General features: G+C 38.1%; 1 protein-coding gene and 3 long non-coding RNA genes across 8 annotated transcripts; 3 read left to right on the top strand and 1 right to left on the bottom strand.

The window, feature by feature from the left end:
• Positions 1-28216: 28216 nt before the first annotated feature.
• Positions 28217-32116, top strand: LOC149050717 (uncharacterized). The gene is made up of 2 exons (XR_016184377.1): positions 28217-28352; positions 30660-32116. It is a non-coding gene; the product is annotated as an uncharacterized LOC149050717 (long non-coding RNA).
• Positions 32117-33849: 1733 nt separating this feature from the next.
• Positions 33850-38126, bottom strand: LOC149050716 (uncharacterized). 3 transcript variants are annotated; one of them, XM_089198273.1, is made up of 7 exons: positions 37622-38126; positions 37411-37516; positions 37009-37223; positions 36107-36153; positions 35178-35259; positions 34543-34713; positions 33850-34308 (listed from the first exon to the last, which is right to left on the bottom strand). In XM_089198273.1, the coding sequence occupies exons 1-7, from the start codon at positions 38087-38089 to the stop codon at positions 34306-34308; spliced, it is 1092 nt and encodes a 363-aa protein (XP_089054399.1). In that variant the 5' UTR covers positions 38090-38126; the 3' UTR covers positions 33850-34305. The 3 variants fall into 3 exon arrangements, with proteins under 3 accessions (XP_089054399.1, XP_089054396.1, XP_089054397.1); XM_089198270.1 differs by having other exon boundaries at positions 33850-34305; positions 37622-38114; XM_089198271.1 differs by lacking the exon at positions 33850-34308 and having other exon boundaries at positions 34327-34713; positions 37622-38114.
• A 5051-nt stretch (positions 38127-43177) lies between these two features.
• On the top strand, positions 43178-58754 carry LOC149050714 (uncharacterized). 3 transcript variants are annotated; one of them, XR_016184373.1, is made up of 3 exons: positions 54311-54518; positions 54621-54811; positions 56204-58754. It is a non-coding gene; the product is annotated as an uncharacterized LOC149050714 (long non-coding RNA). The 3 variants fall into 3 exon arrangements; XR_016184374.1 differs by lacking the exons at positions 54311-54518; positions 54621-54811 and adding an exon at positions 43178-43201; XR_016184372.1 differs by lacking the exon at positions 54621-54811 and having other exon boundaries at positions 54293-54518.
• Positions 43226-46184, top strand: LOC149050715 (uncharacterized). Its single transcript, XR_016184375.1, has 2 exons — positions 43226-43724; positions 44619-46184. It is a non-coding gene; the product is annotated as an uncharacterized LOC149050715 (long non-coding RNA).
• Positions 58755-72089: the final 13335 nt, after the last annotated feature.

Here is a 72089-nt window from a genome sequence, read left to right as displayed (position 1 = left end):
AGTTAATATCCTTTCAGGTTAAAGTAGATCGTTATAAAAGTGAGCTTCCTGACTTACAGATACCGTATCTTCACCAATGAAGTAAATAAATCACCATTCAACTTCTTAATCTTGTTGGTCCTAAGCCACCTAGAAAATAAATGTTTTTTGAGAAAGTGCTCCATTATTGATTGAATAAATAATCACATCTTAAGCAAAGAATACGTCTACCTTAACCTTATTCCGGCAATTAATTAGCCGCAAGACTGACAACAAGCAGTGTGAGTATAATTTCACTTACATTTAGTAATGTGCAAGTGGTACAAGTAGAGACGAATGCATTCTCCAAGTATCCAACATAAACTTATGCTTTGATTTTTTAAAAATTTTTTTTATTTTTTATAATTCGGGCAACTTAGTATGGAATTCAAACAATTCTTAACACATTTAAAACGTTGATAAAACATCTTTCGGAATTGATCGGTTATCCGTGGAAAGAAGGATGTTGTTAAAAGTGGGAATGAGGAATTGGGAATATGTAGAAAGTCTCTCAACAAAAAGGTGTCTCAACAGAAATAGAAATGAAAACATTCTTTACGCAAAAAACCAGCAACTGTGATTTGACTTTTTTTACAGCTCGGCCAATTCGGTTTTGCTGGTGTAGACACAAGGTGGTATCTCTCGCTTGAGCCGGTTGTCTCAGAAGTCCCATAGAAATAGAATGTCGCATAAATTTATTGACGTTGAGCATTTAAGGCATCAAAATTATACGTTTTTTTTTAGTTTACGAATTAGAGATCGGTCAAGGTTATCCAAACTAGGTACATTTTAAAAAGCTTACCGTTCAGGTTAACGTAAATCAATTTAAACATTTATTTAAGATTAGATGACTTCGCAAAACATGCTAAGAGGAATCCAAAATAGAAGAATTGAATAAAGCTATAATTTAGGCGATCATTCAACTTCTTGTCTGCTGTTTATGCTGTTGTTATGGTTATAGTTTTCTTGTTTTTTTTTTCTATTGGAGAGGCGAAAGGATTCCGTTTTCCTCCTTGTATGGCTGATCTTTTTCTGTCCTGGAAATGTCTGGCATAGTTTTTCTATTGCAAACTTTGAAAAGATATTTAAGCGCTTGGCACAAGTAGCGAATTGTGATCCGGCACACTTAACCTGACATTAAAAATATGTCAAGTAACTGCAAGTGGTGCATACCGAAGAAACGGGAAGCCCTACGACTCACAATATTGTGCGATTGGTTAAATGATTGTGATGGGGAGAGCACTTTACAATTTTGGCTTGCTGTTACTTCGAAAACTCCATTCTATGATCGTTAAATTAAAAAACTTCAAGTGAACTCGGGATAATCGGAAGAAACTGTTTGAAGAAAAGCGGAAGCAGCGCAAGTTAATGTTCTAAGTCTTGTTACTCGCATTTTCCATTAATAAGAAACCTAACAAAGTACAGTTACTGGCTGATGCTCGTCGAAAATCTTACGAATAATTTTGAATCTAATTGTCTTCAGTGAAAACATTTAATGAGTTGTAGTTGACTGATTTCGTGTAATTTATACACATCTCACAATCAGACCTGCAAGTGCGTGTAGGACACGCAGTTTGCGTGTTGCGCGCTTGCACTCTTTCAATTGCATGCATTTGTAACTAAATATTTAGTCATAGAGCTATTAGAACACATTAAACGTGTCAACTTGCGATCGTAATATACTCAATTTTTTATTTTTATTATTTTTTATAAGGATAGAATTATGTTACACTGCAATTCAATGGTTTTTGTACTAAAAACGCACATTACATCGCTATTGACTTAAACAAATGCATAAGTGTGAGAGGCAAGGTAGCATAAGGTGCAAAATTCTTACTCAAGATGGCTACCTCAATCGGCTTTTCATTATTAAACGTTCTAAAGGGTACATAATTGCAGTTGTTATACAATACGTTATAGACATCTCTGATCTTTCACTATTCAGCTTCATCAGTTACCCAAAGTAACCTAGCGACTTTGGCGGGTAAATCAAAACTGAGAACGCTGATCATCGCACTAAGGCAATTTTCTTAACATGGGCTTTTCTTTCCTCAGCGTTTTCACAATGTTCACGCAACGCTGCAATTAATTTTTACAACTTTTGAAATGAAATCTTACTCAAGGTGCTGGCTTACATTTTTCGGTGTATTTTTTTTAAAAATCATCGAAATCTGAATTCTGATCTTTACCCTCGGAAATCATTGGGCCCTGAAAATTTTCAGGGAGTACCTAATACAATTTTTCCAACACTTATTATTAGCGTTGTAAATTTTTTAGGTCTGTCTTTCCCTTTAGCTTACAAATTTACTCCAATACGCGAAACTGACCGGCACTGAAATAAAAAGTTTGTTCAGAAAAAGACAGGCAAAGGCAACCTCGAACGCGCTGGGCTTCTGGGCAGTATGAAATGGTGTCCTTGAGTGATTTAGGGTAGAGACAAACTTGACGCTATCGTGAATTCGATAAACCAAAAAAAAAGTACTGACTCAATGGTTACTTGACTAAACCTCGGCTGCAAGACGGTTAAAAACACTTCACAACCAAACCCTATTTCAACTCAACTCCGTTTTCAAACGCATTTGTACTATGATTTAAAGAAATAATTATAAAAGGGGTTAATTTCTTATCATGAAACATTCAAAGGAGATAAATAACCGAGACAAAGCCAGGAAAAAAAGGGGAGCGATTGCGAGTGGTTAAAAAGACCGATACCTGCAATACGATTTTGGCAAATTTCCCGACTTGAAACAGAATACTAGTGAATGTAGAATGGACGGAACTCTGTGAAATTAACCAAATGAAGAAAATGAACGTTTTCATGTTTTTTTTTTGTTGTTGTTGTTTTTTTTCATGCAGTACCTTCCACTCAGCTGACTCGGAAGAGTAACGCGATGGCAACTTTTCAATTCTCGAACTACTCGACATATCGACTGTCATAAAAATAGAAGGAATGCAGGAAACTGCCGACATACTTTGAGAGAGTGATCTCTTGTGACTGACATTTTGCAATTTTATATTTCTGTTTAGCAGCTTCGTTCACTTCAAAAGGAAATGATAAAGTAGATTTTATTTCTATCGAATTCAGCATCTAACAAACTCGTTTCATGGCCTGGCGAAAAAGGCATATTCTGAGTAACTGCACATGCCAGTGCAAAACGCGGTTTCGCCTAATGGGTCGAAGAGCACGAGATGTTTCACGTGATCCGCCCTTGAAATGAGTCGTTTTGCTTTATGGCTTTAAAAACTAGGTATAATTTACGTGAACTGCATCCAATGTTTCTGCGTTAAGTGCCGTTTTGTCTAAATGGTCGGAAGAACGCAATATAAATCAAGTCATCCGCGCTTGAAATTGACTGTTTTGCTTCAGGGCTTTAAGAAAGAGGCATATTTCCCGTATACTGGACTTCATATTTCTGTGTAAAGCGTATTTTTGTTTTATGGCTTGAAGAACGAGATTTGAAGTCATCCGCGCTTGAAGAACGAGGTATCTTTCAAGTCATTCGCGTTTGTTATGGACTGTTCCGCTCCATGGCTTTAAAATCGATGCATATTTAGCCATATACCACGCTTGCTGCATTTGTCTGCGTAAAGCGCCATAAGTCGCTGTAAGTCGTTCGCGCTTGATTGGAGCTGCTTCGCTTTATGACCTGAAAAACGAGGCATTTCCCATGTTCACTACATTTGACAGTGTTTTAAGTAAACTAGACGCATATTTTCGTTCACCCAGGCTTTCTGTTGGAATTAAACTTTGCTTTATAAGCTTGCATTCATCTAAGTTTTTATGGAAGTATTGGTTTATCCTGTAACTGTTTTTTCTCTTAGTATGTAACCCCTAAAGAATCAGGTGACAATATAACACCAATTTCAGACCAACAGAAAACACAAATAAGAATGGCACTGTCAGATTTAAAACTGATAATGATTGATGAACCATCTATGATATCAAATACTTTGCTACTGCACATCCATCAACAGCTAAAATAAATATTGTCAGCATCAAACGACTGTGCAGGACTTAGCATTATTACATTAGGTGATTTGTATTAACTTCCAACAATTTGAAGAAAATTTGTCTTTGAAGAATATAAAATTAATGTTTATAATTTGTGCCATTTTTGGCTACTTTTCAAGATGATAGAGTCGACTAAAAATGTGAGACAAAAGGATGACCAACCATTCACAGAGTTATTAAATAGATTCAGAACTGCTTCACAAACAGAGGGTGACATTCAATGTAGTCAGTCAAGGCTAGTGCATCATGAAGATACCGATTACCCAGTGTCCATTGTTTTGTATTTTTAGGACAGTTTTTTCTGTATGTCCTGTTTATTTTTCATATCCCTAAATTGTTTTTTCTCCAAAAATATTTTTTCCTCTGATGACTCCATTACTTTATAGTATTGTTCTTTTCCTTTGTTTAATCACCTTTTTTTTTCCTTTCTATCAAACACTTTACATGAACATGTAGCAAACGGAATTCTGCATCGCCCTAAAGTATTATATTTCTCTAGTATTTTTCTAATGGGGGGAAATACAGATATTTTGATCTTTTTGTGGGTTTAAAGATACAACTGATGCAGTACGAAGAAAATTATATCAAAAACCCTGTGCATTCACTATTATGTATTATGTATTATGTATGTTAATATTCCTTCACTCTCAAACAAATTTTCCAAATTTACTTCGGTTTCACAAACATCTACATTTCTTGGAAGATTAACTGGTGATTGCTGGTTGTGTTCTCAACTTGATTTACAACACATCTCTTTGCCTTTATCAACAATGGTGGGTAAGGATGAGTTGTAATTCCAGTAATTACATGATATCATTATAGAATAGCAAAGAGAGTATAGATGCATACTGCTTTTGTTGACGTAAAGCGCTGTTTTGCTTAAATGCTTGATAAACAAGTTGTACTTTCAAGTCATTCGCGCTTAAATGTCTTTTTATTTAATAGTTTTTTAGCGTTAACATAGCAGTATGATGTGGATGACACGGAGATACATAAGAGAATACGCGCATAGACAAATTTTTCTAACCTCTCTGCTCTTGTTCCTTAACCTTTTCAAACTTCGTATTGGTATTCTGGTATTCTGCTTGGTTCACGATCACGTCTACATACACGATAAGATTTGCGTCTATGCTTCTCTCGATTAACATTAGATAGCTCAGTTGATTTAGCATGTTTCTCGATGAAAGGTTCACTCATAAATGTTCGCCCATAAAGAGATATCTCATAAGGTTCACAGACCGACCCGTTCTGCAAACGCACGACATATTTTAGTGTGGTCTACCGTGAACGATGTGAGCATACTTTGTATGCGTTTTGAGCGTCTTATACACAGTGCCTGTGCTGATTTTGCGCCGCGAAAGCTTCTCTTCGTTCTTCGTCCGCTATTACACCATCCTGTGTGCTCACTAGTTAAAACGTCGCACATGCGTCAGACTCAAAAGATTAAGCATGCGTGATGAGGACTTGACTGCGATTTGCGACAGAACGGAAAAAAAAAACCAAGCCGAAATTTCAGCTCGGGCTTTTCCCTTGGAAAGCCCGAATAAAAAGCGGGGTGTATATTTCGTTGTCCGCGCTTGAAATGAGCTGTTTATATTCATGGCCTAAAGAACGGGCCATATTTCATGAATACTGCTTTTGTTGACGTAAAGCGCTGTTTTGCTTAAAGGCTTGATAAACAGGTTGTACTTTCAATTCATTCGCGCTTAAAACGAGCTGTTTCGCTTCATGGCTTTAAGAACGAGGCATATCTGGTTTATACTGCACTCGTCTGAGGTTAGGTTTATCACAAGACCAGTAATTCCGATGGACATGGATGGACTCCACTGGATTCCCATGGACCCCATTGGATTCCATTCAACGAAAGGGTATCGGGGATTACCATCCAAGAACATTTCTGCCCTCTCTGCTTTTTATCTGACTTCCGGTACTCTTTTGCGTCAAGCGTATCTCACTTCCGTTGGAAGGTGTTACGAATAGAATCTTTCCTATTCCATCGAAAAACTACGTTCCCATTGGCGTGTATTGGAAATGTATGGCAAAAAGTCGATACCTACCTTTTTATTTATTTTTTTATTTTTTTGATGTTTAAGTCGAAGAAAAACAGAGAAGATAAGATAAATGTAATGAGAAAAGAACAATCGAGATATGATCTCTGGTGAAGTTCAGAAACGTGATTTAAAGATAATAGATAAATCGTGTACTTCTCGACAATTTTTAAAGTGATGAAGTGATTACTTTGGAGATGCGATTCTTGCTAGTACCCCCGACTGGGTAAAAATATGTTCTGAATAAATTGAATTGAGATCTCCACGGTTTAACTCTTGGTATATTATGGGTGGGATGGAATCAACATTAGCTGCTTTGATTTTTGAGCAAAACACAATTATTAAGTTTGAAATAAAATAGTATCAAATATGAAGCTACAAATGATATTAAGAGAACCTCGCAGCTAAAAACACTACTGAGACGAGTAGCTGAAAATCAGGCCCGTACGGGATTTGAACTCATGACCTCAGCGATACCGGCGTAGCGCTCTACCAACTGAGCTAACTAGACAACTATAAGCTAGTTGTGTGTTTGGTCCAAATAAACCATCCAAGTGATGAATGATGATTTTAGATATATGAAATTCATATATTTCCATGACCTCTGCGATACCGGTGCAGCGCTCTACCAACTGAGCTCACAAGCCAACTGGGAGCTGGTCAATATGTTGGGTCCAAATTTCATTTCTTCACTGCGGTGCAAATATATGAATGGTTTATTACAAACCTGCTCCCAGTTGGCTAGTTAGTTAAGTTGGTAAAGCGCTGCACCGGTATCGAAGAGGTCATGGGTTCAAATCCCGTACGGGCCTGAAATTTTTTACAGCTCCTTTTTCAATTACTCGTTTCAGTAGTGTTCTTAGCTGCGAGGTTCTCTTAATTTCGTTTCTTCACCGCAGTGCAAATATATGAATTTCATATGTGTAAAATCACCATGAAGCTACAAATGCTTTACTCACAGATTAGTCAACTCGATGTTGTTAGTAAAGACTCCAGGTGGTAGCTTTTCTATTTGGTTGCTGGCCAAGCCTCTACAAAGATTAGGCACATAAAAAAAACGTGATTAAATAGTTACAGCAGGTTAAAGAACTGGATAGAATTCAAATCCTAATAAGAAGAGTACAAAGATCGTTTAAATGAGCATTTAATGTTTTTTTGCTGTTTTTTGTCCTTGTTGTCCTTATTGTTGTTGTTTTTCTCTCTACAGAGGCGAGGGGAACATATTTAGATTTTTTCCGTCCATCATTATCCACTTTGGGTTGTTTAGACGTTCTTTAATGCTCTTTTAAATACAAGTGCCTTTATACGCCGATTTCTTGATATTGCTAAGAACACTATGTCTCCAGTTATATTTGTCGTTATGTCGAACTTGAGTTGTTACACGATGTAGCAGTGCGATTGTTTTGTGTGTTACGCCATCTGTTATGCTAGTAGCTTAGAGTTCTAGAGACTGTGTAATATTCATTATTCATGTAGGAACATGTGTTTTAGTAAAATCCTGGAATAGTTAAAGTAAAGCTAATAGGTTACAGGGTTTGCAGGTTGAATAATTCAGCAAATGAACTACTAGATAACTTCTTGATATCGTTTATGCTTAACGATCTGTGGATGTGTATGAAAATTTGGTCCAAGATTAGACAGGATAACATACGTGATCAAATAGTTACAGAAGGCTAGGGTATTTGATGCGACCCAAATCCCAATAAGAAGCAAAAACGATATTTCAGGTGAGCATTTAGCCCGCAACACACACGTAAACAAATTAATTTGGTGCGTTCAGCATTCGAGATTTAGAAAACAAACATCAAGAAAAATTTGATAAAGTGCCTGGCAACGAATTTTTAAAAGCAAAGCAAATTTTTCCTCGAAGGATTAAAAATTGTAAACGGGGAAGCGCTCCACAATTATTTTTTCTTCAAAAACTCCATTCCTAAGTCAGTATATTCAGATTTCAAGTCAACTCATGCATTTGGAAGAAACTGTTTGAAGTCTCGACACTCGCATTTCTAATTCATAAGAATCCTAAAAAAGTGCATATATCAGCTCATGTTCGTCAACAATCTTCAGTTACGAATAATTGTGAATCTAATTGTCTCAGTACACACATTTAATGAGTTGTAGTTGAATGATTTGTGTAATTTACACGCATCTCACACTTACACTTGCAAGCGCGTGTACTCACACGCAGTTTTCGTGTTGCGAGCGTGCAGCCTTTTAACCGGATGCATTTTCAACCATCTTGAGTAAGATGCAAACATCTTACTCAAGATGGCTACACTAATCGGCTTTTCAATATCACATCTTCCTCGAAAAGGAAATAGTAAAACATATTTTACTTCTATCGAATTCAGTATAACCTCGTTTCATGGCCTGGCGAAAAAGGCATATTCCGAGTAACTGCACATGCCAGTGCAAAACGCGGTTTCACTAAATGGGTCGAAGAACACGGTATGTTTCACGTGATTAACCTTTGAAATGAGTCGTTTTTGTTTCATGACTTTAAAAACTAGTCATATTTTACGTAAGCTGCATCCAATTTTTATGCGTTAAGTGCCGTTTTGTCTAAATGGCGGGAAAGAACGCAATATAAACCAAGTCATCCGCGCCTGAAATGGGCTGTTTTGTTTCAGGGCTTTAAAAACGAGGTATATTTCCCGTATACTGTACATTATATTTCTGCTTAAAGCATATTTTGTTATAAGGCTTGAAGAACGAGATTTGAAGTCACCTGCGCTTGGAAAAAAATGTATCTTTCAAGCCATTTGCGTTTCATATGGGCTGTTCCGCTCCATGGCTTTAAAATCGATGCATATTTAGCCATATACCACGCTCGCCGCATATGCCTACGTAAAGCGTCGTAAGTCGGTTTAAGTCATTCGCGATTGATATGAGCTGCTTCGCTTTTTGCCTTACAAAAGGAGGCATTTCCCACGTACACTGCATTTCACTGTGTTTTTAAGTTTTCTACAAATTGATATCGGTGGATACCATCGAAAACATTTCTGCCCTCTATGATTTTCATCTGACTTCCGGTACTCTTTCGCGTTGGACGTATCTTCCTTCTGGTGGAGGGTGTTAAGAATAGAATATTGCCTATTTCATCGAAAACTACGTTTCCCATTGGTGTGTATTGGAAATGTATGGCAAAAAGTCGATATCTACCTTTTCTTTTTTTAACCGCTCAGGTTAAAAAAAAAAAAAAACCGGAAATGTAATTAATTGTGATGAGATAAGGAACAATCGAGATCTTATTTCTGGTGAAGTTTAGAAACGTGATTTGAAGTTAATACATAAATCGTGTACTTCTCGACAATTTTTAAAGTAATGGAGGATTACTTTGTAGATGCCATTCTTGATGTTACTACCCTGGACTGGGTAAATGTATGATCTGAATAAATTGAATTTAGATCTCCACAGTTTAACTCGCAGTTTGATGGAATCGATATTAGCTATTTACAAAATATAACGATAAGTGTTGTGCAAAACACAATTATTAAAGTTTAAGATAAAATAGTGTCGATAGTATCAAATATGAACCTACAAATGTTTTACTTACAGTTCAGTCAACTCGGTGTTGTTAGTGAATACTCCAGGCGGTAGATTTTCTATCTGGTTGTCAGACAAGTAACTACAAAGATTAGGCATATGGAAAAAAAAAACGTAATTAAATAGTTACAGCAGGTTAAAGAACTAGATAGAATGCAAATCCTAATAAGAAGAGTACAAAGAGGTCCTCTCAACTTTCCGACGGAAAAAAGTTTTTTTTTTTTTTTTTTTTTTCCCATGAAAAGGATTTAAGATACATATTTCAAAAATAGTTTAGTTGTTTTGCAATTCTCTTTTTTTGCGTCGCCACAAGCCAAAAATGATTTTTGGCTAGACCAACCGTGCGGACAGCGATCGAAAGTGTAAATTTCACAGATTTTGTCCAGCGCGCAGCGACTGCAATAATATAGCTCACGGAATTCTATTTTGCTACAAGTTACAAGGTACCTTCAATTAGTTCACAGACAAAATATGGAAACTTCAGCTGAAATATTTTTCATACAAGCGTGATCAGAGGAGAGCCTTCTCTTCGATCTTTATTAGCATATCAAAATTCACCTATTTGTACGAAAGAAATCTCAGAATTCAGCCGTTAATCGGGCTAAAAAAGCATATCAGTGTATAGTTTATACACCAATGAGATCACCGATTGCCTTAAACCCGCGGGTATATCTGAAGCTTTCATCCACCAACATCGACATGTAACCCTCGACCCTCGACGCTCGACCAAAAGGCAGACTTTTTAGAGACAACGCAAATCCATGTGTTTGCTCAATTGTGCTCGTGTCGATGATCATTTGCATAATTCTGAAACGTTAAGGGTTTCAGGTTTTCATAACAACTGAATGTGTTTTTGATGCCGAGTTTTCCTTAAACGTTGCGTAAACGTGATCGGTCGTAACGCTTGCTCGCTTGCGTGACTTACAAAGTAAAGAAAGTGATCGGAAGGCGCCTTCTCGATAATTTTCGTTGAAATATCTGGTCATTAACTAAGCGAGAAGATCAAAATTAACGAATAAAGTTTGGTACTCTAGTCATTACAGACATATCGTTTCGCTTAGATTGGCCTGCAAACAAGTTGAAATACGTTACGGTGTTATTTACCCAAACAAGACGCATACACTCTGAAAGAATTCTTGCAGTTTCTCCCGAGATTTTGCTCACGGAACGCGATGAACTATCCCTCCTTTCTACAATTTTTTTCCATCATTAATGGTATTACGGTGTTATGGACCACAACGGTTTTGACCGACAAACTCAACATTTCCCTACGACCATCAAAATCAACTGGACAAACCCAGCATGATGTATTGCGTGACGTAATCGCACAATTTTTCCCTCGTCTATGACCTATTTAGTGAACACAACATACGAATTGCTGGAATAAATTAAAGTAAAATATTTACCACAACCTTTATCGCGGAACCAAAATTTGATGCGAGTTAGAATCGAAAGCTATTAAAATGGAGTGCAGAATTTTACATTTTACTGAGAATCTTATACTTTAAAATGTTTACTTGATTCATGGAAAGCATCGATTGTAGTGGCTGCGGGTATTTCAGCCCTGATTTCTATGAGTGTGGTCCACAACACCGTAAAATCATGAAAATAAATTTGCAGAAGGGGGCTAGTTCATCGCGTTCCGTGTGCAAAATCTCGGGAGAAACTATAAGACTTCTTTCAGAGTGTATGCGTGTTGTTTTGGTGAATAACACCGTAACGTATTTCAACTTGTTTGTTTGTCCTTTCAAGCAACGCGATATGACTGCAATGACTAGAATGCCAAACTTTATTCTTTAATTTTGATCTTCTCCTCACGGTGCATAGTTCGTGACCAGGTATTTCAACGAAAATTATCGAGAAGGCGCCTTCCGATCACTTTTGTTGTCTTTGTAAGTCTTTGTAAGTTACGACCGATCACGTTTACGCAACGTTTTAGGACAACTCAGCATCTATTCTCCATTCAGTTGTTATGAAAACCTGAAATCCTCAACGCAAAGGACAGACAAATGAAGTTTGAACGGTCAAAAGGAGATCTTGGTCGAGTTTCAGAATTATGCAAATGATCATCGACACGAGTACAATTGAGCAAACACGTGGATTTGCGTTGTCTCTAAAAAGTCTGCCTTTTGGTCGAGGGTCGAGGGTCGAGGGTTACATGTCGAGCAGGCGGTGTGCGCACTCCGACTGCGTTGCATTGTGGTAGCTTCATTTTCAATATGGCGGTGAAAGCAGCAGAATTCGGCAGATTCTGACTGAACATTCCGTAAAAGTTAGGCCGTTCTTTTTTCCTTTCACCATAGGTAAATGTAATTTGATTTATTCTGAATGTGTAAAAGTATTTTTTGTTCGTATTTGTAGCGTATTCAATGGTTCTCAAGGACAAACGCGATCACTGTTTTCTTGTATGTAATTTGAGACCGGATTTCAAGAAGGTCAAATTTGATGTATGTCGTAGTTTGGAGCCTTTCAAAGATTTGGATGGCTGCTTTGATCCTTCTTTAACAGCTCTGACTAAACGCTCCCAAACGCCCTCCAACGGTACATGTGTTTCTCGCATTTTAAGTGCGGGTGTTTGAGACCGATTATGGCCGAGAAAAGGCTTATTGTTGCGTTACACAGCGTTACTATTATATACTCAATTATGTTGTAAATCTACTTTCCTAAGTAAAAGGAAATTAACTTATCGCGAATATTGTATGGTAAATCTACTATCTTGATCATTGAATGAAGGACAGTTGAATTTGAGCCATGAACGGAATCACTTGACCAATGAATAACTCTACAATGTGCGGAAAGCAAAAGGTAGTCGATCGTTAATCGGTACGTGTTGATTGCTTGAGCGACTTCTGCCATTCGCTTGCGCTTTTAATCTTCTAACCTGATAGCTTAGCTGTTATTAGGATATTCTTTAATGACTTCCGTTTACGATGTGATATTAAGGGTTAATTTTAAGTTGTCATTTCCCCATCTGTATGTTCTTGAGGTTTGGCAAAGCCGGATGAGATTGTGTTACAAACGGTAATATTTTCATGTGTGCGCGCTATTTATTTATTTATTTTTAAGCATCAGTCTCTCCCGCAGAATATAAGACCAAAGATACGTTTGTCAAAACCTTATCCTAGGTATTCTATATTCTTTAAGCATATTTGAAAATCTCTACGGTTTTTAATAAACGACGTTGAGCGTGACGAATTTGGTGTTAGGAGGTGTAAGGCTTCTCCTTTCGCGAATCCCGTATTCACGGCTTTAAGTGTATGACATGGAAAATAGTTCGTGTATTAGAAGGTCGCTGCCTCTTTGGAATGCGTTTGCATGTCAAGGGACGATTCTCCGTTAAATAACTCGCGGGTTTGATATTATTCACACAGCCATCAGCTGTGTGTGAAACTGCTGCCAAATGAATAGATTCTCGGGCAAGACTGCAGTTTCGATTCTTTCTGAATGTCTTCATTTGCCTCCAAACAACGAATTTGTCACGGAGGAATGACAGGAGTCGCACAGGCCCGCGAACGCTTTTTAACTTTCGAAGGAACTGTTTATTCACGCTATCTTGCTGCTACCAGAGATGTTCACTTCACCATGCACGACAGGATGCAAGTGACTTATTTTTCATTTTACGACCATGATGCAACGCAATCAGAGTGCACACACCGCCTGCATGCCGAGGGTGAGGGTAATATGTGGAGGGTCTAAAAAAATTAAAAATACTAAGTTAATAATTAATAAGAAATATTGAAATAAAAATATTAAAATAGAAAATATAATAAAAATTAAAAAAATATATAAATATAAACAAAAAAAGAAATATAAATAAATATTAAAGTTAATAATGAAGTAGAAATAATAAATTAATAATTAAACAGTAGTTAATAATAACACTGGGAACGCTTCTATTCTACGCCGCATTTTTTTGGGCACGTCTTTGGGGGAGCGTTGCGTGACATCCTAGTTAAATGCGTGATCGAAGGTAAGAACAGATTACTGCACCATTTAGGAGGGCGAAAAACGAAATTATTCTGTAAAATTGAGCAAAACACCCGACTGCTGTAAAATATTGACTGCACAATAATTGCCTTCATTGCCTGGCCTCAAGCGCTAACCGGCGTGCGACCTATTCTGGAATTTGAACCACATACCTACGGACCCCTCTAGATTTGGACCGCGGGTCCAAATCCGTTAGCGGATATGGACCCCCCTCCGCGGATTTGGACCCCCCAACAAAACTGAGTGAAAACATCATCCTTAACGTTGTAGTAGAAACGGATAATACTTTACGTTCCAGTGCATTCTAAAGTATGTTTTTAATTCAAAACATGCGTATCGTTAATGCATACGAACTGGCATCCCGTCGGATGTTTCTTTTGACCAAGGAAAAATGGGCAAGAATTTAGTTTAAAGTCTGAAGAAAGGTCGTTTCTAAACCTTTTCCGCGGTAGCCGAACACCGCTGGATTTAACAAGAGAAAAATTTGTGACACTGATTTATTTGGTTATTGCTCAATGCCCGAGTGTTGGGACGACATGGTACAGTGCGAGGAATGGTTACACATGAGCTGCGAGGGATTTAAGACTGCCCCGGAGGACGAGTGGCTCTGCATTGTCTGCAGATCGCCAGACTCTAGACGTCTTCGTAATTGTTAAGGTGTTATTTCAGATCCCTCAACAGTTAATAATCGTTAAAATTAGAAAATAAGATTGAGTGCGATGTAATAGTCTCCACCTTTGTTAAGACGTAGACATTAATGTTGATTTGCATCTGAAAATAAGCTGAGAGTTCCAATAGTTCAGAATAGAAACATTTTTGCTTATCATAGGCTTTACGAACGACTTGTAGTAGGAGTAGTTTCTTCGTTCTTGTTCAGAAACTGTTTAATGTTTTTTTTTTAGAAAATCAGACTGAGTTATTTTTCTTGACAGAACGCAATAGTCTCCACTATTTTGATGACGTTTCGTGTCAATGTTGATTCGCATCAGAAGAAGCAAAGATTTGGGCATAGTTTGATGCTACTCTGGTTTGCAGATTTAATGAATGTAACTGGTTGCCGTGTGAACTTTAAGCAAAGATTTATTGTAACAATTTCAATAGTTCAAATGCAGTAGTTTGTTCACATCTAATTCTTGCATATACTGTATGACTCGCTATAATGAATGCCGTAGAATTGGAACGAAATGGCTGTATGTTTGTTTGTTTTTTTTTCTTTATTGATGTTGTATTATGATTGCAAAGAACATCGACAAAAGGCTTGCAAATAGAATTAGTTACCAAATATGATACAAATGATACTTAAAAGGAAAGTCTGGTAGGGGGTCCAAATCTGCGAAGGGGGGTCCATATCCGCTGGAGGATTTCGACCGGGGGGGTCCAAGTCCGCTGTGATACCGGCATACAGTTTTCCGGTAAAAGCCATTGTTGTCAGGGTAATTGGGCATACCTGGAAAACCGACCACATTGTGCCTTGACAAGTGTTGATAAATCCCAAACAAATCACCTATTACTGTACCATTTTCGGAGGACGAAAAACGAAATTATTCTGTAAAATTGGGCAAAACACCCGACTGCTGTAAAATATTGACTGCACAATTTAATGGCCTTTATTGCGTGGCCTCAAGCGTTAAAATCAGACGAAAAACACATTTTCTTTCTGGCACCGCATGGCGCACCGCGGTGTCATGGTACTCTTTTCATTCTGTCAATCACACATGGAAAATCATATGAAAGGTTTAGGACTACTTACCTTCATACGGATCCTGTTTTCGAAGTGTCTGCTTCCTGACTTTAGGTTATTTTCGAAACATCTTGGTCGGAAAACTCTCCTGAGCTCGGCACCAGTAGTGGTGCCCTTGCTCTCACGTATTCAGAGGTCGTGCAAGGAATATCTGCGCCTTTGGACAATGACTTTTGGTATGCGGATTGCCATGGAGGCATCGCTTAATGAAGTTCCGCTGGTAAGTAGATTTATGTTCATTGCTGTTCATTACACTCTTTGCTGACGATTAGAGTAAAACCTGGAGACAAAAACTTAGTCGCCCTCATCGATTTTAATTTTAGAGATGTAAGAGTGACTTTGAAGAAAGTCTAGATAAGATAACCCTTGGATTTAACCATGTACGTGGCCGTGGGAAGGTAAGCTAAAACATTCAGTAACCTGTATGTAAGAACTTAGGTTCAGTAAGAACAGAAATATATTTATGTTCGTTACATTACTACCTTCATTAGAGTGAACGAGAAACGGGAAGCAAAGGGAAGTCTATCTCTCTCTGCTTTTGTTTGCTCGCGCGCGATTTTTCAGTTGCGCAGGGCTTTTTTACTATTCCCCACAATCTTAATGTCTGGAACAGGCTAAATTGATAGCGCTTCCGATGATTTTCGTTTGGTTATATGGCAGAAAAATGATGCCCACGTGAAGCAGGAAATCTGGGAAGCCGGTGAACCAGAAGTTCCACGCTTGCCAAGTACATTTTATCACTACCAAGTAAGTGCGGAGAAGTTTATAATTCTTCCAAATAAACTCCCCTTCCTCCCATCTACTGAAAAAGCCGGGCATTTTAACTTTTTTTTTTCTTTTTTTTTTTTCTTTTTTTTCACAACAAACCCTACCACCTCACCTCACCTCATATCCAATGCAATGGAATAACTGTCAAATATCCTAGAGTTTTTTTAACCCTTGATGTCACAAAAACCAATCGATGTAATTGAAATTACTAATTCACCACCAAAAAAGAAAAACAAGAAAGCGAGCAGGTCAGTGTAATCTGTTGCAATCAGTGGGACGGTTGCCAGTCGGAATCGACGGTTTAACCGTTTACGAGATAAAGGGATTTGTACCTGATAAAATTGAATTGCTTCAAGATGGCAGAAAATGGAAGAAAACCTGCCCTACTGTCTGGAGGGGACATGCTCGCACACGATTTGCGGACTGTAAAGGTTCTGTTAAGTACACCAAGGAACACTGTCCATTTAAGATGCAGTTTTGGGTAACCAACACCACTCAGTTCGAAAAAAAAGCGTAACGGGAAACAGGTGTGCAAAGGCTGCGGCAGTGAAGGCGAATCTGTACCTTGCGGTGCACGTAAGACCTAAGTTACGGGAAAAATAAGGTTACCGTCTATCACGTTGGAGAACACACATGGCCTGTTACCTCGATACAGAAAAAGAAAGACATCAAGACTGTCGAGCAACTGGTCAGGGACAACCCAAATATAAAGCCTTCTGAAGTACAGTCTACCTCTGTTCTTTCCGCCTTTCAGCGCGAAATGAACTGGGACGAGGTTGAGAAAGAAGCCGTCGCTAGCATGGACAAAAAATGTATTTCTAATATAAAGCAGAAGGTTAAAAGAGACATTGAGCCGTTTGGCGATAATTTTGGGGCCGTCGTCTCGTTCAAAGAGTATTCTCATAAACGGGATTTGCTATATATTTATAGCCGTGCCTCTTTTGTCTTTAAGCATGAACAAAGACGGCCAGGATTTCATGCAAAACGAATTCTTTTTTTTGACGGAAAGCGAAAACGTTGCAGGGGTTTTATCTTTCTTAGAGGCACGACAAACGTGGGTTCATTTTTCGCGCATTTGCCGTACAGGATGCACCGCAGATGAATCAAGCAGAGGTGATCCACGCTGGTTGGGTGCACAGAGACTGCTCGAATTTATTTTTGCTAGTTGCATGTCAAGCGGACACACGAGATTCTTTGTTGCTTGACGTTGAAGTAAAAATCTACCAGTCCAGTTCTGCATCGGATGGAAGTGGCCCTTCCTTTGCTGATCGGCGGAGGAGGGGACGTTCTAGCCAGATAAATAAAGTCCGATCCATAGGAAAAGAGATGTTTGCAGATGACAATGAAAAAAACGGTTTACTGATTGACCCGCAATCCTCACACCGTTCTAGCGGTAGAAAAAGATCAAAACGGAATCCAAAAAGTATATCGAAAAGAGTGAAACTAACATTACTCCTACACTCCAGCAACCAGATGTTGTGACACCTATGGCACCACAGATGTCCACCACTGCAGATGCCTTCGCAAATGCTGCCACAATATACACTGCTACAAGGATTCCCTCGCATACTGGCTCCCCAGCTATCAGCGCATCTGCCTTTTCAGACCCCCTATGGCATACAACAGCTTCAAGTAACACCCTCGCCTCCAATTTCTCATCCTATACCCATGCAGGTGCCCCCACCGGTTCCGCCAATTGGACCAGCATTGCCGCAACAAGCACCATCTCCGTCGTGGAACGGTGGTATGTCATCTAGTGCGTGTGAGGTTGTGGTACCTTGGCACCCGCCAAGGTGCAAAAGTGCTGTGGTTGTGGAAATGACTTTTCTCCAATGTACAAAACTCCACCGACGAATATAGTCATTAAACATGTGGACAGGAGAGTAACAAGGAGAAACGAGCAAACTGGACAGCTAGTGTACAGCAATGATTTCAGCAGTACGTATTATCATTCGATTCCGTCGCACATTTCGAGGAAAAATCCTCTTTTCACGGGACTTGTGTACATTGACAATACCGTCTATGCTTCCATTATTCTTAATTCATTTCAATTTAATATAATTAGGCGTTAATAAGCTGTAGCAAAAATACCCTGGATACGGTTTTGCGAACGGCATTTGGTAGTAATTTCAGCAATAAGTAATAGTAATTGTAATAAGTAATAATAAATAACACTCTGGATACGGCAATCTCTGAAGAAAAAAAGAATGAAATGTTTAAATGTTTTTTTGGGAAATGTAGGGCAGTTACCCTCACCCTCGACATATTACCATAATACATATTAAATTGTGTAGTCAATATTTTACAGCAGTCGGGTGTTTGCCCAATTTTACAGAATAGTTTCATTTTTTCGCCCTCCGAAAATGGTACAGTAATAGGTGCTTTGTTTGAGATTTATCAACACTTGTCAAGGCACAATGTGGTCGGTTTTTACCCTGACAACAAAGGCTTTTAACAGAAAACCGCATGCCGGATCGACACCACAGTTTTCTTTTCCAGAGATGTTTCTCCCGCACGAACATGGTAATCTGCTTACGAAAGTTGTAATGTTTGAAATTATATTCTCAATCTAACAACAATTTTTGGGTGAGGGTACAGTATTCTTGTTTAAAGCATCTGGTTTTTGAATCCGAAACGAGTCGGAAATGTAGGTATGTGGTTCAAATTCCAGAATAGGTAGCACGCCGGTTAGCGCTTGAGGCCTCGCAATAAAGGCAATTATTGTGTAGCCTGCAAAGCAGGAGTAATTCAGGCTAGCGTGTGCTAAGTAACTTCGTAACGAATATTATCTTTGATTTTAATGGCAGCGGAAGGCTGGGGAGAGGACAAATCTATACCAAGGGGGCGGTCGACGGTCAAAAATAAGGAGAGGGGTGGGGGTAGGGGAGTCAATATTTTACAGCAGTCAGTGTTTTGCCCAATTTTACAGAATGATTTCGTTTTTCGCCCTCCGAAATGGTGCAGTAATCTGTTCTTTCTTTCGATCTATCACGCAGTTAACTAGGATGTCATGCAACGCTTCCCCAAAGACATACCCAAAAAATGCTGCGTAGAATAATAGCATTCCCGGTGTTATTATTAACTATTATTCAATTATTAATTTATTATTTCTACTACATTTTTAACTATAATGTTTATTTATATTTCTTATTTTGTTTATATTTATATATTTTTTAAAATTTTATTCTTAGTATATTTTCTATTTTGATATTTTTTATTTTTATATTTCTTATTTAATTATTGATTTATTATTTTTAGCATTCTTGGACCCTCTACATATTACCCTCACCCTCGACATGTAACCCTCTACCCTCGACACTCGACCAAAAGGCAGACTCTTTTTAAGATGTTGGTGGATGAAAGCTACAGATATAACCGTGGGTTTGAGGCAATCGGTGACCTCATTAGTGTATAAACTATACACTGATATGCTTTTTTAGCCCCATTAACGCCTGCATTTTAAGACTTCTTTCGTACAAATACGTGAATTTTGATATGCAAATAAAGGTCGAAGAGACGGCTCTCCTCTGATCACGCTTGTATGAAAAATATTTTAGCTGAAGTTTCCATATTTTGTCTGTTAACTAATTGAAGACATCTTGTAGCTTGTAGCAAGATAGAATTCTGCGAGCTATATTATTACAGTTGCTGCGCGCTGGACAAAATCTGTGAAATTTACACTTTCGATCGCTGTCCACATGGGTGTACTAGCCAAAAATCATTTTTGGCTTGTGGCGACGCGAAAAAAGAGAATTGGAGAACAACTAAACTATTTTTGAAACATGTGTCCTAAACCCTTTTATGGGCAAAAAATAAAAGAAAACTTTTTTTCCGTCGGGAAGACGAGAGGACCGCTTTTAGCGAGAGCGGCACTCAAACGAGCATTTAATGTTTTTTTCGCTTTTGCTTTTTTTTCCTTGTTGTCCTTATTGTTGTTGTTTTTCTCTCTACAGAGGCGAGGGGATCATATTAAGATTTTTCCCGTCCATCATTATCCCCTTTGGGTTGTTTAGACGTTTCTTTAATGCTCTTTTAAATGCAAGTGTCTTTATTTGCCGATTACTTGCTACTGCTGATACACTATGATTCCAATGATATTTGTCTTTATGTTGAACTCGAGTTGTTACATGATGTAGCATTGCGATAGTTTTGTGTATTACGCCGCCTGCTACGCTAATAGCTTGGAATTCTAGAAACTGCATGATATTCATGTAGGAAAGTGTATTTTAGTAATATCCTGGAACAGTTAAAGTAAAGCTAGTAGGTTACAGGGTTTGCAGATTGAATAATTCAGCAAACAAATCATTAGACAACTTCTTGATATTGTTTATGCTTAACGATCTACGGATGTGTATGAAAATTTGGTCCAAGATTAGACAGGATAACATACGTGATCAAATAGTTACAGGAGGCTGAGGTAACTAGTGCGACCCAAATCCCAATAAGAAGAATAAAACGATATTTTAGGTGAGCATTTATCCCGCAGCACACACGCAAACAAATTAATTTTGTGCGTTCTGCATTTGAGATTTAGAAAACAAACATCAAGAAAAATTTGGTAACGTACTAATCAGCGAATTTCTAAAAGCGCATCAAATTTTTCATCGAACCATCGATGATTGTGATCGGAGAAGTGCTCCACAATTTTTTTCTTTCTTCAAAAACTCTATTCCAAAATCAGTATATCCAGATTTCAAGTGAACTCATGCAGTCGGAAGAAACTGTTTGAAGGAAAGCGGAAGCAGTGTAAGTTAATCTTCTTAGTCTCGACAATCGCATCTCTAATTCATAAGAAACCCAACAAAGTGTAGTTACTAGCTCATGCTCGTGAACACTCTTACGAATAATTGTGAATCCAATTGTATCAGTACATACATTTAATGAGTCGTAGAGCTAGTGAAGCACGCTAAACGTGTCAATTTGCGATCGCATTCTGCTCGAAAATGTAATTAAAAGAAAAGTATAAACTACAGTTAGAAGAGGGCACTACTAACTCTGTTTAAACCAAGCTGTTTTTTTTCCAAAGGTTGAAATTATTTTACACCGCAATTGAATGGTTTTTGCGCTAAAAGCTCAAAAATCGGTCTCCCCAGCGAAATCGCACATCACATCACTAACGACTAACCGAATGCATAGGTGTGAAACAAACCAAAAAAGAGACAAATTTAGAGACGAGATAGAATAAGATGCAAAGTTCTCACTCAAGATGGCTACACTAATCGAGTTTTTATTATTAAAAATTCAAAAAGATACGAATAGTTTCCATACAGTACGTTTAAGACATCTCTGATCTCTCACTATTCAGCTTCATTAGTTTCCCAAAATAACCTGGCGACTTTGGCGGGTAAAACGAAAACTAAGAACGTAGATCACAGTTCCATAGGGCAATTTTACCAACATGGGCTTTTCTTTCTTTAGCGTTTTCCCAATGTTCACGTGAAACTGTGGTAAATTTGTACAACTTTTGAAACCAAATCCTACTAAAGGTGTTGGCTTATATTCGCTAGTGTATCGATCGTTTTCAAAATCATCGGCGCGATTTTTTGGGATTTCAGTAGAATGGAGGCAAGTGCGAGTTGGGCACGAGCTTTAAGTCATTCATTTTGCCACTTGCGTGGAAAAATTTAAAGCAAAAGTTAATATCCTTTCAAGTTAAAGTAAATCGTTATAAAAGTGAGCTTCCTGACTTACAGAGACTGTAGCTTCACCAATGGAGTAAATAAATTACTATGCAACTTCTTAATCTTGTTGCTCCAAAGCCCCCTAGAAAATAAGTGTTTTTTTAGAAACTAATGATTTAATAAATAATTATATCTTGAGCAAAAAATACGGCAACCTTGACCTTATTCCGGCAATGAATTAGCCTCAAAACTGACGACAACCGGTGTGAGTATAATTTCACTCACATTCGGTAATTGACAAAATTATGTGCAAGTGTGGTGTTTGAACACAAATAGAGACGAATGCATTCTTCAAGTATCAAAAATGAGCTTATGCTATATATTTTTTTATCATTCGGTCAACTAGGTATTGCTATTGTAGACTCCAGGTGGTCTTAAGAGAGGATGTCAGCATCCATCGGAAAAATTTGAAATACTGTGGCAAGTCGGCCAAAATTCGTTTTCACTACTACTTTCATATTTTGTAGCCTAATATGTTCTGATAATTTTGATGTAGTTTCTTTGTTAAAATATATTTTCGTCTTCGAGAAATGATTTTTTTCGTTCGACCGCTCAAATATGTAGCATCAAAACAAAGACAGTATTAACAATGACCGATGTGACAGAATCTGCTGAGCTTCAAGCTTTTAAAAGACCAAAGGATGGTTATAAAGTTACTGTAAAAATTTTCCTGTGTATTTGTGTTCTATCTTGAGACGAACTCAAAGTCCAGCTAAATTCACTTGATAGCGACTAGTAAATATACATGGTGTGCCTACTTGTCGCCACCGTTGACTAGCATCAATTATTACGATTTGTAAAAAAATCTAACATAATACTCTTACCTTGTTTATTTACGATTTTATTAGCTGTTTCGATTACTGTCTTACGCCTGGGTATTAGTTTTTGACAGGAGCTTAGGTTTTGCGTTGTGTTTTCCCCTCCCCCATTTATATCATAAGCTAGTCACGCAATAATTGATACCGATACAAATGAATATTTACCATGTATAAAGAATTTTGTTTATGTTGAATTGAAAATATTAGAGTTTGGTCACTAATCTTTGTTTCAGCGGCAGCAAAGCAGTTAAAAGCGGGTTGTTGCTTAACGCTATTGAAATTTATAGTATCACAGTATTTCGCGATCGTAACACTCATGCTGTACGACCTTTTGTACCTGTATAATGTAAACGCGGTGAACTCTCATATTTGTATAAATCCTCTTTAGGAACGAGGGAAGCAAAACTTATTTTGGAATAAGATTTGTGAGGGGAGGGGGGACTAGGGCAAATCACTTTTTTTTTTTCCATTGGGGTGCAAATCACATTTTTTGTTTTTAGCAGATGACGGGGCCGGGGAGAGGCGATCGGAAATCGGTGAGGACGCTTGTGTCATACCTTTTAGGACTCAAAATCAGCGACCTGGTACCTTTTAGGATGTCTCAAACTTTAGTGGACTACCAAAGACCTAGCATCTATTTTGGCGGAAATCAAAGAAATATGCCTACGTAAAGCGCCGAAACTTGCTCTAAGTCATTCGCGCTTGATACGAGCTGTTTCGCTTTTTGTCTTAAAAAACGAGGCATTTCCCACCTACTTCATTAAACTGTGTTTTAAGTAAAAAAGCGAGGTTTATTTTTCCGTTATTCCCGCTTGAAATGAACTGTTTTACCTCATGGCTTAAAGAATGGGCCATACTTCATGTTTCGCTTCAAGGCTCTAAGAACGACGCATATTTCGTGTATGCTACACTTGTCTGAGGTAAGGTTTACCACAAGACCAGTAATTCCGATGGACATGGATGGACTCCGTTGGATTCCCATGGATCCCATCGGATTCCATTCGACAAATAGATATTGGTGGATAACATCAGACAACCCTTAACCCTGCCCTCTATGATTTTCATCTGACTTCCGGTACTCTTTCGCGTCAATCTTATCTTACTTCCGCTGGAGGGTGTGAAGAATATAATTTTGCCTATTCCATCGGAAAACTACGTTTCCCATCGGTGTGTATTGAAAATGTACGCAAAAAGTCGATATCTACCTTTTCTTTTTTTAACCGCTTAGGTTAAAGAAAAGCAAAACAGAAAATTAGATGAATGTAATCAGATAAGGAACAATCGAGAAATAATCTCTGGTGAAGTTTAGAATCGTGATTTAAAGATAATAGATAAATCATGTACTCCTCGACAATTTTTAAAGTAATGGCAGCGATAACTTTGGAGACGCGATTCTTGATATTACTAGGGGTAGCGAGGTTTATTTTCCGTTATTCGCGCTTGAAATGAACTGTTTTACTTCATGGCTTAAAGAATGGGCCATACTTCATGTTTCGCTTCAAGGCTCTAAGAACGACGCATATTTCGTGTATGCTGCACTTGTCTGAGGTAAGGTTTACCACAAGACCAGTGATTCCGATGGACATGGATGGACTTTATTGGATTCCCATGGATCCCATCGGATTCCATTCGACAAATAGATATCGGTGGATAACATCAGACAACATTTCTGCCCTCTATGATTTTCATCTGACTTCCGGTACTCTTTCGCGTCAATCTTATCTTACTTCCGTTGGAGGGTGTGAAGAATATAATTTTGCCTATTCCATCGGAAAACTACGTTTCCCATCGGTGTGTATTGAAAACGTACTGCAAAAAGTCGATATCTACCTTTTCTTTATAACCGCTTAGGTTAAAGAAAAGCACAACAGAAAATTAGATGAATGTAATGAGATAAGGAACAATCGAGAAATGATCTCTGATGAAGTTTAGAATCGTGATTTAAAGATAATAGATAAATCATGTACTCCTCGACAATTTTTAAAGTAATGGCAGTGATAACTTTGGAGACGCGATTCTTGATGTTACTACCCTGGACTGGGTAAAAATATGTTCTGAATAAATTGAATTTAGATCTTCACAGTTTAACTCGTGCCCTATTATGAGTGGGATGGAATCAACATTAGCTGCATAAGTGTTTTACAAAACTCAAATTTCAAAGTTTGGAATAAAATAGTATTAATAGTATCAAATATGAACCTACAAATGTTCTACTTACAGGTAAGTCAACTCGGTGTTGTTAGTGAAGACTCCAGGTGGTAGATTTTCTATTTGGTTGCCAGGCAAGTAACTACAAACATAAGGCATATGTAAAAAAAAAAAAACCTGATTAAATAGTTATAGCAGGTTAAAGAATTAATATAATGCAAATCCTAATAAGAAGAATACAAAGATCATTTAAATGAGCATTTAATGTTTTTTTGCTGTTTGTGTCCTTGTTGTCTTTATTGTTGTTGTTTTTCTATTTACGGAGGCGAGGGGATCATATTATGATTTTTTTCCGTCCATCATTATCCAGTTTGGGTTGTTTAGACGTTTCTTTAATGCTCTTTTAAATACAAGTGCCTCTATTTGCCGATTACTTGATATTGTTAAGAACACTATGTTTCCAATGGTATTTGTCTTTATCTCGAACTTGAGTTGTTACATGATGTAACTGCACTGCGATCGTTTTGTGTATTACGCCATCTGCTATGCCAGTAGCTTAAAGTTCTAGAAACTGTGTGACATTCATTACTCATGTAGGAACATGTGTTTTATTAAAATCTTGGAATAGTTAAAGTAAAGCTAATAGGTTACAGGGTTTTCAGGTTGAATAATTCAGCAAATAAATCATTAGACAACTTCTTGATATCGTTTATGCTTAACGATCTGTGGATGTGTATGAAAATTTGGTGAAAGATTAGACAGGATAACATACGTGATCGAATAGTTACAGGAGGCTAAGGTAACTAATGCGACCCAAATCCCAATAAGAAGCAAAAACGATATTTTAGGTGAGCATTTAGCCCGCAGCACACACGCAAACAAATTAATTTTGTGCGTTCTGAATCTGAGATTTAGAGAACAGACATCAAGAAAAATTTGGTAACGCGCCTGGCAACGAATTTTAAAAAGCACATCAAAACTTTTATCGAGGCTTTAATAATTCAATTTAATGTTTCAATTTGCGATCGCATTCTACTCGAATTTGGAATTACAAGAAAATTAGAAACCACAGGTAGAAGAGGGCACTATTAACTCTGTTTAAACCAAGCTGTTTTTTATTTTTTTTTCAAGGGATGAAATTATTTTACACCGCAATTCAACGGATTTTGCGCTAAAAGCTCAAATTGGTCTCCCCAGAGAAGACGCACATCACATCACTGAAGACTAAAACGAATGCATAAGTGTGGTTGTCTCCCAAATCCCATATGATAAAAATATAGCAAAATATTATTGAAGTTGAACGTAATACTTCTTTTAATGTATTCGACGGGCAACTAAAACGCTTTTTGGACTACGAGTTAGAGAAGGTTATAGAAAACTAGGTGAATATTAAAATGCTCACCGTTTAGGCTACCTTAAATCAATTTTGTGGGAAAATTCATTGCCTGACGAAGGAATTCCGCGTTAAATTGCACGCGAAAACCGATATCGCGAAGCGATGAGCGCGATAACGGTTTTCAAGTACAATTTAGTGCCGAATTCGCGAGTCAGGAAATGGATTTTCCTTGAATCGCATAATAGAATAAAAATAAGGAAAAAAAAACATTAATAATATTATTTGTTTTCATCTTGAGCGCGCGTCACAATAAGCCATTTCAAAGTCAACCATCAGAACTGTCATTGCGTCAGCGAATAGGAAGCAAGGTCAGTCGTACACGTTTGAATCTTCGATAACTTAAATAGTTCGGCAGGTCGAATTTAACTCTTTTGCCTGAAGGTTTTAGTCTCTAATACAGAATCTAAAATTGAAATGTTCATTGAACTTCAGCCGAATTGTTGCTGATGAAAATACATAAGTTTTTTCACATGACAAGTAGAAAACGAACCGTTCAAGGCGAGTTTTTTCATTAATGAATGACAGCCGAATTCACCGGAACATGAAGATCGCTCGGGATGACAGCACCGCAAAACTTGGTTGCAGTGACTGATGTGGCCTTCCACTCAACGCATTGGAAAGAATATCAGAGCAAGCTCATATTTTTTCACTGGAAGGGCGGCCCATGTAGTTTCCGAGGCTTGCTTCACTGTGATGACCGGAGATCGCATGATGAGTTAGTCGCGATGGGCTACAGCATGATCGCAGTCGCTCTGACGCTGTCATGACTAGAATGAATTTTAACAGTTAGGCCAGTTTGGTTACTTTTTCATCATTCCTGTTTTGTTCTGTTTTGTTGTTGAACATAAAACTTTAAATACTAACGAGCGTTAGCTGTGTTTGATTTTAATTACCGTACGCAAGCTTGCAATGTAGCTGAGGGTGAAAACCTTTAAAACTCGGACTGTCCAGTTTTTTTTCTCTTTAAGGATTTCCGCCTCTGCTCACATTTTAATAACGTAAATTACGGAAGCAGGTATGTTTACAAACCTTGGTTTGGTTTCGGCCTGTTGCTACTTGCCGACTCGCTCGTTCCGAAATTTCATTTTCAATTATCGAAAAAAGCTAGAGAGAAGTCCCGGAAAAGCTCAGACTTAGTACAATTTGGCAGATGGCGTGACAGCTTTAGCTCAGCTCTATGCTCTATACTCTCATAGAGCACGCTCTTTCAACCAATGACAGCGCGCGTTATATCCAAACTATATTATAAATTTCCCAAAGGCACGCGCCCTACGTCACACGTGTGCACTGTTGAAATATAATGCCCGCATCCTACGTCATCGGTACGAGCGCGCGCAATTCACGATACCTTTTATAAAAGAAATAAAAGAACTTTTTCCTCGAGCATTGTTGAATTATCTAAGCACTTGGGAATTTTTTCAGAACACTCGAGAAGTGCGAGAAGGATTCGCCCTCGGCTCCTGCTTTTCCGCACCTCTCGAGTGTTCTTAAAAATTCCCAAGTGCTTATATAACTCAACAATGCTCGAGGAAAAAGGTTTTTTTATTTCTTTTGTAATAGGCATGAGACATACCTAATTAAATAGCTACAGCAGGCTGAGATTCTGGATGCAATTCAAATCTCAATGAGAAGAATAAAGGTGAGCATTTTAGGCTGCAGAACCGGCGTGATTTTTTTGGGATTTCAGGCGAACGGAAGCAGGCGCGAGTTGGGCGCGAAGTGCGAGTCTGTCGAAGGCCTAAATGTAAAAACTGTTCTAAATGTAATGACATTTGGTCCTAAATGTAATAAAGTCCTAAATGTAATAACATTTAGTCCTAAATGTAATAAGCCTCCATTGCAATCGTTTAACTGCCCTAGTGCATTATTGTTATAGCAGACATCCACATCGAGATGTTACACCCGTTCCTCACGTTGTAACCCAGTAACTACTGGACTTGTAATGACGTTGTAACCAGTTAATTAATGCATTGTAATCGGGATAGACCTATTGACAAATCTAGACCTGGGGGAGGGGTGAATGAGTAGCTAAAATGTCGTGTGTAATCTACGTATCACTGGCGCGCTAATTCGGATCGATCGATTCAGAAGAGATATATTTTTCCTTTATTTGCAAGCTCACACGCTTTATCTGTGCAATTAGCCGACACCTTTCTGGTCGTAAATTTGGTTTATCGATCATTTTCAAGGTGAGTATCACTAATAATAAAAGGTATTCTACTTTGTTTAATGTTCGAGGCACTTGTCTGATGATTTGATGATCGGATATGATCGATAAGTTATAAATATTTCTAAGCCTTTATTTACCTCTCAAAAATTCACGGGTCGATAGGTAAGCAAACCATCACAAATATTTTATAAACCAGTAATCGTGCATCTCATTTAAATTAATGAGAGCCATTTATTTGCGGGCTACAAGTACCAGTATTCACAATAGTGATTCATGCATGTGCGGCTTAACAGTCATCTCGCCATCAGTTACAATGGATATCATGACAGTTATTTTATATTTAAGATTATTGTCATTTCGAGAACTGAAAATAAAAATTCCAATCTACAAATAAAGTCACATTTAGCATGTTTATGTGTATTAATATATAGTCCCACAACGATCCATCGCATTCCAGATAACTGATGAACTGTCTAGTTGTCCTCGTGCACCGGTGCTGTACCGGTGCGTAAAGGAATAACCATTGTATTTTCTTTGTTTAGGAGTCATTGGTTAGCTGTTATGTATTTTTTGGTCTTTGGTATCGGCTCTTGTGTACCGGTACCCGAGGACAAAACCAAAATGTGGATTACATTCATCTCATTACAATCCAACTATTTGTGGATTACAATATTTGCATTACAATCCAATAATTTATGGGTTACAATCATCTCATCACCATCCAATAATTTGTGGATTACAATTATCTAATTTAAATTCAATCATTTGTGAATGCTATTATCTCATAACAATCCAAAAATTTGTGGATTACAATTATTTCCTTACAATGCAATAATTTGTGGGTTACAATCATCTCATTACAATCCATTATTATGTGGCTGCGATAGTACGTGCACTCTGATTGGTTAATTAGGGGTCCAGAATCCCCCGGTAATTGCTTATGGGCATTACAGATTTTTCCCCCCACAAAACCTAGTGAAAGTGACTTTCCCTGAAAGAAACTTCGTTGAAAAAAGACAAAATTGAACATTGAACAAAACATGTATCTCTTCTTTAAATATGAGTTCTGAAGAAGATTTTCTTCATAAGTTTATTACCCTGATGAAATTGTGATGTAAATGATAGGCAATGTAGATGTTCTCTCTATTCCGCTTGCTTTGCCTATGTGAAGGCATATAATAAATAACTTAACAGACTTCGGGCTGAATTTTTGCTTTATGGACCATACCCAGAGGCTCAGTCCATAAAGCAAACATTTCATCCCTCAGTCTGGAATTTTACAGTAAAGCCATTGCGCATGGTGCACATGGTTATTACGTAAATAATTTTTGGATTACAATCATCTCATTACAATTCAATAATTTGTGGATTACAATCATTTTATTACAATCCAATAATTTGTGGATCATCTCAGTACAATTCAATGGTTTGTGGGTTACAGTCATCTCATTGCAATCCAACCATTATATATGCTTCCTTCTATACCTTATGTATTTTAAGGATTTTGCTGGCAATTGAAGTCTTAGTATTTCCTAAAGTTTTTCACTTATTACTTTTCAAACAATAATGATTCCATGGCAAGTACAATAAGATGGAAAGAGTATAGTTATAATATAGCTTTTGGGATGCAAAAGACAAAGTGCTGTTCACTTGGATTCATTGTAGAAAACATTAGCTTTAAGAAACACTTGCCAATACTGATAAGGAATCCAGTCTGAATGCAAGCATCTTATACGTATAAACTGCAGGAATCGCAGTGTGTTAAAAGAAAATCAGGCTCAAAGTAGCCTATCAGGCCAGAGTAGTCCAATGGGATCATGCCCATCAGTGATATGGTCCATGAACCTTCACAGTCCCTGACAAGGTGGTACATGGACTGGGTCCACAACAGTGGACCATGGACCTGGGTTACGATAATTGCAATACAATCTAACTTAATTTTTGTATTACATTATCATCTCAATACAATCCAATAATTTGTGGGTTACAATCACCTCAATACAATCCAATAATTTGTGGGTTACAATCACCTCAATATAATACAACACATTATTATATGGCTGCGATAGTACACGTGCTCTGATTGGTTAATTAGCGGTCCGTAATCCTCCGGTAAACGCCCACGGGCATTACAGATTTTTACAGTGTTCCTGTGTGTTTGTTTTTAATTATATATTTATATTTTTGAACTTGATTTTTCCGGCTTTTAATCTGACTGGACAATCATAGTGACACCAATAGGAAACTGCTGTCTTTTAGTCACTATACTTAGCATTTTATTTGAGCAATTCAGTCAATTCAATTTATACTTCTTTGTCTGGTTTAGGTAATGAAGTTGAGCTGTTTGACAACTCCAACAAACTCGTTTGTCGGGGTGTTGTAACTGCTCAAGCCATGGTACACGGCCGGGCACTGAAAACCGGATGGGCCGCAGCGATGATACAGGATATCTTGTCAAAGGAAAAAGTGGAGCCATGGCAAGAATATCCCACCCATTCTGGGGAAGTAGAAGAAGGGAGTTTTGTCGCCTGGCCGACTGCTTACATCCAACCGCGACGAGAAGCTCTGCAAACTGCCCGGCCGAAACAAAACCTTTCGGAGACGCAGGGTTTAAAGGATGCCCTTCATCCCGACAAGTTTGTCTCTCCCGGGACAATAATGTCCAGGGAGAGACAGCTACGAAGTAGAAAGTGAAAACATTATGATTCCACTATTGCGCCATTTTACCATATTTGGACATGAGAACGCGCAGATCATGAGCCTGTAATGCCCCGGTTTGACTGTTTTAGAACAGAGCAAATACGGACGGAAAGCGTAGAGCAACAAAATGGTTGGACAAAAGGGAGCAAAATTGACTTGTTTACGTCCTTTACGCTTGACTTTTAAGCGACGACCTTTCGACGGGAACGCATTTTTTTAACTCAACAGAAGGAAACTTGCGAGGACATTTAATTCTTTTTGCTTGTGTTGTTTTCGTCATTCGCGCACGCTTCATGAGATCGATAAGATTCTCAGGCGATGGAGGTTGTATTTCAAAAACTAGGTGCCAAAATGCTAGAAAATGGCGCAATAATGAAATAATAAATCCCTTATTGGATGGTTTAACATGTAATACGTCCGGACATTTAGCTCGTTTTGCTACGCAACTCGCAAAATACCCGCGCGTATTATATGTTAAACCATCCAATAAGGTGTATGTAACGGTTCACTGTAAAGTTAAGCAACCACACAGAGGACGACAACGAAAATGCAACGTGGGAGGCTAACCTTTCCTTCTGGAAATTTCATTGAGACTCTTGAAACTATTTACATTCATAGAATGGTGCTGACAAAGACATAAAGCTTTATTTGAGGTTATTCGTGTTGTTTCTTTGTACAGTTTAGCAGATTGCAAAACACATGTGCAGGTCTTTGCCCTGCAGTGTTCTTCCTCCCCTTCTCTTAAGCGATGTTCTCGTTGCCAACGCTGTTGTGGTTGCGTAAATTCCCTATTGTAAAGAAAAAAAGCAGTTTGCATGGAATGAGATAACCAAAGTTGTAATTCATAAGTCTGTTTATCGTTTCCTTTTCTCATGATTCTGTGTTCTCTTAGTCGATACTAATCTGTTACATCTTGCTGACTTATATTCTATTTTAAATACAAAATCATGATTAGGATAGGAACGAAGGATCCTCCACTGTCACTTGCTACTACACACTCTAATAAATCACTGTACATATCAATAAATAGGATAGCCGAGATATATTAAAATGAACTTATTGATGCGTTTTAGCGTATGATGTACATAAGACAATGTATGTTCCAATGCTACGTCTTCAGAAGATACTTAACAGTACGACCAGTGTTTTCGACTCTCCCCTGGATGCTAGTCCATTTCAGGGTCACCCCCTCCCCCTCCCCCTCCCCCAGCAGTTAATACACCGGTTCCCATGTATCATCACCCGACTGAAGAGAGGCATAGTAAAGGTTAAGTGTCTTGCCCAAGAACATAACGCAGTGCCCTTACAAGAGCTATTTTTTGGGCCCAGTGCATGCTAACCCGGCATAAGGTATATTTTTTGGTCCAGCGCATACCGTGACAATTTGTCCACCACGCCCCCATGCGTCTCTATACAATAGTGACAGGGTTCGCACTCACCTTGAAAGTCCTTGAAAATCCTTGAATGTCATAAAAAAAATTCACGACCTTAAAAGTCCTTGAAAATTGCAGACAGTGCTGGAAAGCCCTTGAATTCACTAAATTCACCCCATTTTTCAGTCTGTTTTTGTGTCTACCCCATTTTTCAGCCTCTTTTTGAAATAGAGTAAAATCGGGGCGAAGAGTTGATATGCCGGGTATACGATATAGAGCTTAGTGTGTTAAATTCACAAAATTCACCCCATTTTTTAGTTTCTTTTTGAAATATAGTAAAATCGGGGTGAATAGTTGGTTAGCCAGGTATAGGACATAGCGCTTAGTATGTTAAATTCACAAAATCCACCCCATTTTTTAGTTTCTTTTTGAAATACAGTAAAATCGAGGTGAATAGTTGGTTAGCCAGGTATAGAACATAGCGCTTAGTATGTTAAATTTACAAAATTCACCCCATTTTTTAGTTTCCCTTTGAAATACAGTAAAATCGGGGTGAAGAGTTGGTATGCCGGGTATAGTACATAGCGCTTAGTATGTTAAATTTACAAAATTCACCCCATTTTTTAGTTTCCCTTTGAAATACAGTAAAATCGGGGTGAAGAGCTGATATGCCGGGTATAGGATATAGCGCCTATTATGTTAAATTTACAAAATTCACCCCGTTTTTCAGTTCCTTGAGGAAACTTGGTTTGAGAAATCGAGAAGTTCGAGAAATTGGCCATTTCAAAGACGAGCGGGTACGAACATATTTTTTCTTGGTACCAACCTTCAGTATCGATTTGATTGAAAACGAGGCATGTCATCGGGAAGCCTTCCCGAGACAACTTCTCGCGTGCCGAGTTTAACATAATTGCTAGAATATAGGTTTTCAAGGGCAAATTTATATTGTTAACATAAAATTTAACTCAGCCAAGGTAACAGTAGCGGAGTAAACGAAAGGAACTTAAAGGAAGGAGAAATGAGGATTTGAATATTTAAACGAGCTCTAAGTAATTATGCAAGATCGACTTTGACTCGGTCAGTAAGAACAACTCTTTTCATATAAACGCTCTGTAAAGATGGTTTGGTATGGAGGGTAACCCTCCTACCAGGGACAACTCTCCTTCATATAAACAGGGCCTAACGCTGCTTGCAGTGTCTTATTCACAAATATTAGCAAAAAAATTCTCACTCTTTGACTCGTTATCCGAAAAACGTTGTTAATATTTGTCACACGATTGATTACAGTCATTTTTGCTGCACATTGGACTTCAAAGAACGACATTATATCCCCATACGAGTGCATTGTTAAGCTAAGCAAGCAGGAATTAAGTCAGCTTGGGAACATGATAAAAATGCATGGAGTGTTCCTAAAAATTCCCAAGTACTTATACAACACAACAATACAGGAGGACAAGTTTTTATTTCTTTTATATAATGTTAAAGAAATTGTGCGCGCTACAACTTGTGACCAATCATAGAGTACGCAATTTGTCGATGATTTTACGTTGGTACTAAATTATAGTTGCACTGCGTTGTTAGGTATTACTTTCTCAAGCATCATATTTCCCACGATTTCAAGTCGAATTCTGTAAATGTTATCAGTGAACCAAGACAAAAACAGTACATAGGAACATTTGTTTAATGCTCCAGAAATGAGAATGTTGTCTAGCCTTAGATCATATACAGACTTGTCAAAACTACGGTACTTATTACAAATAGTCAGTAATCCTTGTCCGAATACTTAATATAAATAGTCACACTTCAACATCACTATCATTGTCATCATCTTCATCACTTTCAAACTCTTCGCCTGCATTCCAGAAATCGAGTACATTGACTTCCTGGACATTTTGACAGCTACTATAATTACAGAAAGATGAAAAAAAAAAAACAGTAATGGCAATAACACAATGAAGGTGCTGTAAAAAAAAAATGATCAATTTTTAATGATTAATTTTATTGATCAAATTATTCATCCATTAATAATAAGATCAGTCAATAGCCACAACAAACATTATTTTAGAATGTAATGAATAATTCACAGAAATAAGAAAAAGAAGAGACAATTTAATGCAGAGATTAAAAAAGACACACCTTGTTAGGTTCATTTCTACTTGAAGGATAGGCAGCCATGAAGTTATCCACATTTTCTTGATTGTGAAAAAACATGTTTTCACTGAGTGGGGGTCGATAACTTCCACCAGAAGACTTTTTTCTAGGCAGCCCAAAACAGGCATCCAGAGACAAGAATATTCTACCATTTTCCTGTTGACAATTATTGGACAATAAATTTGTAAAGTATAACATTACATTTTGTAGACAAAAGGATTTAAGGTGTTGTAATTATACAACCTGCATAACAAGGTCATAAATTATCTAAACAGGTCTTTGTTATTTATAAATTGTTATTTGTCCTTTTTTGTGAACACTAATAAAATTGATAGTGGGTAATAATTATATATACATGAAACAAACAGCAACTATATATGTGTGTGGAAGCACTTCACCTAAACATCTGATAATATAGCATATTTGCAAGAGTGTTAGCCTTTAAATTTTGTGCATTTGCAAACTATTGGAATTGTTGGACTGAATATATATTACAAACCAAATGAACAGAGAACTAAAAATGCACCACAACATAACATTTAATCTCTATATTGAAAACTACTTTAATTAATCTGAATTTAGTTCTTTGAAAATGGCAGCAGAGGTTTTCAAAGTTTTACCTTGGGACAAGCAGGACAAACTGGACACCTGAGTGGGCAAACCTCATTTTCAGTAAAACACTGGAGAGCCTTTACATGATACCTGTTGTAAAGAGACATACCTTTAATGTGCACAGTGTTTACACTAATAAGCATTTTAAACTAATAAAAGCATCTATCGAGTTCAAATTACCAAACCATATGGTATTTTTTGAACCAGCATTAATGACAATAGATAATTATTTGTTGCACTATTGTGGCCTAAGAATTAAATCAGATATTTGAGTAATTTCTTCTTTCACTTGTAGTCTTATATTTTCTGGAAAATACTTTTAATTATATGTAAAACTCAATCAAAAGGGATATTGGTTGTTTTTATTCCTTTTCACACAACAAAGTAACAAGAATTATCTCTGTATTAAATAATAATTTTTTAACATAACCACTTAAATAAAAACTCTGCAAATCAGTTTGAGTCTGGAAGTTTAGAACTTGCAGAAGGAATTGGATTCTAAAAAAAAAAATTGAAGAACACCGGGTGTCACCAAATGCACTGAATACAGGAGCTCACCTCTAGAGACTTTGCATGGTTTTACAACCTAAACTGTGTTGATCACAAGGTATTTCTAACTTTTAACTTGACCAAATTTCTATGGTCTTCATTACCATCTACCGAGGTATCAGTTGATGCTTTGTGTCAAATTTATAACACTTCATTCAGTTCTCTTTGTTTTAAACTGGTTATCTGCATATATCACCATAAATTACCATACATAGAAACAAAGGATAATAAAATTTAAACTAAGGATAAAGTTGATCCAAAACATTTAACTACAATCTAAGTTACTCATTAAAACACTTCTAAAGGTCTTATACACATAAAACTGGGATGTTGCAAGATAACTGTTTGCTGGAAGTTCTAAATTCACAAACATTAATTGTTAAGCCACCTGAATTCCTCAAAGCTGTCAATAAATTGGTCATATATCTTCCTTTTCTGCAATTAAAACAATAAATAACAAATATAACAATTTGCTACATCTGTTCTATTGTAAATCTATCACGAATGCTATTCTCTGATTGGCTGCCCTACCCACTATCTATTCTGTGATAGATAGTGAGTAGTAATCAGTTTGAGTCTGGAAGTTTAGAACTTGCAGAAGGAACTGGATTCTATTCTGCAGTATACAGTACTGCACATTCACCATTATCATAACATTGTGTGGTTTGCAATATTTCATTTGGTGGTATTTTTTGTCTTCCAAATATTTGTTAGCTGGGAAAGTTCTCATAAGCGGACATCTAGGCTACACCTCTGGTGGTGGCCGCTTATGAGAACAGTTCTTGTAAGGTGGCCAGCTCCAGTTACAGACACTTTTAACATGTCCCGAGGGTGTACATGTATGAGAGCTTCAACTGTATTTTCATTTGTTTAGTTTCAGTATCTATGAAGGAGATCATGATAAAGTTTTGGCTAGGTCATGAAGATTTATACTAAAGCAATAATATATTATGATCTCATGATTTCTATATTATTTGTGTGATGGTTTATTTGGTTTTGCCCTCAATAATTCAGGGTCGGCCAGCGGGGGACAGTGGTATACCAGTATACCCGAAAAAGATCTGCCAAAATACCCCAAAACACCCAAGATTTCTCCCAATATACCTAAAATTAATCAAAGCGTTATATAGTCTACTATATACCCGAAATTAGTAGTATACCCATCTTTCAGCTGAAATATACCGTATACCCGAATTAAAAAAGCCCCTTAATACCATATACCCAAAAACCCTGGCCGACCCTGATAACTATCACATGATGGAGTCGTTTACAGCTAAACCTATAACGAACCTTTATGAGAGGGTGGGAGTAGAAGTCTAAGGCCTTCACAAGATCAAAAATGGAAACTTGGCATTCCATCGCAAGTGCCAGGGTAAATTCCATCAGACTTGTGGTGAATGCCAAGGTTGGTTCCACTGGCGTAGCAGGCCACAAACCTTGAAACAGAAAACTCTCTGCCACACTAAAACAAGTGCAACAGAGAATCTTCAATAGATGCTGACCACCTTCAGAAAAAAATATTCAACAAGGAAGAACATTGCTGACTTTATACCGATATTTTAATAACCTTAGAATTAAGCTCACCAAAACAATATAAATGTTTACAATATATTAAATAACTGCAAAAAGTGAATACCAGGACTACATTAACATGAACAACAATCATGGTTTGGTCTTTAGGGATAGCTTTACCTCTTTCATCTATAACCGTTATTTCCCTTGTGTAGGAAAATGAGCAAGAATGATAGGGATTACTCAATGTCCTGTCAGGAACAGTGTGCAATTTCCAAACACCGTCCTGAAAAGTTCAGTATAAAAAAAAGACAAGCTTAATAAATTTCTTAAACCCGGGTTACTCTTCTGGGCAAAAAACAAAATTGATAATTATAAAGGTCATGCATACCTGTATTATTTCTGGGTGATGAAAATGATGTTTGGTCTGATGCAGGTGATTACAGCAATCAAGGCAGAAGTATGCCGTAAAGCTACAATCCCTGCATCGACTTTCCACCGTTTTACCACAATTACATTGATGGGGCACGAAACCTTCCATTTCAACAGAGAACTTCAGCAATGTGGATCGCAAGGATTCCCAGTTTTTGTGGAGCCTTTCCTTGCGCATTTTGTAGGAGCTGGTGGAGGAAGTGGGCACCACATCATCGTCGGAATCTGGCGGGTCACCATCACACAAAGCGCACGGATCTTCCTCTTCTTCACCTTGTTCCACATCTTCCACACTACGATGTTGCTCTTTTTCCAGAGGCAGAGTAGAAGGAAGTTGGACGGTGGATTTCCGGGTTTTATTTGATCTGTCTACCACTTTAAAGGAGGAAAATCCTTTCCTCTTACCCGGCCCAAAAAACATTCCCATCGAAATCCAATATGGCGTCTCTTATGGGCAATTTAGTTACTCATTCACCCCTCCCCCAGGTCTAGATTTGTCAATCGGTCTATCCCGATTACAAAGCATTAATTGACTGGTTACAACGTCATTACAAGTCCAGTAGTTACTGGGTTACAACGTGAGGAACGGGTGGACAAGACGCCCTGCTGTTGTCTTTTTATTGCTCGTTGTTTGTTCATGCGGTCGGGTCATGACTGGGATTGCTAAAGTCATCGTGAGTTTTTTTCGAAAAGGTGAAGAAGTCGCCATCGAAGCAGGGTCCCAGTAGACAAAGAAGCTCATAGAGGAGTATCTGAACTAAAAAAACATCTTACGGAGTTTATAGGACTAAAGGAGCAGGCACATCAATATGGAATTGGCGGATTTTCGTTAAAGTTATTTCGCCTGGCGAAATCGCCTGCGGGCAAATGCGAAAATTTTGCGATTGTGACGGATGGGCAATGGCAGCTTGAACTTCCAAATTTAATATCGGATGAAAGTAGCAGTGAGCTCAACGGTAAGTGTGGAACGCGTGCAGCGGAGTTTGATGAATCACTTTAGTTCTGTAGTTAAATATTAAGCTCAAATATTAACGTGGTTAAACTCTGGTTCCACCGTTTTTTGTTTGTTGTTTTGTGGAGCGGAATGTTTTTTTTTTCTTTTTCACCGTCCATTTAAATGCGAAAATTGAGTAGAAAAATCTCTACAAAGAAGTAGCGAGTAAAGCAGTTTATAAGCTTCTTTCTGATTAATTGGTGAATGAACAACAGTGTAGCTTAACATATTAAAGACCCCGTTTATTTATACACACCCTTAAATTTATTCGTTTCTGAAAACCAGACGTTCAAATAATATTCAATTCTCTCCTCGAGGGAAGAACTGGGTAAGTTTCTCAAAAGCCTACTAAAGAGAAAACTTAAAACACACGGTATTTAATATTTTAGTACACATTATCCAAGAGGTCACAAACTGGACCGGAAAGCCACTAGTGTTGCTGAAGGCGCCGGCTACATCTGATAAAAGCAAGCAGAAGTCAATGAACGACACTGAGAAGAAAGGTCACGAGTCAAAAGAGAGAAGGAAACGGAAATCACGAGAAGAAGCAAAAGAAGATGAAAATCTGGCAAAGTGGATCATGACTGAAGGAGGTGACATCGAGAGAAACGAAAGGCAACAAGGAGACCTTCAAAAGTTTCAGGATGGTAGGGCTGAATTAGCACTTGTAGTTCGTTTACCTGATTTTCAAAAGTCATAAATTTCGCTACTTTGGAAATTCTGCGGTATTCCTTGTTTATAAACACTGCCTTGTTTATACAACGAAAAATGCTCACTTGGTGCGTTCGCTATGTAAAGATAGTTTCTTTTAAATTCCGGCTAAAAACTGTATTTTTATCACTTTGATGGGCATGGTGGCGCATTCTGCGTGCTAAAATAAAGAATTTGCCGGGCTAAAATGTATTTTTAAAAATAAACCAAGACAATCAATGTTCGCGCCGTCTTCTTGTAGCGTTGGTAAAAGAAACCGTGGAGCTATTTTTAAAGCCCAAATCATGGCTGAAAACACAGAAAACAACAAAAAATTTGTAAATTCTCAATCTTCTCAGGTAGGGAAGAAGATCTTAAAAAGTTAGATGCTGATTCCATGGCCGATATGCCCAGGATTTTGGAACAATTTGCAAGGAATCTCTGAAGCGCACATCTAGATGGGCAGCAAAGTACTACACGCATGACAAATCCTACTATCCGGTACCTCAATCCGCCATGCCCCTTTCTGCTATAGCTACGATAACACCTTTGCCAAGTGAAGACATAACACCAGGGATGGAAGGACAGATCAAAGAGTGGCTAGAGAGTTACAGACCAGTACGCCAACGGACGGTTAGGAGTGAGACCACAAAAGATAAGGCTGGGGCCTTGCCGCCAGCTGTCTGCGCCGTTCACCACACCGACGAGTCTGAAGAGAGGCTTCGATATCCTGAAGAAAACACTGTATCGTCAGCAAATGTACAACGCGTTGTCAGCATACAATTTGTGGACGAAGGGGATGTTACTGAGGTGTTTGAAGATCACAGAGAAGTACAAATCGATGAGTATGTGACAGATTCGGATGAAGAGGAATCAGATTTTGAACAGAGCGTGTGTTACCCGATCCGGCAGGGCTGTTCGTGCATTTGTGCGTCTCGACATGTAAGAGGTACTAACAGTTAAGAAATCCATTTAACGGTGCAGATTGATACGTATGACAACCAAATTTTTGGCAAAAAAAAAGAGAAAAAAAAGAAACCTCGCAGAAAAGCCACGAGAGCCGTTGAATAATAAGTGTAGTGAGTTTTTGTGGACGTCTCGGAAAAAAGACTTCCGTAGCTTACAAATTAAAATTAGGTATCCCAGGGGCTAGAGTGGGTGTTTCATTCTTTGTAGAATTTACCTCTCTTGATTTACTTCGATGCCCCGTAGTCGACAGGAAACAAATTCACATCTATAATAAAAGCTTTGGTGAATTTTATCGGTATACTAGATTTGCAAACAAAAGTGGGGTAGATGAGCACGTTGCTAAATTAAAAAACAGCGTTAACGAGGTTTAAGTGAAAACAAATAATGAATTATTACAAGTATTATACTTCGTCTAGAGTTTAAAGTCTTAAAACTGGGCAAATTGCATGATAAATGTGAATAATTAACGTGTATTTTTAATTATTAACTGAGATTTAACGACAACCGACAAAGGTCAAAAATCTTAACCGACAACCGACAAAGTAATGAAATTTTAACCGACAACCGACATTTTGACCCCCCCATTCAGACCCTCTAAATAATACATCATGCTATGGACACCTAAACAGGTCATATGTTGTAATCATAAAATTCGGTTCGCGGCAAGCGCTTGAAACAGAGAGATATGAAAGACCTTTAAACCGTTTGACGGTTAATTTTAGGGTTCGTCACACCCATTTAAGAAGCTGGCGCGACTTAACCTTGCCCGACCCCACTCGACGGGAATCTTCGACTCGAGAGCCACGGCAGACAAGCGAACTTGTGAATCCCTTATTGAATCTATGTTCAATCAAAGAAAGTTTGTGGTATTTCGTCGCATTTGCAAACGGGGTCCCTCAGGTTGGAAATTAAAAAATTTGAACATTTTTGGCGAAGACAATTTATAAAGAATAAATCTCCCGTTATCTGCCTACATTTGAAATACGAGGTTTGTTTTTACATAAATTTTCTTATGGAATCAAATATAGCAGTTGTTTGCTCCAATGTCCCCTCATCCCAGAGTTCAGTCCAAATTCTAGAATGTTCTCCTTTGAGGCCAGGATGCCAAACAAAGTCTTGTTGTAAATGTAACAATAAATTAGAGTGAAGTTATCCTAAACTGCAAACTTAGCTGCTGTTTGTATTTTTTCCCTGGGCTCACAATGAGTTGGCCTTGAATGAGGTTGTCTACAAGAAGCTTGACCATTTTGTATCTGGATTCCAAGACATCTGAATTTGAAAAAAAATATTATATTTAAATATAGATATTAATGGCTCAGACCAGGCCTTTAAGATGGCTATAAGGAAAAGGGCATTCATTGGATTCTCAAATTGAGAAATCTCTGTTATATTGAGTGACTTTTATATTGGAGTTAGTACATCTCTCTCATAGATTTTATTAAAAAGGGGCTGAATACATTATTTTGTTTTTATCAAGGAGGGCCTCTTTATGTAACAAGGTTTGTTTAGTAACAGTTCCTATTATGAATCTTGAATGTTCCCAAACGTGACTAAAGGAATTTTGAAACCTTACTGATAGGTTTATTTGATTAAAAAGCATAAGCTTAAGAAACTGCGGCATGCAAGTGACCGATTCGATTCTCAGAATTATTCTAGTTTCAGTTGCGCCGAGCGTTATGTAAGCTTAATTCAACCCGCTACATCTATTCTTTAATAAGATTTTGATCACGTAACGAATATCGCAATTTTTACTCACCACAAACTTTCAAAATCGTAGCTTTACAGATGGCCACTCGACCCTTGTTTGTACCGGTCAATATGTCAACTGTTGTCCCTCCCTTCTTTTAACTCCACGGCACCAACGACGTTCTTTTCTTTTACAACACTCACGCTGTTCTCGTTTTCCCATTAAACCACAATAAAAGCTATCTTTATAGATGTTATATTAAGCAAAACAGTTGAGAAAAGCGATCAACCGATGAAAAGTACATTCAAAGATGAGCGCCAAATGGAGTCTTCTTTGTTTCAGATCACGGGCATGATCACGTGGATCTTTTAGGACTTGTCATTGGCTAGCAAAGTGAATCCGCCGATTGCATTGTTGAGAGAAGCGCACAACTTTAATCTGACTTCGACCGGTTCTCTGCCTCGAGACGATGGATACCTTGGTGATATAAATAATGATTTGAGCTCACTCTATGTAGAAATAATCGACAAGAATCGATCGTATTACAAATGCACGATTTGTGGCCGAAAGTTGTCAAGGAAACAAAGACTCGAAACTCACTTGAGTTGTGTTCATGGCAAATGTGAGAAATAACACAAGCCAATCACAGTTTTGAATGTGACTACAAATCGTCTTTTAACCTCATATTTATAAAAGAAGGATACCATATTAGGAAGTATAAGAGATACACAGATGATCCCAGTGTACCGGTACCTAAATCTACAAAGCTTGACCGTAGCAAGCGTTCAGCAATTCCAAGGAATTCCAAAAGCCATTTCGCAAGGGTTTGCCGCAGTGGCAAGTGAAACAGTCAAATTTACGGAAATATATATCATGGAAGCGAAAAAAACTTGAGATAATCAACAAAATAGAAGCTAAAAGGGCGAGCAGCGCCACCAGAGAACCAAACGTAAATACACTACGTTGGTCGGTATAGGGCTAGGTTGATGTTTGGGACGAAGTGATTCCATCGCCAACAGTGTCGGCTTTTTCACGAAAACTGAAAACTTGAGTAGTTCATGTCACTTCTCTGAACAGAAGTATAGTGGATATCCTGGGAAAAGCTTAAAGATATCGCCTTGATGTCAATTCATCAGGAACACAATTTCTGCAGTTCCTGAGGAGACGTTACATGTATGTTCGATTAACATGTGCTTCAGGTAAACTCTTTGAAATTTTCGCACAATATTTTCATTAGGCAGCTAACCCATTGAGCTTTAAACGATAAAATGATAGGTCATTCTTTTAAATTGAATTTGAAGTATCGAAGAGAATCAAATCGTGCCAGTCGATGTCTTTTGGACTTGTCATCTTAGCTGGGAATGGCAATGAACTTTACTGTGGCTTGTGCATTGTGAATATAGAGAGTTTGATTGGGGAACAGTGTGTAAAATGGTTCCAGAGTCATGAATGTTTTTGAGGTATTACAAAGGCTCTTGCCCAAGTATTGAGATAGCAAATGTGCCAAATTGCTGTGGTGATGGAATTGAGTGGTTGTTATTTCGTCATTTACACAAGGATGAATTCTGATTCAAACTCAAAGTCTCTCTTAGATCCAGTGTAGAGCATTTAGGATGCCTTGACACTATTATGAAAATTTACAAAATGCTGACCAAGAATGTCATTGAAAAACTGATTCTAGTGAGGGAGTCAAAAATATTTCTCATTCAACATGTTGTGCAGGTACGCAACAAAATTCTATTTTGTCAAGAATAGGAGGAGTTTTGACATGTTGAACTTTTCTTGAAATGCTTTTGTTACCAGGGTGACATCAAAAGTCAAAATCCAATTTTAGTCCATAATTGCCTCCTATAATCTTATGTACTATGTGTAGATATAGTCATGAACCAAAGCAATTGGATGTATTTTGTGATTAATTACTTTCAAAGAGGTGGCTGAATATACTTTTAAAAAAAGTGTTTCATTCTTTGTTGTTGTTGTTGTTAATGTTAACAAACAATAAACAGATGTGGCCAACCTCACTCATGGTTGGTATGTAGAATCAGGTCCACTTACTTCTTGCTAAATTTCAGCTTTTTATGAATGGTTCTAATGATGATTACTGATGATGAATATTTTACTAATGACCTCTTTTGATGGATTCTAACCAGAGGGTCCCCCTAATATTGAGCCTATCAGTCAAACCCCATCAAGGCCTTCATTGACTGGTTTGCAAAATTCTAGGTCAAATAAGGACTTCTGTACATGTGAAATGCCAAAATGATTTTCACAGGTGACATCAACTTCAACCACAATTATGAAACTGTACTGTCTCTTAGTTTGAATTCAACAGCCATGGCATCACTAAACAAGTGTAGAATACAAATTAATAGCAGGCACCTCTTGGTATGTACATACTTGTATTGTCAAGGTTTGAACTCCATTTGGTTTGAACAAATCAGTTAGATCTTGACTGTTGGTCTTTTAAGTTGTGCATCAGTAATTTAAGCTGTTAAAACCATCTATAGTTATTAGTATCTTTAAAATCCATTGAATCGATTAGAAAGTGACGGGGAGGTGTTACCAGGCTTTGCCATGTTATGATTTGTTAAATGGTTTTCTGATCTTTAAATACAGGTTGGTTCAACTCTCCTAAAAAATGACTGTATGATATTATCACTACCACTGGTGGCAGCACACATGTGGCATTGTACTGGGTACACTTCATGGCTGGATCATGGCTGTAATTTATGATAAAGGTATCTAAAGGTTTGTAATAGACACACCTATTCTATGTCACACTGTGCATATTTAGAAAGACAACATTTATTTGTTAATCCTCAGCCTTGAAACCAGGAGCAAGGTGAGCTGGGCTTATGTATTCTATCATCTTCACAAGTCCCTGAGTGGCTTTTAAGAACATTTGTGTAGGAGGAATTAGAAGAAGGAGTACTGCACTCAATGAGTAGTGTGGTTCCTCCTCCCTAAGTTTCTTCTATAAGTATGTTTGGCTTCTCAGAGGCCAAACTGTTTTAGGTGTTAATTTACATGTACCCTTTTCATGGGGGCTGATTGTTAAATGTTTTGAAATGCATTAAATGTGGCTGGTGATTGCTCTTATACACAGACATTTCATTATTTAATACCAATACTTTAATTATGACTATTATTGATGTCACTTTCTAGAAGTAGAAAGAGGAGAGTAGAATGCTTTGGATCATACCATGATGACTTGTGTATTTTTTCAATTCCATTAGTTTGTTGACTAAAGCAAGAAAGCTGGCTTGGGAGAAAATGTTACCGTTCAAGGGTAAACAATATACAGCAAATATTGTGTCAAAAGAGGTGGGCAGTCTGGATCAGTGTAGGAAGCTGAGCGATAAAGCTGCGACACGAAGTACCTATATCAGTCTCTTGGTTAGCTGGCAGTTCATACCCTTTCTCCCATGTGTGGAATACAGATCACTGTCTTAGTAAAGAAGAGAGAATAAACCTTTTTTCTAATCATAGTAACAACCAGGGGGAAAATTTGTGAATTTCATTTAGGATGTTGTGCATGCATTCTTCAAATCTTATTGCCTGGTAAGAAAATGTTGGTTTTTCCCCAACTAGAAAATCAATTGTTGCTAACATCATCAAAATGACAGCAACCTATCTTTTAAAACCATTCAATTTCAAAGTTTTCATTGACTTTTGGACTTAGGGTTGTTGAGAGCTACTTGTAACTTTAGCCAAGGTAAATAAACTAGCTTATTTCATATTAGACTCATGTTCCATTTTGTTGAATTATGCGTATAGCTGAGTGCTTAGGATGTGTCTTGCCTCTAAGCCAGCCAAATAACACTACTTATTGTTACATTTTGCAGTTTTTTGCCTGAATTTTTTTTACAGTTATGGGAGAAGAGTTTAGTTTATGTGCAGTTGAAACTGTTATGATGAAACCAGCTTGATTGGGTGGCATTATTTCCTTAGTATTCTGTATGAATAGCTATGGAAAATGACTGATTAATAAAGAGTTAATCAATCACATTGGCCAGCAACAGTCTTGGTAGCCATGATTCCTTTTTTCATTCATAACTGTTAATGAGCTTTCATTTTTAAGGTCAACTTTGTGATGGAATTGTTTGTACTGTTCTCAAGAGTTGTTTTAAAACTTGGGCTTTTCTCAAGGTGCCAGGGTGTGGCAGTCAAATCAATTGAAAATATTCTTAATCTTATCAATAAAAATCATTAATCATGCTTCTTTTTCCTTTTGTTAACTCATTTATTCCTCGAGTGATTGATATGTGACTTCTCCATACAAATTCAAACTGTTCACAGAAGCTTACAAGAAATAAAAATGTGACGGATTAGAATTTCAACAGGAATACTTATATACCACCAAAATTAATAAATAGAAATTGTGGTGAGGAGGTAATTTAACAGTGCACATCATTAGTTGTTCATATATGGGTTAACTAGGGGTTTAATTGTAATGAGACATAGACAGGAAAGAAAGTACAGTATCATAATAATTTGCTTTGATAATTATTTGCTTCTGAGGTGTGTGTGTTAATCCATTCAAATTATACATGTATGTACCCTGTCAAGAGAGATTTTCTTGACTCTACATGTATTTGGCTCAACAGTTTCCACAGCTGTTCGTGGGTGATGTATATGGAACCAGTGAACTGATTGAAAAGATTGGTGTCGAGGTAGACACCACTTTAAAAGTTACAGGAAAAGCTTTTGACGCCCTCTCTTTATTGTCTACATCTACAGGTGAGCTGTCGCAATACCTCTCTACGAAATCGTTGGAAATTAGGGAAATTTAGTTGATAACGTAAATAAGCCACTATAGAGAGTTTCAAAGCTGGCGTTTCGAGCGTTATTACCCTTCGTCAGAGCGAATGATGAAGGGCTAACGCTCGCTTGAAACATCAGGTTTGGTATTTTCAGAGAGAGGAAATTTTTAGGCTTTGTAAATGAATAGTTACAGTAACAAGTGCGTAAAACTTGTAGAATTTCAATAAGTGTTATATCTGTGACAACCTCTTGTTTTGAGATGAACTGAGTTAATAAACATGTCGAAAAATTATCTTTCTTGGTATATGGATCGGAGTGAGTTTGATATGAATCACCAGAATGATGGTCGAGTTATAGCGAAGCTGCCCGTTTGGTGCCAAAGTTTTACTTATTGACTGTATTCTCAGATGTATTGCGTCGCTGAGTTAACGTAAATAAATGCTGTTACGATGTAGGTGGTTTTAAAAGGATTTCAGTCCCCGTCATAAAATAGTGAAACAACTTTCAGAGAAGGGTAATCATTCAAGTAGCAAGACTAAGGTTGGATCCAAATGAAAAATTTGTGGTTGCAAATTATGAGTTATCAAATGGATTGACACGCGGCCTAAAAATCGTTTGTAACTTAAAAATCCTTCACCAACAAAAAATCAGAAAGCAAGGTACTTGTTCACATTTACAATAAATTTAACTTACTATTCGAAATCACCAAAACAGTTTGATCGTTTTTAAACGCCAAGCGATGTTTTGAGTTCTACGATCTACTACAAATACACTTTTGGCAGGTCCGTTGAAATTTGGACATTTCTATTATAAGTTGCACAACAGGAACCGAGGGATTTTCATGGCATTAATAAATGCAGCATTAAATCTCTTGTGTCGGAATAGTGTCTCACTTGACTTCAGTTTTTCGGTGGATGAAGGTCAAGATTTGCGCACGCCGGTGCAGCAAACAAACAAACAGACTCTCACTACTTCAAAACATACATTTAAAAATTGTGACAAGGACTTTCTTTGTCACTTAAAATTTAACAGAGGTAAATCTAGGTGGATTAATCGCCGATGAAACTGAATAATACTCTCCTTAACATCACTGATTGTTTTTAAAGAAAACATCGTCATGATAGTCATGTTGCAAAGATTGCTTGGAAGCCCTTTAAATTACCTTTATCTTTACGCAAATAAAACTGTTTGGGTGAAGCCTCTCTCTTTAATTTACATCGCCTCTTTTTTTCTATACTATCTACTCGCCAAAACTTTTTTTCAGTTTATGGCTAGGAGGGTCTTGCCGTAAATAAAGTTCTTAATCATACAGGCTCTTTTAGCAAACATTTGTTTAACTCTTTAAAGCAAATGGTTTTCACCAGCCTAGGTCGGTCCGTATTATTTACATTACATAAATAACAATTATGTCTTGTAAACTAAACGAACTACCGAGTCACTTAATGATTTATGCACCCGAACCCGAAACCAAATGAATTTCCCATGACAACATTTTCATGTCGTAACTGCGCTCTGATAACAACTGCTCCTAGGGGCTACAAACTGCTAAAATCCTAAGATAAGGTAGCAAAAAGTCTTGTATAACTTGTACTTACCTGGTTTCCTGGTCTTTGCCTTCCCTACCCCACCCTCGATACAAGGTTAAGTTTGATTTTGAGGCCAGTTTCTAGTCCTAGCACGGCGGGTCTTGGGGTTTTTGAGGAGGGGGGGGGATGAAGAATTAGACGGTGTTTTGTTGCACGCTTTTATTTTTTGTCTCGACCTTTGCAAGTAGTGGAATTCTGTGTGAAACTGTTTCGAGCCCTCGACTCACTCGTGGGGACGTTACCGTGATGAATAAAGATTGTCAGTCGGTACTTACAGTCTTCGGAGACGATAAAGTCTGCTGAAAGCTCCTGGGGGTAAGTCCTGTAATTGATTATGGGATAAGTCCCTGTCAACAAAAAATAATCAAAATAGATAATTAGATGTGCGCTGTAAGATGAAGTTTAAAACTCCAAATGACTCCTGCCGGAAGAAAGGCTTGTTTTATTGCGTTGTAAGGTTTTAAGGTCCCCCCCCCCGGAATAAGCTCCCCCCCAACTCCTCCCTCACTTTCTTAGATACAAAGAAAACCCGTTTCTTTGGCACTTTATCGATATAATTTTTTAATTTTCAACTAAAGCTGAATCAGTACTGGTTAATAATTTCTTCATAAGCTCCCTCCTTCCAATAAGCGCCTCTCCTTTCAGCCGAAATTATAGAATAGTGCTCCGGTGCTTATTCGGGGAAATACGCTAAATGAGATTGCTTGATTAGGTTTAACGAAATGTTTTTGTATTTTATAAAAAATCAAGTGGGACTCGCGATGCAAATGGTCAAGATAAAATTATGTGATAGAAATATTACATTTGGAAATAATCCAAGACGTCTCTGAATTTGTGGATCAACACAGATTTTGATGTCATCGTGCAGGATGTGGACCAGCCGGCTTTCGCTTATCCCCTTTCCCCCTCCCCCCTCACCCAAGAATGTTTTACATACTGTAGATGTGAAATTAAGTATTTCGACATTGTATCAGGGGTCATCTTCAATTTCACCAGCCCCCCCCTCCTCCGTGAGAATTTTATTGCCGCCACTTTTGATAATGTAATACAATGATACATAAATACAGTTTTCAATCCGGACAATGAAAATAAGGCAATTTGTAAAGCTTACACAAGTCTGGGTAATGAATTTTTTTAGATAAACTGAAACTTTTCAGACATTATTCTCTGCACTCTCTTGTATGTTTATCTATAAATAATTGCACCCATCGTGAAACACTGATTCTAATTGGTTCCAGCGAGTTTATTGTATCACCATAAATTACTCGAACAAGTTTACCATAATAACACAACATATACATGCGATGTGCGTTGGAAAGACTTAATTTCGTTCCCGCGAAGAAAAAATTCAATTTTTCTGCTGTTTTGCTTTAGAAAATTTCTCATCATAAACTGAACTTCGCCTTTTTGCATGTTATTTAAAAATAAAAACAGCGATATCAGCAATGAAAAGTCTAAAAAAAGTAAGAGGAAAAAAGGTTTCTCAACAACACTGAAGAATAAAGAAATCAACTTTTGGTTGGTATGAAGGCGAGAGCGACTCGCCATCAGTTCAACAAAATAAATTGTAAAATTTTTATCCTTTAGTTACAATGGGACACAAACTTACACATCATGGATTACCAAATACAAAAGGAAGTTCTTTCAATTTTAAACTGTCTTTATTCATCGAAAAAAACCTTGCCAAAAACAATATAGTTTCAATAATTAACGTACAGTCAATGCTCTCACAAAATGTGGAACGTCAACTTGTCAACAGCACATTGCAGTGGTTAAAACCAACGAGTTAAAAACAGATGATTCCAGAGTTCTGAGGCTAGTCGTTGTAAAACTAAAACCAAGCTTAAATGTTTAATTTTAGTTTCCTTAGCGCGGAAAAGTGTCTTACAAACGGGAAATAACATGAGATGATATCAAAAAAAAGCTGTCTTCCTGTGAACATGATAAGAGAAATATGACAAGGAGAAAGTTTCCGCGACTCTTAAAAAAACTGTGATAGGGCAGAATAAATCTGAGATATACGTTCTTCCCTGGAACTTAGTGTTTAGTTCACCATAAATAACACATCATGCTATGGACACCTGAACAGGTCATATGGGTGAAATGTTCGTTATTTTCTGGAAGGTTTATAGCCAGCTCCTAAAAAAATTGCAATAATGTTTATCATCGGCTTATTCCAGTATTAGTGGTGAAATAGCAAGTAGATGAGTCTCCCAAACAACTTAGCAATCAGACTCGTTCCACAGAAATAAGAGTCGTGCACCAAGGCTCCTCGATAATACGTAACGAAACACTCAGCATACTTAGCAATCTCGAAATAGAAAGTCGCAATAGGGTTCACGTCAGTGGTCAAACGGCGGAAAACTAATCAGTGATTAGGGCCAGATATATTGTGATCGAAAATTTATTATATTATACTCTTGAACGTGACCCATGAAAACGAAATATCATGCCCAAAACTATATGCTCCCGTTCTTTAAACTCCCCTGCTCCCCTACTCCCCAGGCCTCCCCCCTCTCCCTGCCACCGAGGGATAAAATTAGATTACAAAATGTAAAGGGTGGCTTACTGCAACTTCACACGAAAGAGATCACGTTATTGGACCAAATTCCTTGGCTACACTTATTTAGCTCTTATTGAGTGCGTGAGGTAGTAGCCAGACCTTCAATAACGTAACCTAGCTACAGAGAAGTGGTAGAAACGGTATTTGAGAAGTTTATGCTAGAAACGACCCTGAAAACGTTATTGTAAAAGTACTAGAAACCCAGTTTCACCAATTTACTCTCAAGAATTTTCGTAATTATGCTGGAATTATGCTTCATCCTGTCTGACTAAAGCAGTACACCCATGATTATGACGGCATAATTTATCTGAGCCTATCTGTCGAACGGTTTCAATTAAGGTCTTTTTCATTATTTTTACTGCTTGTCATAAACAGTTCTAGATCTCGAGAACTCCTTGGATCTGAAGGCTGAAAAGTCAGTCTCCAAATGTTTCCAAATATACTCACTTACAATTCATTATCAGTATTATAATTTTCGCCCAAAACATAATACTCTTAAAATGTTAAATGGCTTATTTCATTGAAAATGTTTGGGAAACACACCATCCTTTCGCTCTTTAGAATGTTTTCTGCGCCTAGCATATGAGAGAATCGTCGGAGTGGGTTTTTATCATCCCCATGGCGGATAACGGGACACTTGTCTCTGGGATTAAAATGAAACATTATGCAATCAATTTTTGTCATTTTCTTAGCCTTTGGCTAGTCTCCAAAGCCGAAACAGCCATGACGGACAAATTCCAAGAATCAGCAAGATTTTGCAAGGTTTTTGCAGGATTGCTGATTTAAGGAAACAAGAAACTCCAACTAATATTTCGCTGAGGACGGCTGTCAACCAGCCACAATTTAAAAACCATTAAGTGATATTTCTCTTAAGTCGACATAACGTGCTGAGCGCTCTTTTTCATATAGCTGTAGAGATATTTTGGAGATATAAATCAGCTACATATCGGACGAAAGTTACTTTTCCAGTGTACTGTAAATCACCTCAGTTGAGTGTCTCTCACCGTTAAGTGTGCTTAAGTAATTTGTTTCCTCGCTTTGGGTAATTTCTTTATGATTATAAGATCGATCTTAATTTGACCCCCTCGCTAAGACATTTTTTACAGAACTGCGGCACAAACGATGTTCACATTAACCATGAAGCGCACCTTTTCGTGTGGTCAATTGAAGTTATTTTAGTTAAGAAGCCTTTTCCACTGGTTTATACAAAATGATCGAGTTCTGAAGTTGTCGGATGCACCGTTCTGAAGAGCTTGAACCATTTTTAAGGCTGACACCGTTTTAGACAGATTTTAAATGAAAATTTTCAACAGTATTACGAAACTGTCTCAGATCCCAAGATGGCGGACATAACAAACGGACGGTGTGATTATCATATCTAGTAAAGTCATATCCAGTGAATGGCAACAATCAGTGATCAATTCCGGCAGTTCTACGTTCAATAAAACTTGAATCTACAAATTGCTTAATTCCGTAAAAGTCGTCTTTTTGATATGCTTTATATACGACAAAAGGGAAATACGATACCTTGTTTATCGATTTCTCTCGCCTTGATGAAACCTGGAATAAGTGCCAACTTTTTTTCACATGAAATGGAGCGTTATTTTTCATTCAAATCTAACCATCGGAACTCAGCAATCCAGAACAACGACCAGACTCTAACCTTTTTCCCACACTTCCGACTGCAAGCGTATATAGTGCACACTTTCTCTCCAAAGGGCATGCAGAAAAGAGACATCTCATGATCATAAATTTCTCAACATCCGGGCTTGCGGCATAAGCTTAACTTTTTGGATTTGGTCTCATTGTACATCCGATACCAATCCGCAGGAAAGTCTTATTTAAATATAAATCTACTTGTGAAAACACCGCTTCACACATGCGGTTTGGAAGTTGCTCACTCCGAGTAATGGGCTCCTGTCTGTCTGTAAAAGTTCCATTAAAGTAACTGATTAGAGAGGCATCCTGGGCTGGGATATTGGGCAAAAAGAGGGAGAGTAAGTGTAGTTAAGGGCTATTTAGTAATCATAAAATTCGGTTCGCGGCAAGTGCTTGAAACAGAGAGATCTGAAAGGCCTTTAAACTGTTTGACGGTTAATTTAAGGGTTCGTTACACCCATTTAAGAAGCTGGCGCGATTTAACCCTACTCAACCACAGCAGATTATTTTAAATCGCTCGACGCGAATCTTCGACCCGAGAGCCACGGCAGACAAGTGAACTTGTGAATCCCGTACTGAATCTGTGTTTAATCAAAGAAAGTTTGGGGTGTTTCGTCGCATTTGCAAACGGGGGCTCTCTGGTTGGAAATTGGAAAATTTGAACATTTTTGTCGAAAAAAATTTTTGAAGAATAAATCTCCCGCTATCTTCCTACATTTGAAATACGTGGTTTGTTTTTTACATAAATCCTCTTATGGAATCAAAAATACTAGTTGTTTGTTCCAATGTCCCCTCATCCCAGAATTCAGTCCAAATTCTTGAATGTTGTCTTTGGAGGCCAGGATGATAATGTTATCATTTCACAGCCCTGCGGTGTGAATTTCGTTCAAAGCGAAATGGATTTTGCTGCAGTGGCAAGTGAAACAGTCAAATTTACAGAAATGTATATCATGGAAGCGAAAAAGGCTTGAGCTAATTAACAAAATAGAAGCTAAAAGGGCGAGCAGCGCCACCAGAGAACCAAACGTAACCACACTACGTTGGTCGGTATTAAGGGCTAGGATGGTATCCGGTCACTTCGCAAACGTGTCACTTCGCAAACTGTCAGTTCGCAAACGTCCTCGGTCGATTCGCAAACGCATCCCAGTCGATTCGCAAACGTAATATGAATCAACGAAAATCAACAGAAGAGAATCACGTTACTTTTAATCATTATAAATGATGAATTGATTGCGTGACTCGACTGATCGACGAGCAATGTAGAAAAATACACGCACAGTATCACTTTATTAAACCACTAAACCATCGAACGAAACGTACCGATCTCCCGATGACTATATTCACATGAGTAAGGAAAGTCATCGTCTGATTTAAGATCACAGTAACGATAAGACATCAATAAGAAGGATAGAAAGTAATGAAAAAGCAAGCTAGACATTGAGACACTTCTAGACACTGAGTTAGATAAGATTTATTGAAAAGATTCCAAGAAGTTGGATGCCTGCCGAGCTTCCAAAATGGCAAAAGTAAGCTTTCACGCTGATAAAACTTACTACATTACTTCTTAATTTTATAACTTTCTTCGATAAAAGATTGTAAAGAAACATAATATGAAGTTATATCAACCTTTTTAAAAATAATTCGAAGGCGTTTGCGAATCGACTTGGATGCGTTTGCGAAGTGACAAAGGACGTTTGCGAAGTGACACGTTTGCGAAGTGACCGGTATTCGCTAGGATGATGTTGGGGACGAAGTGATTCCATCGCCAACAGTGTCGGCTTTTTAACGAAAACTGAAAACTTGAGTAGTTCGTGTCACTTCTCTGAATAGAAGTGTAGTGGATATCCTGGGAAAAGCTTAAATATCGCTTTGGTGTCAATCCGTCAGGAACACAACTTCTGCAGCTCCTGAGGAGACGTTATGTTCGATTAACATGTGCTCCAGGTAAACTCTTTTAAACTTTCGCACAATATTTTTAATAGGCAGCTAACCCAATGAGGTTTAAACGAGAAAATGATATGTCATTCTTTTAAATTTAACGTGCAGGTCAATTTGAAGTATCGAAGAGAATCAAATCGTGCTAATCGATGCCTTTTGGACTTGTCATCTTAGCTGGGAATAGCAATGAACTCTACTGAAAGCTATTTGCAAAAACTGTGGCTTGTTCACTATGAATGTAGAGAGTTTGATTGAGGAGCTGTGTGTAAAATGGTTCAAGAGTCATGAATGTTTTTGAGGTATTACAAAGGCTCTTTCCCAAGTATTGCGATAAAAAATGTGCCAAATTGCTGCGGTGATGGAATTGAGTGTTTGTCATTTCGTCATGTACACAAGGATGAATTCTGATTAAAACTCAAAGGTTCTTTTAAATTCAGTGTAGAGCATTAAGGATGCCTGTTACACTTGACACCACTGTGAAAATCAACAAAATGCTGACCAAGAATGTCACTGAAAAACTGATTCTAGTGAGGGAGTCAAAAATATTTCTCATTCGACAATTTGTACAGGTACACAACAAAATTCTATTTTGCCAAAAATAAGAGGAGTTTTGACATGTTGAACTTTTCTTGAAATGCTTTTGTTACCAGGGTGACATCAAAAGTCAAAATCCAATTTTAGTCCATAATTGCCTCCTATAATCTTACATACTATGTGTAGATATAGTCATGAACCAAACCAATTGGATCTATTTTGTGCTAAATTACTTGAATTGGCAGAAGATACTTAAAAAATGTTTGATACTTTGTTGTTATTGTCAATAATTAACAAAGAAGAAACAGATGTGGCCAACCTCACTGATTGGTTGGTGTGTAGAGTGGTCCGCTTCTTGCTAAATTTCAGCTTTTTATGAATGGTTCTGATGATGATTACTGATGATGAATATTTTACTAATGACCTCCTCTTTTGATGGATTCCAACTAGAGGGTCCCCTTAATATTGAGCTTATCATGTTTTGATGGCTCATAGTTAAATCTCATCAAGGCCTTCATTGACTGGTTTGCAAAATTCTAAGTCAAATAAGGACTTCCCGTGCATGTGAAATGCCAAAATGATTTTCACAGTTGACATCAACTTTAACCTTTAACTCCCAAGATCTCATTAGTAATTCTTCTTACTGTCTGCCATATAGTTCCTCTGATGTTAATTTTGAGAATTTGGTATTGGATCAACTAATAATCCCCTACTTAATATTTTCCTTTATTTTCATCACTTGTCTGCTTAATATTGTATTGATATTGTAAAGAGAAATTCTGTCTTGGTCACACATGGGAGTTAAAGGTTTATTATGAAACTGTTCTCTCAGTTGGAATTCAACATGCATGGCATCACTTAAAACAAGTGTGGAATAAAAATTTATAACAGGCACCTCTTGATATGTACATACTTGTATCACCAAGGTCTGAACTCCAATCGGTTTGAACAAATCAGTTAAATATTGACTGTGGGTCTTTTAAGTTGTGCATCAGTAATTTAAGTTGTTAAAACCATCTATATTAATAGTATCTTTAAAATCCATTGACTTGATTAGAAAGTGACAGGGAGGTGTTGCCTGTAATTTTTGGTGGCTTCAATTGTGAACAAACAGGTTTAACCATTTTGTCAACTAATTTTCTGATCTTTAAATATAGGTTGGTTCAACTCTCCTAACAAATGTCTGTATGATATTATCACTACCACTGCTGGCAGCACATAATTATGTGACATTGTACTGGGTACACTTTATGGTTGGATCATGGCTGTAATTTATGGTACAGGTGTCTAAAGGTTTGTAATTGACACACCTATGCTATGTCACACTGTGTATATTTAGAAAGACAACATTTATTTGTTAATCCTTAGCCTTGCAATCAGGAGTAAGGTGAGCCAGGCTTACATATTCTGCAATTGTCTAAATAGTATGATATTGTCTTCTCAAGTCCCTGAGTGGCTTTTAAGAACACTTGTGAAGGAGGAATTAGAAGAAGGAGTACTGCACTCAATGAGTAGTGTGGTTCATCCTCCCAAGGTTTTTTCTATAAACATGTTTGGCTTCCGAGGCTAAACTATTTTAGGTGTTAAAGTACATGTACCTTTTTCATGGGAGCTGTGCGAAATGTTTTGAAATGTATTAAATTTTGCTGGTGATTGCTCCTATAAACAGACATTTAATTATTTAATGCCAATACCTTAATTATCACTGATGTCACTTTCTTTAAGTAGAAGGAGAAGAGTAAAATGCTTTGGATCATACCATGATGACTTGTGTATTTTGTCAATAACAACAACAACTAACTTTATCACCAAATTGAGAAGTTAAACTTAATTTGCACACATAATATATTAATACAAAAAAAGGTAACATTTACTCAGAATAACTGAAAAGCTAATCCAGCTGAGTAAAAGTAAATAATGTTTAAATATAGGACGTAGGTTGGCACTAAAGCTCGAGCAAAGCAAATTATTGGTCAAAAAAAAAAGAGGACAAAAAATAAATTTCAAAAAATCAGATAAAGAAAAAAGAAAAAGAAGAAGAGACCAGTTGAAAAATCATGAACAGTAAGACTGTAAGATGTTTAATTTGACTTTGTTTTTAAATGTTTCAAGGGGGAGGTGTTTAATGCTTTCATTAAGGTGATTCCAAACTTTTACAGCTGCGAAGCAAATGTTGAATTTACCATAGTTCAATTCCATTAATTTGTTGACTAAAGCAAGAAAGCTGGCTTGGGATAAAATGTTACCATTCAAGGGTAAACAATATACTGTACATATTGTGTCAAAAGAGGTGAGCAGTCTGGATCAGTGTAGGAAGTTGAGTGATAAAGCTGCTACATGAAATACATGTACCTATATCAGTCTCTTGGTCAGCTGGCAGTTCATATACTTTCTCCCATGTGAGCAATACAGATCGCTGTCTTAGTAAAGAAGAGAGAATACACCTTTTTTTCTAATCATAGTAACAACCAAGAGGAAAATTTGTGAATTTCATTTAGGATGTTGTGCATGCATTCTTCAAATCTTATTGCCTGGTAAGAAAATGTTGGGTTTTTTTCCCAACTAGAAAATTAATTGTTGCTAACATCATCAAAATGACAGCAACCTATCTTTTAAACCATTCAATTTCAAAGTTTTCATTGACTTGTGTTGCAGAGAGCTACTTGTAACTTTAGCCAAGGTAAATGAACTAGCTTATTTCATGACTGAATATTAGACTCATGTTCAATTTTGTTGAATTGTGCGTATAGCTGAGTGCTAAGGATGTGTCTTGCCTCTAAGCCAGCCAAACCACACCACTTATTGTTACATTATTTTTGCAGTTTTTTTGCCTGAATTTTCCTTCCAGCAACAGGAGAAATTACTAGTAACTCTAAAGTAAATCCAATCATACATGATTCAGAGGACAATTTTGATATTACATAATAATAATTTAATTATTACTAAAAGACAGAAAGCTTTTTGTTTTGTGAAAATGACTGCATTCCATTCATTTTTTTTTCTGACAGTGAATGTTCTTTATTCCTGTCCTGAAGTCATTTTATAAAATGGAGTACAGTTTACAGCTTGTGATTTAATGATAAGCTGTCCAAGACTGGGGTAAAAAATTAATGTTGCTCACAAGTGATATTCAACTTTCATTCATACCAGCTTAATGGCTTCTTTGTAATTCCACTTAAAATAAGAAGGTGGCAAATGCAATTAATTGTTGAAATACGAAACACAGTGGCTGTCTTTAGTCAATGGAAATGATGGTGGAGGCTTGTAGTTTGTATCTTGATATTGGTCTTAATAAAAAATAATGGTGTAAAAGACATTTTCTTCTTGGGCAAATGAAAATAAAAACTTATTCAAATTTTGCACCAATCTGTGGGTTGTTGTTTTTTATTTCAGTTGAATATCGTAAAGCATTTTCTTCTCTTTGTTAAAAGATCAGTAACATTTTGAGTCTATTAGTTTGAGAAATAGTACTGTGTTTTAATTTGCCATTATTATTTTGTATGCTGTATGTAAAAGTTGTGTTCAACAGGAAATTACAATTAAACCAATATATGTTTCTCTTGATCATCCAATAGGGTTTTTTTCTTAATGAATGATATGATACTGATGTTATTAACAGTACATGCTGATATTGTCCAACAGGTAGCTACTACATGTAAGTTCAATGAGTGATTTTGACTAAAAATAATAAAATGCAGTATACCCTCATATATCTCTGTTCACTTCCTATTTAGCATTAGTCTCAAATCATCAACTTGCATACCTCAAAAGCTACTGGTGCATGTATGCATACCTTTTCCTTTCCAAACACAATAAGGATTTGAATTAAGAAACAATTCCAGTCTCTTTATGTATCTGGTGTTATTTGACAATCCTTTAAAAATCATTGTGACCCTTTACTTCTAGGAACTGAAGCATCCTCATGAACATCATTGTGTATACAACAAGAGTTTAACTGATATGTGGCTGAAACTGTTATATCATTGCATTATTTTCTTAGTATTTTTTGTCGTATGGAAAATGAATGATTAATAAAGAGTTAATAAATGACATTGGCCTGCAGCAGTCGTGGTAGCCATGATTTCTTTTATCATTCACAACAGTACTGTTAACAAGCTTTCATTTGTAAGGCTGGCTTCTTGATGGAATTTTTTTGTACTGTTCTTAAGAAGTGTTTTATAAATTGGACTTTCCTCAAGCTGCCAGGGTGTGGCAGTCAAATCAACTGGAAAAATTCTTGAACTTATCAACAAAAATCATTGATCATGCTTTTTTTTTCTTTTGTTCACTCATTTACTCCCTGAGTGATTGATATGTGACTTCTCTTTACAATTGTGACGGGTGAGAATTTCCAGCAGAAATACAGATATACCACCAAAATTAGTAAATGAAAAGTGTGGTGAGGAGGCATTTAAACAGTGCACATTATAAGTAGTCTGTGAATGGGTTAACTAGGGGTTCAGTTGTGACGATACATCAACAGGAAAGAAAGTACAGTATCACGACAATAATTTGCTTTGATGAGCATCTCTGAGGTGTGTGCTCTAATCCATTCAAAATGCACGTGTATGTACCCTGTCACAGGAGGTGTTCTTGACTCTGTACATATGTGTAGCTCATAACAGTTTCCTCAGCTTTTTATGGGTGATTTATATAAATAATGAAGTGATTGAAAAGACTGGTGTTGAGGTAGACACCATTTAAAAAGTTACAGGAAAAGCTTTTGACCCCTCTCTTTATTGTGTGCCAAGGGATTACAACATTGTGACAGGTGGGCCGTTTTACACCTCTAGAAAACCAGTGAAAATTATTTTTGGAAAAAAAGTGCTTTTTAAGGCATTGTAAATGAATGGTGGGTAAGTTTAGTTGAATTCAATTAGTGTCATATTTTATAAAGATATTGAAAATTTATCTTTCTCTCTATATGGATCAGAGTGAGGTTATTGATGACGACGTGAATGATGGTCGAATCAGCGATGTATTGCGATGAATTGCGTAGCTAAGTTAACCTGAATAATTGCTAATACGGTGTAGGTGGTTTTAAAAGAATTTCAGTGCGAATTTGAAAATAGTGGTACAACTTTCAGGAAAGGGTAATGATTCTAGAAGCAAGACTAAGGGCGGATCCGGATCAATAACAGTGGAGTGCGCATGAAGCTGACGCGTAAGATCAGTTTTTTTTTCTCAGTGCGTGAGCGGGCGGCATTCTACAAATCCTACAATCTGAATGGTATTGCGAGTGGACAGCATTCTTCCATCCGGTTCGCTCACAGCGGGCGGTATTCAATCCGTTGCGTGTTGAGTCGCCTAGTGCGCCTAATGCGCCTAGTAGCTTTTACAAGCTAATGTTTCGGTCACGACAATTATCCGATAAATGATTAATGATTAATTAAGGCAGGCGGCCTAGAAACCATTTGTAATTTAATAATCCTTCACAAAAAGCAACTTAAAAAGTGAAAACGTGAGGCATTTGTTCACAATTACAGTCAATCAAACTTGGTTTGATGCTACTCTGGTTTAAATATTTGACGAACGTAACCGAGAAGTTACAATTCATTGACCCAACCTTTCGATACTGGTGTCTAGTGCCTTCATCATCGATTGACAGTGACAGTGATCTAATCGCTGCGACAAAAGGTCCTTATATATGCTCAAATCAATCAAATTTACTCTCCAGATCTGAAATCGCCAAAATAGTTTGTTCGTTTTAAAAACGCCAAGCGATGTTTTGAGTTCTAAGATCTAATACAATACACTTTCGTTAAGTCTTTCCAAGTCCGTTAAACAGTTGAATGTTGGACATTTCCACTGTAAGCTGCACAACAGAAACCGAGTGAATTCCATGGCATGAGTAAATGCAGCATTAAATCCACTTGTATCTGAATAAAGTGCCTCATGTGACTTCAGTTTTTTGGGGAAAGAAAGACAAGATTTGCGCACGCCATTGCAACAAACAAACGAACAGACTCACAACTTCAAAATATACATTTAAATTTCCTTACACTAACTTTCTTAGTCACTAGTACTTAAAACTGAACAGGCGTAAATCTACGTGGATTAGCCGCCGATGGAAGTGATTATTACTTTCCTCATGATTACTGATTGTTTTTGTAGAAAACATCGTGGTAGTCACATTTCAAAGATTGCTTGGAAGCCTGTTAAATTTAACCTTTATCTTTACACAAATAAAACTTTATCGGTGAAGCGTCTCTCTTTCCTCTGTTCTCTATGCTGTCTACGGGCTAAAACAATTTTCGGTTTATGAAGGATCTTGCCGCAATTACAGCCCTAAATCATTTGGGCTCTTTTAAGAAGCATTTCGTTATGTGTTTGAAATAAAAAAAAAAGCTTTGTCTAGTGAAAGAGAAATTCTGGTTACGCCGGAGTTTTCCAACGAATTAAACTAAACAAATTACCGAATCATTTAATGATTAATGCGCCCGAAACCAAATGAACTGCTCGTAGCATAGAAGGCAGGTATTACACAAATTCAAACCGCAGTACTCGTAATATGGTCGCGTGCTGAAGAAGTGAGAATACGTCGCAAGGTTTTCGACGCATACCTTTTCCCGCACCGTGTTTTGGATCAACGTTGTCAATTTACTTTAAAGCATAAGCATGGGTGAGAAACTGTGACAAGACTTTTATTTCGTAACTGAGCTCTGATAATGGATGCTCCGGGGGGCTAAAAAAACTGCAATCCTAAGATAAGGTGGCCAAAAGTCTTGTTTAACTTGTACCTACCTAGTTGCCCGGTCTCTGCCTTCCCTACCCACCCTCGATACACGGTTGAGTTTGATTTTGAGGCCAGCTTCTAGTCCTCGTTTGGCTAGGGCGGTTTTTTTTTTCTTGCTCGCCGTGAACTTTCTTTTTTCCACCGGTTGTATATATTTCATTTGCAACTAATTAAAGGAATTCTGCGTGAGACTGTTTCAGTCCCTCCCCTTAATCGCATTGAATGTTACAGCAGTTAATAAAGATTTACGTCAATTAGTGCTTACAGGTTGTCGAGGTATTCAGTCCTGTTGAAGACTCCCGGAGGTAAATTCTTTAACTGGTTATTAGACAAGTCCCTGTCAACAAGACAACATTACATCAGATAGATAGATTTGTGCTGGTAGATAATACTCTTACCGGGAAGAGGTCTTGTTTTATTATATATTGCGTTTTAAGCGCCCTCCTCGAATAAAGTCCTGTCTCCAGTCCCCTTCCCACCCCCCTCCCCTCCTCCCTTACCGGCCCGAACTCCCCATCCCTCACTTTATTAGATAGGAAGAACATCTGTTTCTGTGCCACTTTATCAATAACTATAAACCTTGAACTAAAGCGGAATCAGTACAAATTAGTAGTTTAATATAAATGCCTTGATAGGGTGCCCTCCTTCCAATTAGAACCGCTCCTTTCAGCTGAAACTTTGATCAGGCGCCCGGGCGATTGATCGAGGAAATGTTGTGAATAAAATTGGTTGTTAAGGTTTGAAGAAAGGTTTTTTTTTAATTAAAAATCAAGTGGGACTCGTGCTGTAACTGGTCAAGATAAAATTCTGTGATTGAAATATTACATTTGCAAATGGTCCAAGACTTCTCTGAATTTGTGGAACTACACAGATTTTTAAGTTATTGTGCAGGATGTGGACCAGCCGGCCCTTCCCCTTCTCCCCTTCCAATACTGTCATCTTCAATTTTAGGATCCACCTCCTCCGTTAGAAATTTTATTTCCGCCACTTTCGATATTGCGATTACAAACCCATCGATGTAGCTTTTGTTTTCTACAAATAAAATAAGGCAACATCATGTAATGCTTACCAAAGAATAAATAATGAATTCTTAGACAAACTGAGACTTTTCAGACTTTGATCTGTTGATTTGTGTTCATTTACTGGTACGTGGGTTATTATGTTAATCTTAAATAAATATACCCAACGTGCAAAACTGATTCTTATTGGTCCTACCGAGTTCAGTATATTACCAGAGCGCGACATATCCACGCAGTCTGCGTCGCAAAGAATTTTGTCATCTGGGAAGAAAATGTTCTGTTTTTCCGCAATTGGGCTCACAGAAATAACCAAAGAACTTATCATGACATTTTTCGACAAAAGTGTATAATTCCAGCGGCATGAGGCTGATCGTTAGAAAACTAAACCCAATCTCCAATGTTTAATTTCAATATCCTTAACGCGACAAAGTGACTTAAAAACAGCATGCAGCATGAGATGTTGGTACAAAAACTGTCCCTTGGTTAATTTGATGAGAGAAATAGGACAAAGAGAAAAATCTCCAAACTCTTTAAAGAAAACTGTGGTAGTACTAATTTGATAATTTGAACTACCTGCTAACTCGGAACCGAGTATTCAGATCGTCACAAATGCCAGATCATGTGGCCACGGCCACTCGAGCAGGTTATATGAGGGAAATTGTCGTCATTTTTCTGGGACATTTTATGGCATTTTAGAAATGCATCAATGTTTGGCACCAGCGGTTTTTCCCAGAAATAGTTAGCAGACGAGTTTCCAAAACAATTTTTTCCTGTCAATCGGATTTATTCCACAGAAATAAAAGTCACAACCATTCACCAAAGCTCCTTGATTACATGAAACGAAACACTCGGCGTACTCCTTAACCTTGCAGTAAGAAGTCGCAATGGAGTTTACATCGACAGTCAAACGGCAGGAACTTAAACCCTTCAATGAAAACAGCACATCATTAACTGTAAAACGATTTCAAGGTGTTTCAGATATCACTGTTTCTACTGCTCGTCATGAACAGTCCTGGATCTCGAGTAATCTTCGGATTTGCGGACTGGAAAGCCATTCTTCATGTGTCCTACTATACTCACTATAAAGTAATTCTCGTGTTTGTTATCCTTCAAATATTTGCAATGCGCCGGAAAAATGTTAACGAACAGCATATCGTTTGCTGCCTGGGATGTTTACTTTTCAGTATTCTCTGGTACGTCTTCAGAAACGTCACCGAACACAGTGAGACTTTATCTGAGCTTGTGACGCGTTCCGAGATTGATTTCAAGTTCTCGGTCAATTCCGACCTCATGATACTGTTTCAATGCTTCTGCTTTTTTAGAGGCAAGTTAAGTTTGGAATATTTTTCCTTCGATTCTTTTGACGTTTCTGCGTTTGAATTTGGCTCAACATAACTGCCTTGACCGGAAGACGAGCCTTTCCACGTAAGACCTCGCTATCATGTCAGAATTTTATGATGTCAAAACAAAATGGCCACTCGCTGAAGAATGCGGTCCGAATCAATTATAGGAATTATACACTGTAAGATCAAAAGATCTGTTTCAGCCCCAAAAGGCCGATTCAGCTTTATGGTCCTAAAGCTGTTTTGACCCTTTGTGGGGCCATTTTGTCAAATGGGGTTCTATATCGACCCCAATAAAAACCATTTCTACCCCACCAAACACCAATTTAACAGATTACATGTGCATGTACCTTCAATTTACTGTCAGTGTCATCAAGCATGTTTGCCTTACCAGCAAGGTACAAAACAAAAACATTGCAAATGATAGCGAGTTGTTCATCAGGCAACTGGATGCCCTTTGGCAGACAAACAAAGATAATGTAATGTCCATATAGGTATGCGGTCTTAGGGTCTCAAACACTGATTGATCTATGGAAAATACACCTTTCAGAACAAACTTTGTTGTTCATAGTTAATCACGCTGCAACCTTTCAGTATAACACTTTTAGATAAAAAGAAAACCTGTTTCTTTGCCACTCTATCTATAATTTTTTAAGTTTCAACGACAGCTGAATCAGTACAGGTTAATAATTTCTTAATAAACGCCCTCCTTGATTAAGCGCCCTCCTTCCAATAAGCGCCCCTCCTCTCAGCCGAAATTATAGAATAGCGCTCCGGTGCTTATTCTAGGAAATACGTTAAATGAAATTACTTGATCAGGTTTAACGGAAGGTTTTTTTAGTTAAAAATTTAAGTGGGACTCGCGATGCAAATGGTCAAGGTAAAATTCTGTGGTAGAAATATTACATTTACAAATAATCCAAGATTTCTCTGAATTCGTGGATCAACACTGATTTTGGTGTCATAGTGCGGGATGTGGACCAGCCGGCTTTCGCTTATCCCCTTTCCCCCTCCCCCCTCACCCACGAATGTTTTACATACTGTAAATGTGAAATTAAGTATTTCGACATTGTATCAGGGGTCATCTTCAATTTCACAAGCCACCCCCTCCTCCGTGAGAAATTTTATTGCTGCCACTTTTGATAATGTGATGCAATGATATATAAATACAGTTTTCAATTTCAGTTTTCAAGCAAAACGTACGGGTTAATTCGCGATTTGTGACAAGCTCAGAAACTGGGCGATGTGGAGTTAAAAGAGATCTTGGAAAGGCTGGAAAACCACTTCTCGCCGAAGCCAAGTGTTATCGTCGAGCGATTTAAATTCCAAAGCAGGAGTCGCCTCGAAGGGGAAAATGTTGCAGAGTTCGTCGCAGGACTCAGAAAGCTTTCAGAGCATTGCAAGTTTGGAACAACGCTAGAAGACATGCTGCGGGATCGACTCGTCTGTGGAATCAGCGATGATCGCATTCAACGAAGATTGTTGGGCGAACGGGAGTTCACATTCGAGAAGGCGGTGGAAATCGCTACAGCAACCGAAATGGCTTCTAGGAATGTAATGGATTTAGGAGGGAAGACGCCCAGCAGCGACAACAATGTCAACAAGGTCGAAGAAGAAATTGCACCTCCAAAGTTTCAGCCAAAACGAGAGTGCTATCGCTGCGGTGGAAACCACGATCCCTCGAGCTGCAAATACAAGAATGAAGTGTGTTACAAATGTCAAAAGAAAGGCCACATGGCAAAAGTATGTAAAGGAAAGAAGAAACCACAAAAGCAAGGAAGACATGGGCGCCGGCCGGATGGTAAACAAAGAACGCATTTTGTTGAAGAAAGCGCCGATCAAGATGATGTCTATGCCATGTATCATTTGTCCAACGATAGAAAGAAATCGCTCAAAGTGGATCTGGAACTTTGTGGACGGAAAAACACGATGGAAATCGACACAGGTGCGTCGAAGACGATATTAAATGAAGCAACGTACGGAAGATTGCGTAACGCATTGGGTCCACTTCAGACAACAAAAGCGGCTCTAAGCACGTACACAGGAGAAAGGATTCCAGTACTCGGAGCAGTCATGGTTCCAGTAGAATATGAAGGCAAGAAAAAGAATTTGAACGCGCTAATTGTCGCAGGCAACGGACCAAACTTGCTTGGTCGAGACTGGCTCGAACAAATCCGATTAGATTGGAGCACAATCTTTCACATGCACATGGCAAGCGAGATAAACCCCCCATCGGCACTTCAAAGCGTACTTGCTAAATACCCCGACGTATTCATCGAGGGATTGGGCACCCAAAAAGGTGTAAAAGCGAAGATCTACGTTGATCAAGGCGCCGAACCCAAATATATCAAAGCAAGATCAGTGCCTTACGCATTGAAAACTAATGTCGAACTTGAACTCGAACGATTAGAGCGTGAAGGAATTATATCGCCGGTGGAATTTTCAGAATGGGCAGCACCCATTGTACCTGTGGCTAAGCCAAATGGGACTGTTAGGATCTGTGGCGATTATAAACTCACAGTCAATCAAGTATCCAAACTTGACAACTATCCAATACCGAAGACAGAAGATCTTTTGGCAACGCTGGGAGGTGGTGAGAAATTTACCAAGCTAGACATGTCGCAGGCGTATCAACAGATGACCTTAAATGGGGAGTCGCGGAAGTTTACCACCATAAACACCCATAAAGTCCTATTTAAGTACAATAGACCGCCTTTCGGAGTCTCCTCAGCGCCTGGAATTTTCCAGAGGACTATGGCAAACCTATAACAAGGCATTCCTAATGTCTTCGTGCGAATGGACGACATCCTCATCAGCGGGAAGGACGACGACTATCACATGGCCAATCTAGAAGCAGTACTGAAGAAGCTCTCAGAAGCTGGACTGCGGTTGCGAAAAGAAAAGTGTTTCTTCATGGTGCCGGAGGTCACCTATTGTGGTTATGTGATCAATGGTCGTGGTATCAAGCCAGTAGAAGCTAAGGTGGACGCCATACAGAATGCCCCTGTGCCTGAGAATGTTACACAGCTGCGTGCATTTCTTGGAATGCTGAATTATTATCATCGTTTCCTACCAGACATCGCCACAGTACTTGAACCACTCCACAAGTTTCTCAGACAAGGTACAAAGTGGTGTTGGAAGACTGAGCAGCAGATGGCCTTCGATAAATCCAAGAAACTACTTCAGTCTGCAAACCTCCTATTGCACTTTCAGCCAGATTTGGAACTGATCTTGGCGAGTGATGCCTCCGATTATGGAGTAGGGGCAGTACTCTCCCACCGGATGGCGGATGGAGCGGAGCGCCCAATTGGTTACGTCTCAAGATCGTTGAACAAAGCTGAGCGTGGCTATTCCACAATTGAAAAAGAGGCTTTGGCAATTATCTTCGGTGTGAAGAAGTTTAATCAGTTCTTATACGGCCAGAAGTTCATCATACAGACTTATCACAAGCCGCTGAAGGGTCTCTTTAACGAGAAGAAAGGAGTACCCCAACAAGCCTCTCCAAGAGTGCAGCGGTGGGCCCTAACCTTGGCAGCATACGAGTACAAGATTGCCTATAAAGCTGGGACCACAAACGCCAATGCGGATGCATTAAGTCGACTTCCCTTGTCCAATATGCCAGAGTCTGTTCCTGTACCGGGAGAGACAGTTTTGCTCTTAGAACATCTGACCACACCCCGATCAACTCACAACATATCCGAGAATGGACAAGGCGCGATCCTGTTCTCTCAAAAGTGCACCAGTTTACACTGAATGGATGGCCACACCACTGCCAGGATGTGCAACTACACCCATATTTGAGCCGGAAAGCAGAATTAACCATAGAAGGTGGATGCGTTCTATGGGGAAACAGGGTGATAGTACCACCTCAAGGACGAGCACAAGTCATAGCCGACCTTCACGAAGCCCATCCAGGCATATCAAGAATGAAAGCCCATGCACGTGGTTATGTGTGGTGGCCAAACATGGATCGTGAATTAGAAGATGCAGTGAAGAAGTGTCAGCAGTGCCAACTACACCAGAAGGTCCCAGCAGAAGCACCTCTACACTCATGGGAGTGGCCTGGTCAACCTTGGTCAAGAGTGCATATTGATTATGCAGGGCCTTACAAAGGTCACATGTATTTAGTGGTGATTGATGCTCATTCCAAATGGATGGAGGTCCACATAATGCGAAGTACAACATCAGCTGCCACAATAGTGAAGTTAAAGGAAATCTTCGCGACCCATGGCCTTCCAGAGACCATAGTCAGTGACAATGGTCCCAACTTTACAAGTGCAGAATTTGAGAATTTCCTCTCAAAAAACGGCGTCAAACACACCAAAGTCTCGCCATACCATCCAGCTTCGAATGGCCAGGCAGAGCGGGCAGTTAGAGCCTTCAAAGAAGGGGTAGAGAAAATGGAAGAGGGAACCATGCAAGACAAGTTGTCACCTTTTCTGCTTAAATACAGAACAACGCCACACACGACCACAGGGGTTCCCCCCGCAGAGCTACTGATGAAAAGAAAGCTGAAAACTAAGCTCGATCTTATAGTTTCCAACACTGCAAGTCTGGTGAGACAGAAGCAAGAACGTCAAAAACAGACCCACGACCACCATCCCAAAAACAGAGATTTTGAAGCCAGTGATCCTGTGTTCATAAAAGACTTCAGTTCCCCCAAGTCCTGGCAGAAAGGAACTGTGGTGCAGACAACAGGCCCAGTCTCAGCCCTAGTTGAATTACCGGATGGTCGAGTTGTTCGACGACATCAGGACCATGTGCGGAAGGACCACAACCAAGGCCCAACAATATCAAATCCTGAGATCTTAGTACCAGGAGCGCTCCCCGATTGCACAACAGACACAACGCAACCGAGTGGTCCAGCCGAACCGGTCGTGAGTTCGCCTGACACTCAAGAGGCTAAACTATCACGCCCAGTCCGCAACCGTCGTTTGCCGGAACGTTTCAAGGACTATGAACTTTAGAAAAAAAAATTATGTGACATTACTCACGAACATTGATTGGCAATCGACGAGAATTGTTGCGTGACGTACATTGCGTGAAAAACATTAATGATTAGTTTTATTACGCTTCAGTTCAGCATTGTTTACTTTTTGTGTGTGTACTTTTCTTTGTTTAAGCTAAGCAAAAGTCTTAAGGGGGAGGAATGTTATAATCTAGTCACGTGCAGAATCATGTGATGAGTAATCAGATATCCCTGTTGTGCAATGTATGATTTTCAGTTCTTTTCTTCCACCTCATTAAAAAGCATGTAGATCTACAATATTCGTGTCCTTGGTTTATTACAGAAAGCTTTTTGTTTTGTGAAAACGACTGTATTCCTTTAATTTTCTTTTCTGACAGGGAATGTTCTTAAATATTCCTGTCTTGAAGTAATTTTATAAAATGGAGTACAGTTTACAGTTTGTGATTTATTGATAAGCAATCCAAGACTGGGGTAAAAATTTGCTCTCAAGTGATATTTAACTTTCATGCATATTAGCTTAATGGCTTCTTTGTAATTCAACTTGAAATAAGAAGGTGGCAAATGCAATTACTTGTTGAAATACAAAACAAAGTGGCTGTCTTTAGTCTTTAAGTTGCTTGTAATATTTTAACTCCTAAACTGTTATGTGCATTTAAAGATGTTACATAATTTGCGCATCACTCTAGAAGTAGGCAGAAACACTCGACTACATTGATAAATCTTTCTGGTCACACCTCTCAACAGTTATTGTTATGAACTCTTAGATAAATGCGCATGATAATGTGGATTTCTTCTGATTTTGAAAAAAAAGATAATATGTACAATGCGACGGAAAACTATTTTCGTTACCGTTATCCGTAATATTCTTCGAATGAAACGCCTCGGCTGTATTCTCTGCATGCCTCACAAGTGGACGCGTGATTCTAAATACTCCTGCCGTAGAACGAAAATAAAGATATTCGCGCCCCCCGTTCAGATACCTATAGCCTGATTCTCACTGAGTACGAAGTTCTTCGACCCGCTCTCTTCTCTCCCCGTCAACAGTACCCCGCACGAAATCCTGTTCAGGGCGCTTCTCTTCTATGTGATTGGATAACTCAATTGTGCTAAAATATATTTATTAAAACAACGTAAATTTTAGACACGAGATGTTAACGAATCTCGTTTATGCTCATTGCTTTTCCTTGGTTTTTTAAATGAGAAGTTATTTCAAAACGCCACGTTAAGACTATCGGATGTCTACCGCTGAATGGTAAGGCGGAATTTTCAAGCCTCTCACCAACTCTCACCGTTCTTTGATCATCGACTGATCATCGATCCTTGATCATCGAATCCAACCTTATTGGGAACTTTTACTTTTGAGTTCAGTATTCCATTTCTTACGGCTTAAACTTAATTCTTAAATGTTGTCTGTTGTTATTCTTTTAAGATAAGCTTTTCTGTTTCTCGTAGTTCGGCTACTGTGGTGGTGACTATTTTTACCTTGTTCTTCATGAAAGTTCCTCTCGAAAGTTCCTATCATATAATTTATCGATCTGACTGCTCTTTCCCAGTCGAGGAACCTTGAAACGCCATTAGTGCGGCTAAACTTCTTCTTGACTGAAGTCGTGCGCACAATAGCCTAGTTCTCTTATCTGACTAACGAAAATGTCTCCTCCTAAAAATAGAATTTTCTCCCCTATAGGAAGCAGGCCCTCTGAGACAATTAGATTTGATTAGTCCCTGGTCATTTCCTCGGCATCTCCCTGGGGCGTGATCGGCTGGATTATTCTTGGTCTTGATGTATCGAGAATATGAAAGTTATTTCTAAAACTTTTGAGCTTGACTGAAAGAGCAGTGTGAGGCTGGAGAGGAAATGCTCGCCGAAGCACAGATTAAGACTACGAAATTAAATTGTTTTTCTTAACTCTGGAGACACCTGAACCAGAGAATCGAGAAAAGTCTAGTAATTCCAGTGGCAAAGAAGCATGTGTGAACGCTCACCGAAGGCTGCGAAATCAATCTTTTCTTTTTATAACTTTGGAGACAGCTGAACCAGAGAATCGAGAAACGGCTTCTAATCACAGTGGTAAAGGAGCATGTGTGTATGCAACATATAGAGACAGATCAGTTTGCGCAGTGGCGTGTAGTCGTGATTGTATCACCGGCTCAATTTGCCTCCGTTTTCTATTTGCTCTGCGCTGTTGTTTAAATCACTCCCTATTTTATCCGGATAATTTCGTTTCCTGTGTATGTCGTGTCCTAAACATTGATGAAGGCACGAAGATGTCGGATAGAGTAGATATGCATCATGTAAGCTATCAGTCAGCGTTGAGTTCGACCCATCATCTGGAAATTTCATCTTCTACAAGAAGGCATGGTGACTTTATTCGTCAGAGATCTTACACACCATACTCCGCTATTAACCTCACTCGCCTTCGCTCAGCAACTAGTAGCGACACTAGTTGCTGGTCGACTTATTACGACTTTAACAACAAATAGTTGTACTTTGAAACGTAGACGACGGAACCATTACAACCATTCCAATCTTGCTCAGATTAATTGAGTATCCGATCTTCATCAGACAACAACGGCCATACTAATCTGACTGTGTGCACGCTGAATGCTCGCTCTATTGCCAACAAATCTACGTTATTTGCTGATTACATCTATTTTGCCATATACGACATTTACAAATGGAAAAAAAAAATGAAGAAAATTGATGACAGAAAATAAATGGCGAGAAAACCTGAAAGAAACCACGAGGCTTATAACAAGTCAGGTTTTCTCACTTAAAATAACTAATCTTATATTAGAATTACAATATGGACTTATGGTAATTAACTTTGACCGCGCACACGTACACACACACACACACGCACACACATATTAAGTAAGTTAGTTAAGAATTACTGCCTTACAGAAGCTAATACTTAGAGAGAAGAAATTCCTTAAGCTTTCTTTTAAAAGAAGCGGAGGAGGGAGAACTAGTTATGT

The sequence above is a fragment of the Pocillopora damicornis genome, chromosome 2, assembly GCF_964200805.1.
Source record: "Pocillopora damicornis chromosome 2, jaPocDami1.2, whole genome shotgun sequence".
Classification (NCBI taxonomy): Eukaryota; Metazoa; Cnidaria; class Anthozoa; order Scleractinia; family Pocilloporidae; genus Pocillopora; species Pocillopora damicornis.
Note: the sequence above shows the minus strand (reverse complement) of the source record. Positions and strands in the feature narration are given on the sequence as shown.

Bases quoted from the DNA above. Each gene is read 5' to 3' on its own strand.
- LOC149050716 (XM_089198270.1), bottom strand. From the start codon at position 38,089: ATGGGAATGTTTTTTGGGCCGGGTAAGAGGAAAGGATTTTCCTCCTTT. The intron at 37,224-37,410 runs GTAAAGCTATCC...TTTTTTCTGAAG, and splicing joins AACGGTTATAGATGAAAGAG to GTGGTCAGCATCTATTGAAG. The intron at 36,154-37,008 runs GTTCGTTATAGG...TTTTAATTGCAG, and splicing joins ACTCCCACCCTCTCATAAAG to AAAAGGAAGATATATGACCA.